The 72,089-nt window shown below is 47.9% G+C and overlaps 1 protein-coding gene across 3 annotated transcripts; it reads right to left on the reverse strand.

The window, feature by feature from the left end:
• Positions 1 to 25,466: 25,466 nt before the first annotated feature.
• LOC146042295 (uncharacterized) lies at positions 25,467 to 55,998 on the reverse strand. 3 transcript variants are annotated; one of them, XM_083162239.1, is made up of 4 exons: positions 55,676 to 55,998; positions 54,196 to 54,348; positions 43,916 to 44,215; positions 42,300 to 42,453 (listed from the first exon to the last, which is right to left on the reverse strand). In XM_083162239.1, exons 2-4 carry the CDS (start codon positions 54,236 to 54,238, stop codon positions 42,344 to 42,346), a joined length of 453 nt encoding a protein of 150 aa, XP_083018365.1. In that variant the 5' UTR covers positions 54,239 to 54,348; positions 55,676 to 55,998; the 3' UTR covers positions 42,300 to 42,343. The 3 variants fall into 3 exon arrangements, 1 of the variants encoding a protein (XP_083018365.1); XR_014463828.1 differs by lacking the exons at positions 42,300 to 42,453; positions 43,916 to 44,215 and adding an exon at positions 25,467 to 25,639 and having other exon boundaries at positions 55,676 to 55,930; XR_014463829.1 differs by lacking the exons at positions 42,300 to 42,453; positions 43,916 to 44,215 and adding an exon at positions 48,999 to 50,795 and having other exon boundaries at positions 55,676 to 55,982.
• Between the last annotated feature and the right edge of the window lie 16,091 nt (positions 55,999 to 72,089).

The raw sequence follows: 72,089 nt of genomic DNA on the forward strand, positions 1-72,089 counted from the left end.
TGAGACTGTCTGCATTGTCTGCCTTTTCGTAAGTGCTAGAACAGTTAATAAAAAAGAAAAAAAAATACAAAATTGTTCACTGATTATTGCCAAATGCTCCAGCTTTGCCACTGAAGTGAATGGGAGCCAGTGAGAGCATGTGCCCAAGTCAATATCACTTCAATGGGACCGGTTAGTGATGTGAAGAGATACCAGGGTGCAGTGTTACCACTAGCACAAAACCTTCTGATTTTATCACTATTAACACTTTATGAACCACCAAAAATCGTGCACATCTCAATATAGCTTTTCTTTTATATTCTCTATGTTAATTATAAAGGACTGAGTAATGTCCTTTTTAGGAGAGCATGGTCAATCAAAGGTGGCGTGTCCTAATGAAAGGGGTGGTGAAGCAGATTGGGGTGGTGATGCTGACACATATGTTGACAGAGACAGCCACTGACACAGACACTAATTTGCAGACAGACTGACACACAGGTACTGACAGATGCTAAGACACACAGCCATTGACACAGAAGCTGACACTCTGACACCACCACATGGACAGATGCTGACCAGGGCCGGCGCCACCACTAGGCAAGGTTAGGCATTTGCCTAGGGCGCCGGCCACTGGAGGGCGGTAGTGAGCTGCAGCCAGCCAGCAGCGGCAGCAGCAGGAAGCTACGCAGAGGAGAGCCCGGAGGAACAACTAGAAGATGCTGCCTGCAGCGTCAGCGATCATCTGCAGACTGCAGCAACAACAAGCAGCTATTAGGTAAGTAAGATCCCCCCCCATATCCCCCTCCGGAGCCCGATGTGTACCTTGCTGCCGGCCTGCCGCTGACAGACAGTCACTCCCCACCCCTGGCTGCCGCCCGGTCATGAGGCTTACAGCAGCCAGCGGGAAACTTCGATGGCGGCCGCCCCAGCTGGTCAATCCACTGCCCCCCTACCCGGTGCGCTGGACTGGACACCAGGACAGTCACACAGGCGGCACGCTCCGACTCAGAAAGCAATGCTTCCTTGTTAATCTCCGGCGGGTGGCGGAGCCGCCGTCCGCCCCCCTCCCCCCCAGCTACTCTGACACAGTCTGTGCTGGCAGCACGGACTGTGTCACTGAGTAGCTGGGCGGGCGGCAGCTCCGCCACCCGCCGGAGATTAACAAGGAAGCATTGCTCATGAGTGTGCCGCCTGTGAGACTGTCCTGCTGCTGCCTGTACTTAATAAATAATCACTGTAGTAGGCAGCTGCTGGTGTGGGGACTAGCTATGTGCCCACTGCCCAGTGTAGTAATCATGCACCCACCCTGCACATAGAAATGAATAGACAGCCAGTGATTGGCTGAGAGCTCTCTGACTGAGAGAGCTCTCAGCCAATCACTGATTGTCCATACATTTCTATGTGCGCCCACTGCTAACCGGCTAATACGCCAGTGGCATAACTCCAATGCGGCAGACCCCGTGGTGGCACAAATGGAAAATAGCAGGGAGTGTGCAGCCTAACTTTAACCCCCATACCACAGCCTAACCATCACAACCCCTGCTGCAGCCTAGCTATCACCTTAACTGTCACAGCCTAGCCATACCATCCCTCCCCTGGCGCAGCCTAATACTAACTTCCCCTGACACATAGCCGCCACCTTCCCCGCCGCAGCTTAGCCATCACCTTCCCTGCAGCAGCTTAGCCGTCACCTTCTCCGCCGCAGCTTAGCTGTCACCTTCCCTGCCGCAGCTTAGCTGTCACCTTCCCCGCCGCAGCTTAGATGTCAGCTTCCCCGCCTCAACCTAGCCGTCACTTTACCTACCGCAGCCTAATGTTAACTTCTCCTGCCACAGATTTTTTGCTTCTACTGTGCGACGTAATGTGATTTTTGGCTCCTACTGTGTGGTGTAATGTGATTTTTGGCCCCTACTGTGCAGCATAATATGATATTTAGCCTCTACTGTGCGGTGTAATGTGATTATTGGCCCCTACTTTGCGGCGTAATGTGATTTTTGGGTCATACTGTGTGACTTAATGTGATTTTTGGCTCCTAATGTGCAGTGTAATGTATTTTTGGCTCCTACTGTGTGACGTAATGTGATTTTTAGCTCCTGCGTAATGTGAAGTTGGGGGGGGGGGGGGGGGCGGTATCCTTTAGGTTTGCCTAGGGCGCCAAGATGCCTTGCACCGGCCCTGATGCTGACACACAGATACAGTACAAGGAGGCCGACACACAGAAATACGATGACACAGAAATATGCTGACACAAAAATAGATGTTGACACTGACACAAACAAACAGATGGACACTGACAAACAGGAAGACGCTGACATGATGCAGTCACACAGAGATACTGGCACGCAGACAGACACTGACACATGGAAGCTGGCAGAGATACTGACAGACAGATGCTGACAAACAGACAATGACGGTGCTGACAAAGATGCCAACACTCTCACAGCACTACATGGACACGCACACATCTATATCCAGGGGCTTAACTAGAACTTTATGGCCACCCCCCAGCCTTCGTCACTACAATGCCTCTTAGCGGGAGAGAGAGAAAAGAGAGATCAAGATAGATAGATTGATAGATAGATAGATAGATAGATAGATAGATAGATAGAGTTTTCATTGAAAAATAAGGAATGAGGGAGAGAAAGAGAAACAGATGAGCAAGAGAGGGAGAAGCATTAATGGGGCTTAAGAACAGACAGATGTGGGGGAGAGGGCACAGAGAGAAGACCTGACAGGATGGGTGACAGAGAGAGGGATGGACGGGATGGGTCGCAGAAAGAGGGACGGACGGGATGGGCCACAGAGAGAGGGACGGACAGGATGGGCCACAGAGAGGGATGGGGAGAGAGAGAGAGGGATGAGAAGAGAGAGAGAGGGATGGGAAGAGAGAGAGAGAGAGATGGATGGGCCACAGAGAGAGATGGATGGGAGGGGCCACAGAGAAAGAGTGAGAGGGATAGGAGGGGCCACAGAGAGAGAGAGAGAGAGAGAGAGAGAGAGAGAGATGGATGGGCCACAGAGAGAGATGGATGGGAGGGGCCACAGAGAAAGAGTGAGAGGGATAGGAGGGGCCACAGAGAGAGAGAGAGAGAGAGAGAGAGAGAGAGAGAGAGAGAGATGGATGGAAGGGAGGGGCTATATGGAGAGAGAGAGAAGGATAGGATTGGGCATAGATGGATGCACAGGCAGGACACTCTAACTAGCGAGGGGGTAGATTGAGGATGCAGCAGTTTACACAGTCCCCCTCTCACCTGATTAATTCTTCAGTTACCTCTTCCTCGGCAGCAGAGAGAAGATGCGCAGCACCAGCAGTAGCCCTTCACCACTGGCTCCCAAACAGCCTCCAAGACCCCATGAGCAAGTTACCTCTGGAAGGGCATATAATCGCAGCGGGGCTACAGAGACGCTGACTGATGAGGAGGTGGGGGCTTAGATTGTTCTGGGCGGGGCTTATTTTGACCAGGGGCGGAGCTTCAGGCGACCCCAGGCGGAGGGGGAAGACAGTGACCGTGCAGAAGTCACTGTACAGTGGTGTAAGGGGCGGAGCCTATGAGTTCCCGGCCATCGCCGATCAGCGGCCGCCGGCGCCCACGCCGCACACACACAGCGGCGCAGCACTGCCCCCTCCTCCTCACAACAACCACGCCAAGAATAATCAATAATGCAATGGTGATTGCATAATGTATAAAATAAAAATATGAATCCCGGAGAACAGCGGGCAGGAGGAGGCGGGCCACATACAGTAGTAACTAACAGGGCACTATGTGCGGCGTTGCCGCCAATCGGGGGACTCACTCATATTTTTATTTTATACATTATGTGAATACAGTGAATGGCATTTTTGATTATTGTTTGGCGTGGTCCATCCATGTTGTGGAGGCTGGAGTAGGAGGGGCAGGCAGTGCAGTCAGTGGTGGGGTGGACAGAGAACAGCGGCCGGGAGGAGGCGGGGCTACTATCTATGACAGCAGCCACCCACCAATGACAGACGGAGGAGGCAGGGCCGCACACAGGGACTGGGCGTCGCCTCCTGCCGCTGAGCAGCCCCGGCCTCAGCCCCAGGCTGTCCCAGTGTGGCTCTGCGCACGTATGCGCAGCTTTCGGCGGTGGCGGCCTCTGTAGTGTCGGCCTCCCGGGAAAATTCCCGGTAGATATAATGGCCAGTCCGCCCCTGGTAAGAGACAAGTACAGTATAAGGGGGGTACTATTGTGTTGCATGATTTGTATAAGGGGTATATGGTGTGGTAAACTTAGGTGACCACATAAAAGGTGCTGAAATGTTGTCCAAGTTTCGGCTTTCAGTATTTTTTTATGGATGACCCCACAAGTATCTTAGGACATCGGCATCCTGCGGGTGCAGCTTTGGAGGGCATCTGCCAAAATATCTCCCTGCATTTTTCCTATGCCTATACACAAATAGAGACACACCCATGAGCAGACCACCCAACCAGAACACTGGTCACGCCTCCCACATTATTAGGTGCTGGCCACAAACCCTATTATTGCGCATAATAGGCCCTTGATAATTTTCAGCTCCAGGCCCATTTAGACCTTAATCTGGCTCTGATCTGATGAACTAGCCGGAGAGACGCTGATGCTCTATCTTCAACGTATCTCCTCCGAATGATTCTATTGGCCGCCTAGCGGCCAATCAGGAGCCGAGTTTGGCGGCCAATAGAATCATTCGGAGGAGAGACGCTTTCGCACATTTTAAAGGTGCAATTTTTAGTTAAACTAAAAACCGCACCTTTAAAATGTGCGAAAAAGCGGGGAAAAAATGTGATTTTTTTTCAAAAAATCGCAACCTATAAAATAGGCGATTTTCGGAAAATGGCTGAAAACGGACATTTTTGCAAAAAAAAATAAAAATCACAAAAAAAACAAAAACGGACCCTATTAAATGTGGCGCAGAGACGACTTGTGAGTCCTTCCGCTGCGCCGCCATGAGTATCAGGCTTTGGATGTTGTTTGGTCTGCCAATGTCACTGGAGAGTGTGTGTGTGTGTGTGTGTGTGGGGGGGGGGGGGCACAGCTAACTGCTGGGGTGTGAGGGAACCCCGAATGAACACTGGTAGGCTGCTGTAGTTAGGAAAAAAATCCTGTCTACAGCAGCAGCACAGCAAATGCTGATGGGCCTATTTTGATGAGGGGCCTGGAGCTGCAGCTCCATCCGCCCCATTGTTAATCTGGCCCTGCCCCTACTGTATAACATGGCGTTACATGTGTGAGAAACCCTCCTGTGTTATTGTAAGTGTTCTCTCACCAAACAAAACTAACATAAAAACACCACCTTGCACTGTACATATTCTGAAAACATTTAGAAATACCTGAATACGCTAATACTGTGTCTCTCATTGGTGCATTTTAACCTCAATTTGTGCAAATTTTTGCTAAAATGAATTATATGCAAATGACCACAGTATCAGTTGGAGCCTATGTATTACTATACTGCAGGCTGGTGAGTAATGATTTGGGATGGAGCAGATGTCAGAGGAAGCTGTGATAGCAATGGGACAGAGATGAGATTTTACCATGAGACATACCAGCCCACTGCCACTATTGCTGCCACACAGTCCATATCTGTGGCCCCGCAGGGGAGGTGCTTATGGGGTAGTGGGAGGGGCTTTATCAGAAAGTTTGTACAAATATTGTTTATATTACTCAATACATTCATGGGAATACATATTCCCAATAGCTAGTTTACTCTATGCCAATAACAAATATGGCCGCCGGAGTGCAGTGCTGAGAGCTGATTGGCCCTTTTAAATCCTTGGGACAGGTATAAAACCCATGCAGACTGGACCATCAGTGGCATTTGATGAGTTGAAGCGGTTGATGCAGTTTATGCGGATGTGCTAAACTCTTGCCTCTGGAAGAGCGAACTAGACTGTTTCGGCATCTAGTGTGATCCTTTCCGGCTTTGGATACTGATACACAGCGCACAATAAAATCTGTGCTTTCCCTGGATTTTTTTATTTTGTATTTTCCTTTCTAGCATCTAACATCTGGAGATGAGCAGAAGAGAGCTGAGACGGCTCCTCCAGGACCAGAGAAGATGGAGGAGCCGTCATGAAGATCCTGGTAAGTGACATGTTAGGGGCAGTGAGTCTATACTAAGGGGGCAATTTTGTCAGAGCCTGGGGAGAGATGAATTACCAAACCACCAGCCCCTAACTGCCATCAAAATGACAGTAAGGAGCTGACTGGCTGGTACTTTATCTCTCCCTACTGTACCTTTCTACAAGCTGTGATAAATCTCCCTCTCTGTCCTCTCACCCTGTGTGGCATGCGGGCGGCAGTTGGAGTTAGCTGCACATTAGTATATGTCCTACCTTATACTCTGGGGGAGACTCATGACAGCTTGGAGAGAGATAAGATGGGGAGAGGTAAAGAGGACCATTTATCAGCTAGTTTTGGAGATTTAAAATCCAATGTGTATGATAAATTACAGTTGGGGCTGATTGGCTGGATCATCATTTATCATACACATTGGGTTTATTATAGCTGAAAGTCATGATAGATGCGCCCCCAAAGTGGTGTATGTACTAAAACTTGGAGAGAGATATAGTGGACAGAGAATAACAGCCAACTAACCAGCTCTCAACTGCCATTTTCTAATACATCATGTGACTTGGCAGCTAGGAGCTGATTGGCTGGTGCTTAATCTCACTCTCCAAGCACTGTGAAATCTCCCTCCATGCCACTTTACCCTGTGTGGTATGCGGGCGGCATTTGGAGATGTGACCCCCATACATCTGTTATAAACTGGGGCGATTGGGCATTTTGCAGGTGATTGTGTAAACAAATCCTACAATGTACGGGGGTCACAGATGGCAGATTCTGAGCACATCGTGATTGGGATTGGTAACGCAGGTTTTCATACAATCTAATATATAAAAGCAAAAATGTGTCTGTCCTTCTGTCTTCCCATACAAATCCACAATTTACAAGGGAAGATCGTGAAATTTTACAAATGAGTGTATTAAAACATGGCCGAGGCAACTAAAAAAAATTCCAAATCAAAATGAATTACTGTTAATGTTTTATTAATTAAAACCCACAATTTTTGCTGTACACTCATATCTATGTTCCAGCATAACTCCGGAATGACTGCAGCAATTTACACCAAACTCAGTACACATATTACTTACAATCTGTGAACAAACTAGGGATGGCCATCGACCATCGATGATTCGAAATCATCGATGGTTCATGTCCGATGTTGAATACTTTTGCCATCGATGGGGAAGTACCAGATCGTTTCCCTCCATCGATGGAATAGCAAATGTTTTGCTTTTTTTCCCAAAGTTCTGCCCCCGACACCCGCGAAGCCCCGCCCCAGGCCAATCAATCAAACCCAATGGATGACCATCGATATGTAAAAATATCGATGGTCATCCATTGAATAGTTAAGCACTATCGATGGCCAGTTGTCAAATTGCCATCGATGGCAACCATCGATGGCAATGGCAACGATGGCCATCCCTAGGACAAACACTGTAGGGGTAAGACAGCCCTAGAGGTGATGCAGCAGCACAGAGTATTCCAGCAGCAGCATAACTACAGAATGTCTGGAGCAATTTACCCAAAACTTCGTACACATATTACTTACAATCTGTTTACAAACAGTGTAGGGATAACACAACCCTAGGACTGAGGCAGCAGCACAGAGTATTTCAGCAGACAGCATAACTCCAAAATGGCTGGAGCAATATAAACAAAACTTTGTACACATATTACTTACAATCTGTGAACAAACACTGTAGGGGTAACACACCGTTAGGGGTAAGACAGCAGCACAGAGTATTTTAGCAGCAGTAAATACTCTGGAAGGGATACGGTCATATTGTCTACAGCATTTAGGTCTACAAGCATTAGGTCTACACCACTAGGTCGACCTGCATTTAGGTCGACATGCATTTAGGTCGACATGGTCATTAGGTTGACAGGGTCATTAGGTCGACTTTTATAAGGTCGACAGGGTCATTAGGTCGACATGGGGAAGGTCGACAGGCAAAAGGTCAACATGGGGTAATTTGACTGTTTTATGAGTCGACATGTGCCGACAGGCGGTATTTCATGCCCTACCATCCGCTAGGGGGTGGTAGGAGAATAAAATAAAAAAAATGCCGAGCGCAGCGAGCCATGCGAGGGGACGCGGTGCTATGTTGATTCTGTCAAAGCTTCAAAAAATGGAAACAAAAAAAAAAGTCGACTTTTTCACTGTCGACCTAATGACCCTGTCGACCTAATAACCCATGTCGACCTTCAGTCAGGTCGACCTAAATGCAAGTCGACCTAATGGTGTAGACCTAAATGCAGTCTGACGAATGATCCCATTCCAACACACCCCAAGCACCCCTAGGGCTGAGGCAGCAGCACAGAGTATTTTAGCAGCAGCATAACTCTGGAATGGCTGGATCAATTTACACCAAACTTGGTACACATATTAATTACAATCTGTGAACAAATACTGTAGGGGTAACACACCCCTAGGGGTGTGGCAGCAGCAGCACAGAGTATATCAGGAAATGCATTATATGTCAGTGATAACAGGGCTGCATGTGACAGGGACAGTGACAGGATGTGAGGAGGGTAATAGAGAACCCACACACTGAGTTATATAGTGGCAGTAGCAGGGTCCCCCAGCAGCACAGAGTATAACAGGAGATGCATAATGTGCTGCGCTCCTATGTAAATGAATGAACAACTAATACTGTGTGTTTAATATTTAAATAGATTTTTATTTATTATTTACAGTTTAATATATAGCGCAGCATATTCCATTGTTTTGTAAATAAACATTCTTAAAATCCCAGGCAACGCCGCCGGGCACACAGATAGTGGATAATAAATAAAATTATGAACTTTTCAAGAGTCTATGGGGGGGGGGGGGTCTTGCACTGCAAGACTTTAAGAGTCAGACGATCTATATTTGTTTAATTTGATCTGCAATTTACGGAAATATATCTGCATACCTCCCAACTCTCAAGCTTCCAGAGGCGGGACAAAGTTGATGCGTGCCGCACGGGCGCCAAAAATGTTCAGGGGTGTGGCCTAATTTCGGACATTTTGCCGTTATGGGGGCATGACCCAGAGGCTCTGTGAGCCTCTAGCCATGCCCCCAGCCCCCTGGCTGCGGGAATAGACGCTGTGCGAATGTGCACAGCGTTTATTCCCCGCTTCTTAGCAGCTGACAGGGGGACTCCCAACACCGCGGGACACTGCCAGCCGCGGGTGGGACAGCGGGACAGGCCCTGATAATCGGGACTGTCCCGCTAAAATCGGGACTGTCTCGCTAAAATCGGGACTGTTGGGAGGTATGTATCTGTAATATATGGGCGCAGATTGGGTAATATTTAAATGGGCGGGGGGGGGGGGGAATAATCACAGAATTTGTGAAATAGATTTTTTGTGGAGTCTGTGAATCATTTATTTGGGGCTACTGGTGTATGGGGGCCACAGCGGTACATGGGGCCTGATTCGGGTTAAGTTGTAGTTTTCCAAAAAAATTACAAAAATGCAACTGCTGACTCCAGTAAGCGGAGGAGTGACCAGCACAGGACAAGGCCGCCCGCTGGCTGGGTCCCTCCATGTGATGAGATGGCAAACTATAAAAAACTTTGTAAAAATGCATTTTAATTTAAATTAATTATTTAACTTTATTTAAATGTACAAATAACATATTGTATACATATATTGATGAACTGGATTGTTGGCTATTTGGACATGTGCTATTCTATAGGAACTGGGTTTTCATGTTTGGAAATTGCCTAGTTAGAAAATGGATAAATACATATAAAAAATAAATCAAAACACAAACCCCTAAATGTTATTGCTGTGATTATTTTGGCTACTATATAATGTATATATTTTCAGATGACGCTCCGGAGACCGTGTTTGAGGAGAGACTGCGGTCCGAGCGCAGAAGAGGAAGAAGTCGCCAGCAACATCATGAGCAGCCGTCACCAGGAGAAGCATCTGCTCGTCTGCAGCGACCACAACGAGAGGACAGAGACAGAAGCCGTTCTCCTCCACCTGCTTCTGCTTCAGCGTGGGACAGACCAGGCCCAGATCATCTCCCCGGGCCAAGCCATTGTCATCAACCCTGTCAGCAACCAGCAGAGAATGGGACGAATCTCCCAGCCATCATTTCAGAGGTCAACTTCATCATCACGTCGGCCATGGTGCTGGAGATCAGCGGGCGGAACCTCCCAGCCTTCATGTTATTTTTCGACGGACAAGGTGAGGATTTCCAGGTCATGGAGGCGGAGATCACCAGCAACAATCTTCCGGCCAGGTTGGTGGAGATCAGCGGGCCGAACAACCCTCCCATGGTGGCAGACATCTGCGGATTCCCAGCTCACCATGCTATGGAGGATGAAGCCGCAGAATCCTGTGTCATCTGTCTGATGGACTTCGTGCCGGGAGAGCTGGTGGCCGTCCTGCCCTGCAGCCACATTTTCCACGCAAGCTGCATCTACGAGTGGACGGACACAAACCCCAGCTGTCCCGTGTGCCGAGGACCGTGCATCCCATTACCGGTCATGTTCCGGATCTCCTGAGTACGGCAGGAGGATAAAGATCTACATCACCGTACAATCAGGTAATTCCTCCTATATCTCTCCTCCCTGCTGTTATCCTGTTTCCTTCTCTCTTCCCTCTTTTTCTCACTCTTTCCATATTTCTCTGTCTCTTTTCCTTCTCTTCTCTCCTTTCCATACTATTCCACCTCTCTGTGCAATTCCATCAGCACTCTGCCATCTTCTATCTCCCCTGCTCTTCCTGCCCTCCTGCGGCGTGGAGCAGATGTATTTGCAGACACAGTCAGAATACTGGGCCTGATTATTGCCCTGCGCTGTAGTGATGCACAGGGCCAGTGAGAGTGGGGGGGAGCGGGTACTAATTACCAGGGCCTGGGCTTGCTGGAGGGGCCCGCCGCTGGCCCTGGTCCGACCACCCTCCGCCCCTCCCCTTCCCCCTCTGTCCCTCCTGGGCAGCAGCAGCACACACCTACAGCATGTGCTGTGCTGACAGCAGGCTCAGCTTGAGCATCTCACTGACAGCATGGGAGCTCGTGCCGAGCCTGCTGTCAGCACAGCACATGCTGTAGGTGTGTGCTGCTGAGAGAGGGGGGGGGGGGGACACAAATCATTTCATCCTCGACTTTTGAGTATTTTTTAACTCCCCTGAATCATTTTGAAGGCGTGACCTAATCGTGGGAGGTGGCCACGCCTCCCACTATTAGGCCACGCCCTAAAATGTTACCAGGGCCCGGCATACCTGTGATGCATGTAGCAAAGTACAGAGGTTTGGTACCTTGCGCATGTGTCGGACCCATATTGCGCATGTGCACTACAGGTCCATTACTTTGGTCAGAATACAGCATCCCATTGTCAGCGATTGACAGGCTGGATGAGGCTTCGTTTTGGGGGTGGGGCTGATGTCACTAAGCCCCGCCCCCACGACCGGCAGCTTCATTAATTTGTGGGTCCATGGTTGGGGGAGCGTCCTTTAGCCCGCTCCCTCCCTGCGGACCAGCGAAATTCGAAAATTTATAACGCAGGGAGGGGGGGGGGGGGGTTAGTTTTGGGAAGGGGACGCTGGGGATGATTGTAGTGAAGGCTGAGCTTAAGTCAACAACACAACCTTTGCATAGGTGCTGGGTATGTCCACATGCTGGTGTATGTAGTGTAGGCCCAGGTTGCCTGCATCCTAAACACACCGATTCGCTTGATAGGTGAACGGAAGGGGTTCTAGCTGGGGGTCATGTGTCTTTGGGTCCGGATGTTCCTGGGTCATGGCTCGTGCATATGGACTGGACTCCGCTCACAAAGTATCAGTTTGGGTGGTATTTAAGCATTGTGTTTTGAGTGTCGGCCTCTGGTCTCGGGATGTCAGAGCGCAGGCATTGCGGAATGGTGCAGCAGCAGCAGCAGCAGCAGCAGGTTTTTCGGTTCCAGAAATTAGAGGTAAATTTAGATGGGAGTTTTATTCAAGATGGGGTGTTGCCCATAGCAACCAATCAGATTCCACTTGTTATTTATTTAGCACCATCTAGAAGATAATATATAGAATTTTATTGGTTGCTGTGGGCAACATCCCATCTTAGTACACCCCCTATGGCCTCGGGCTGATGGAGATCGGCCAGTTACACACGTTATATTAGGCCGGTGCTGTAACTAGTAGTTACAGATTTGTGTTCATCTTTCAGTCTGTTACTGGGGTGTAATAGAAGGTTGGTCTGTATGTAGAGGATCCCTCCCTGCATATAACACAGAACGCGCCACACAGGTGGAAATCAGATTTCTCGTATTAAAAATGTATTTTATTCATGTATAAATAATGCATATCTTTAAAAAATATACAACATAAAAAAAATGTATCATATAAAAAAAAATGACATTTGCAATTCTTCCCTAGGGAAACATATAAATAGTCCGATTGGTAAAAAAGTCAAACATTTAATGAATAATTCCTGATTTTAGCCGTAGAACTACTGAGCCCAGCAGGGTATTAGTAGTAATGTGAAGAGGACGGTGTAACTCACTTCCAATATTATCAGCTGTATCGATGGTGTAATTAATAGCGGCGCTCCTGAAAGGAGTTGGAGATATATGTAGATTCCGTCAGGGGACTGACAAGCCACCTCTCACGGCGTTCCTCGCCAGATGACGAACCGCCGTAGTGGTAGTGAGCAGGGGGCGAGCTGTCCGTCTCCGGTGGATAGCACTAATTGTGACGTCCTCAAACGTCAGGATAAGACGACCGGAGTAGCTGTGATGGTAATCGATGTTAGTAGGTTCACCCTGGCAAGCCGCTTGGTGTTAGGGCCGCACTGGTATAGGGAACAGATGGAATTGGACGCACCACAGGCTCCGGATAGTTTGGATGATAATACCGACCAATTGATGTCCAGCTGGGGCCAAAGTAGCAGGCGTGTTAGCTTGGTTTCTTTAAGCAGGGAATGAAAAGCAAAGACCACAACCCTCAACGCGTTTCTCCGCTCTATGCATCCAGCCGTTTCATCAGGAGGAAATAACCATGGCCTCAAGTCCAGACTATTTAAAAGACTGACGTCCAATGAAAATAGGTCACTCATTAAGACAGGCATTCCCAACCACGGTCCTCAAGGCACAGCAACAGTGCAGGTTTTAGTGATATCCAGGCTTCAGCACAGATGGATTAATCAGAATCCCTCAGGTACTAATTAAGTCACCTCAAGCCTGGATATCACTAAAACCTGTACTGTTGGTGTGCCTTGAGGACCGTGGTTGGGAATAACTGCATTAAGATGTTGAAAGGTGCATACATACACAGGTGATGATCAGTGGTACAAGTATGGCGCTACGGGGTGGTACGGCATACCGGTAAAAGTTATATTGCCGGTACCCCGTACCGCCATAACAAATGCCCCCAAAAGTAGTCAATGCGCATGCGCGCATATGTAAGTGGCGGGGGGCGTGGCCTCCACCGCCCCGCCACTGCTGATAGCGTTTGGAGAGGAGGGGAGCGCATCGCGCGTCTCTCCTTCCCCTCTCTGTGTCACTGTGACACAGACGCCTGCTCACCAATCAGAGCTCGCGGGCTGGCAGCCAGGCAGGAGCCAGCCAGCGAGATAGACAGCGGGGCAGGAGAGACAGAAGATGCGCTCCACTCCCTCCCCAGGGATGAAGCAGGCAGCGGCGGCGGGGGACGAGAGGACTTGACGTAACAGTGAGTTGCTGCTGAATAGTGTTGGGGCATTTATGTGTGGCAGCACTGTGGGGGCATATCTGGCACTGGGGGCATATCTGGCACTGGGGGCAAATGTTTGGCACTGTGGGGGCATATCTGGCACTGGGGGCATATGTGTGTGGCACATCTGGCACTGGGGGCATATGTGTTGCACTGTGGGGCATATGATATCTGGCACTAGGGGCAAATGATATCTGGCACTGGGGGGCATATGTGTTGCATTGTGTGGCATATGATATCTGGCACTGGGGGCATATGTGTTGCACTGTGGGGCATATGATATCTGGCACTGGGGGTATATGATATCTGGCACTGGGGCATATGATATCTGGCACTGAGGGCATATGTGTTGCACTGTGTGGCATATGATATCTGGCACTGGGGGCATATGATATCTGGCACTGGGGGCATATGTGTTGCACTGTGGGGCATATGATATCTGGCACTGGGGGTATATGATATCTGGCACTGGGGCATATGATATCTGGCACTGGGGGCATATGTGTTGCACTGTGTGGCATATGATATCTGGCACTGGGGGCATATGATATCTGGCACTGGGGGCATATGTGTTGCACTGTGTGGCATATGATATCTGGCACTGGGGGCATATGATATCTGGCACTGGGGGCATATGTGTTGCACTGTGTGGCATATGATATCTGGCACTGGAGGCATATGATATCTGGCACTGGAGGCATATGATATCTGGCACTGGGGGCATATGTGTTGCACTGTGTGGCATATGTGTTGCACTGTGTGGCATATTATATCTGGCACTGGAAACATATGACATCTGGCACTGGGGGCATATGATATCTGGCACTGGGGGCATATGTGTTGCACTGTGTGGCATATGATATCTGGCACAGGGGGCATATGTGTGGCACTGTGGGGCATATGATATCTGGCACTGGGGGCATATGTGTGGCACTGTGGGGGCATATGATATCTGGCACTGTGGGGGCATATGTGTGGCACTGTGGGGGCATATCTGGCACTGTGGGGGTATATTAGTAATGGGCATTAGTTGTGTGGTGCAATGAGCATTATGGTGTGGGGCATAATGTGTAACGGGCATTATGGCATGGGTCATATGTATTGGGTGTGTGACGCGTAACAGGCATTACTGTGTAAATTACATAATCTATATATAGAAAATCGAGGAATGGCATCTCCCTTAAGCTGTGTACACACGGGGCGATCTATCACCGAGCGATATATCGCTCAGTATCCCGTGTGCGTCAGCGACCAGAGATGGTCGCTGATGAAAAAGAAACTGCTGGGGGAGCCTGGCAGTGGAAATCAGCTGGTCACAGGAGCATGGTCCTGCAACCAGCGATCACTATGGGGAAAAGACGGGACCGCGCACCCGGCGATATATCGCTGGTGCACACTCCCATTGCGGGCAATATGGTCGCTCAGCGACCATATTGTCAGCGATATTAGCAAAAATCGCCCCCATGTGTACACACCATAACATAGATGAAATCCAGCACCTGTCAGCAGTGAGTTCAAAACTCACAGATCTCCTCTAATTTGTATATTCAGAGAAGGTTTTATATCATACAATCTACTTAGGACTTTGGATTCCCAATCCATTAGTTATTCCTTTTTTTTCATGGATTAATTTATCCTAAAGAATTAAGATGTTACTGGGGTGTTCTGTCCAGCGGGGGCTCCGTGCTGGATGGGGGCTGCCACTGGCTGTGATGCCGGCCCCCCTCCACTGCCCCCGATGATGCCCGCTGTGGTCACGGGACTGGCACTTGTGCAGTATTGTCCTTGGTATTACACATGCACATACCCTGGATTTCATGGGCTGCAGCCAATAGAGGCATCCCGGAGGGAGGGAACACCTCCCAATGGGACTGCCTTGGGTGACTGGCAGGTAGGACTTCCAATAGGAAGTCACTACCAGTCAAAGTGAAGCCAGTACAGTCTCACAGGCTGCATCTGGCTCCACTTGTCAGAGCACAGTGGTGGATTTTACCTGGGGGGCTGCAGTCCTGTAACCCATAGGTAACATCCACCACTGGTCATGTCCAATGTTGTTTGTCCTGTGTTTGTCTTGTCTGTTCCCCTGTCCATCCTACTCGGAGATTAGCTACTCGCCATTGTTGGCAATGGGAGTCTTGAGGGATTTACAATTTTTGCCTGTACTGACGGACTAATTCGGCTATTTACAATTACACAATTTGGTTCTAGGTCTGTCCCTCAGCAGGTTTTTATTTTACCTCTTGCCGAGTTCACTTGTGTTTCCCTACCCCCCCCCCCCCCATATTCCCCTCTGTGTCTTCGTGTTTGTTGAGGCCACTTTAGCTGAGTTGCCAATACAATTAGTAGCAGTTTTTCTTTTGGCAGATCCTCCGATATATCAATAATCATTTGTATATTAATAAACAGCTGACGCTTCTCTGCCAAATCTACGTCTCAGTGTCTTCATTCCATTACAGTATAAGGGTAAGTGACCTGCACCCATGACACCCCTCGTCCGATAGAAGGTTTAGGGACCAGAAAACCTCCATAGGTCTTATGCACAACTTTACATTATGGGTAACCTGTGTGTCCACAGCAATTCTGGAACTACAAGTCCCAGCATGCTACAGAACATACATACATAAATCTGCTTCCTGATGCACACAGTCCCGGTTATCGGTGCTTTGCGCATGTGTAGGACCCGTTCCTGTGGGTCCTGTGGTGTAGGGTGCCAGACAGTCAGTGACTGACAGGGGCCTGATTCAGACCTGCTCGCTAAGCAGCGTTCTTTCGCTGCCTAGCAAGCGGGCAAACGCCGCCCGCTGGGGGAACGACCACCTGCCCACCTTTATCGACCCAAAGTCTGCGCCTGCATGCAAATGAATGTGTACGCTTACACCGACATTCACATGCAACGGCACGGGCTAAACATTATTCCATGGTCGCCGACCGTCAAATGATTTTCGCCCTCTCGCAGATGAAAGTCAGTCTGAACTGAGATGGCCGAAAAGGGGGCGGGCACTGAGGTCACGTGACATCAGCCACCCACCCCGAACAGGCATTGGCCCATCTGTGTTCCCAGCATTTTCCTGGGGCCGCCCATAAAATGATAGGTGTTCCCCTGCTCTCTGCCCCTTTCCTCCCTTCAGTGTGTGACGCCTGGTGTTCGCACATCGGGTCTGCACATGCGTATTTTCGCCCATACGCATGTACAGACCCTCAACATTGAGCCGGCCTGAATCACCCCCACAATGCAATTTTCACGGGGTGCACGTGGGGGGGCGGGGTGGGTGAGGGGTAGGGTAAAGGGGTCTCCGTTTGTAAAGACATGTCATGTTGATGCTTTTTAGGTGGGGGAAGGGGTCAGGATGTGAAGGCATCTCTGACGGGAGGTACCCGGGCGCAGTGGCAAATGCAGGATTTTCAGAAGGGGGTTTCCAGAGGGGCGGAGCAAAGCACGGAGATGGACACTTAGGTGACCCAGTATATGCCGGGACAGTTAAAGTAGTATAGATAGACCAAATGTTTATAAATAATAATAATAATAATACATACAGGGGTGTCAACAGCAGTGTAGACCCCTGGGCATAGCAATGTATTGGGGCCCCTACCGATCCTTCAGCGGTAGGAGTGGGGGAAGCTTTGATGTCCCCCAGGTGATAGGGGGTATTATATCAACCGCTCAGCATGTAGGGCCTGGATCAGTAATTTCCACTAATTACCCCTTTACTGCACAGATGGTGGGAGATGGGGGCATTGGGCTGAATGAAGGGGCCCTGATACATAACTTCCAGGGTGGTAGAGGATGTTTAATATGCAGAGGAGGGGTGTATAATGGAGTGGGCTCATTATTCATAATTTTCTGGTGGGAGGACAGCTTGCTTGACTGCAGATATCTTCAGTTCCCGGAATTAGATTTCTTAGATTTTACTGGAATTAAAACTAGTGAATCCCACCTACCAAATGGTATTAAGGACTAGGGGATCAGAGTTCAGGAGGCAGAGCAATCTGCCAACGAGTATATAAAACTACATATCAGGTGTGTGGAGCTGGAGCAGTAACCAGCTGCTGGAAGGCTGATATCTCTGGTTGTGGTCAAGGTAGAGACAAGCTACTATCCATCAATGGGGGAGAGTCCCGGCTTTTGGAATATTCCATCAGAAAAACTCTATGCCAGAAATAACCTGAAATATCTGACTGGGAATAGCAATTAACAGGCTTGGATGGGGACCACTGCTTTGAAGTCAGATATCTCCGGTTCCCAAGGGCCGATTTTTACAATTCTTGTACCTATGGAAAGAGGGGATCCTCAGCTTTCAGCTTAGGACCATTAGACTCCTGGGGGGTTTCTGAGTACTCATAACCCCCCCTGCGTGCGCTACTGCCGCGGCAGAAATGCGTATAATACCCATTATGCCGTCCTTATGCATACGATGTATCATATGCAATCCCACCCAAGCCTGCTGAGATGCGATAAATCTATCACGCATCAGGTGCGATCTTCAGGCTCCGATGCAATGCACACGGGACAGCGCATCGCTGGGGATTTGCCCTGGTGTATGGGCACCTTTAGTCACTTGGGTGCCGCAAGTCAGCCAATGGTGAGTCAGTGATCCGATGCTGCGTCCTAGGGCACAGCGCAGATTACTACTGCAGCAGGATCCATCTACCTGTAACCATTCAGTGTTTACAGAGCGGATCACTTGTTTCTCAGCACCGCCGGTTTCGTTATATTGGCAGTGCCCCATCGTATAGAGTGTATGGGGCATTAGAAAAGGTGTTCTCAGTTGGGCCTCGCGTCTTTAGCATTCACTCACCTTGTGCACTGGAGGCTGGGGAGAGACAGGGGGTCTCGTAGAATGGGCACTTCCTTCCAATCAGCGGGCAAGATAGCTACTGCCAATACACTGGGCACATCTCAGGCTGAGCGCTGCAGGTGCGGAGACAGTGCAGGATTACAGCGTTATACAGGAGGACAGACAATGATGGTTATATAAGGGCATTACTGGTATTCATGGGAACCTTTATTTATATGGTGCCACAGGGTGTACACAAAGTTATACAGTAATACATAGGGGGGGTGTTCTGGTTGACTGGAAACCCCCCTCCTCTTGGCAAGTGCCTTAAATTGTGACAATAACACTGGTATCTAATATGGTCAGTAGAGCTGCCACCACATCATGCAGTGTAAGGGACAGAGAAGAGCTGCTGCACATGCCCAGTGTACCAGCCTCTTCTACAACATCACAATGGACCAGAGAGCAGCTGCCAGGAGGAAGACACAGGAGCCTTACCATGAAGTGGGATATTGTGAGCTTAGAAAGTGCAGTACTGGTTCTATAATGTTTGTGCATTTATTTATTATGATATGTGTAACCTTTTCCTGACCACTTATTTTATTTAAATGTTTGAAAAAGCCTACAGTATATAGACCATCTGTGCTGTTAGATATTAATACTATATTTCATACAGTATCCAGCGTATAAAGAGACCCAATGTTAGGGCTTTTACCATACCCCCATATTCCTGTACTTACTCCAATGCAGAGTGGGAGATTTTGGATTACATTTGCAAACACCCCTCTAAAAATCCTGCGCTTGCCACTGTCCTTGACTATAAACACCCAAAGGTCCATTCTAGGAACAGGATCCCAAAGTGAAGGACACAAAAAGGGGCGACTATTTCCCACGACTGACACTGGTTCCATATGATACTTTTTAAACTTTTCATTTTTCATCAATTGATTTTTAACTGCTGCATAAATTAAATGTTATTATTAAATTTCTACACGCTGTGTTATAATTGTATTAACTTCCTTAAGAGTGCAGTCTGTTCCCTCACGGGATTTTCGTTGCTGCTACCTTCTGTGTTTGTGAGAAAGAGATGTAGATTCCCTCTCTGCCAGCAGATGGCAGTGTTTCAGAGACTCATGGACACTAGGGGTGACATTCTATGGGATGCGATTATCGTTTTTTTGCGGTAATTAGACCACAAAATGGCGATATTGCATTTTCCCATTAAATCGTTTATTTAATGGGATGCGCTCAGGGACTGAAATATTATGTGCGTTAAGGTATGCTGAATAAAAATGCAAGATTAATTTGCATTTTTATCGCATCCAGATCTTTTCCAATACAAAAGTATACAAGTCGCTTATTTAATGCTATGCGCATTTGCACATCGCATTTTTTAGGTGGCTAATTATCGCACTAATTTCAGACCAGGGTCTGTTAGGCGAATTAGCTAGAACCCTGCACAGATCGCAATGTTCTGTGCAGGGTTCTGCAGTAAAAAATAAAAGAAAGGGTTAAAAAAAAAAAAAACGAGCGCGGGGTCCCCCGCCCGAGCATAACCAGCCCCGGGCTCACTGAGCCGGTGCTGGTGACATAAAATCAGGGTCCCCGACAAATAGGGGTCCCTTTGATTTCATGAAACCAGCACCAGACTCAAGGTCCGGCGCTGGTTCCCAAAATACGGGGGACAAAGTGACTAGGGGTCCCCCGTATTTTAAGAACCAGCACCGGACACAACCAGCCAGCAGGGTAATGCCACAGCCGGGGGAAACTTATTATATAAGCTCCCGCGGCCAATGCATTAACCCCCTGGCTGGTCAGCATGGGCAGGGGTCCTGGGGAAGTGGGGACCCCCCAATGAAGGGGTCCCCCCCTCCAGGACTTACCAGCCCATGCTGATAGTCCGGGGCTGTCCCCGATGCCCCTGGGCGGTGGGCATCGAGCTGATGATTTGTGTAAAAAAAATAGAATTAAAACTATTGTTTTATACTGGCGAACTATGAGTCCCAGCAAGCCTACCCCGCATGCTGGGACTTGGGGAACCACAAGTCCCAGCATGCGGGGCATTAAAGGGCTCGCTGGCACTTGTAGTTCTGCAGTGCAAAAAATAGTGCACAAAATCACACTGACACACTGTGAAATAAAACTTTAATACACACAAAACACACACACACTGATACTTACCTACCTTGAGCCCGTAGGTTGGTCCCTGGATCCTGGGTCCGTCCTCCGGGGCTCCAGGGCAGAAGAGTCCGGTTCCGGGGCCTTGGTCCTGGTTCCGGGGCTGGTCCTGGGGTTCCGGGGCTCCTGGGCTGCAGAATCCGGGGTCCGGGATCCGAGGTAGTCCCCAGGGGTACCTAAGGAAGCAAATCCAACTCACCTGGTCCCCGGCGGCGACCTCGGACTCCTCACCGGTGACTGCGCTGATCCCATCTGGTACCCGGCTTGCAGGACTTTGACCGGCGCTGAGATGTTTCCTCCTCGGCGTCTCTAGTTAGAATGATTTCTGGCCAATCAGGAGCCGACTTTCTCGGCTCCTGATTGGCCAAGAAATCATTCTGTGCAGACGCCGAGGAGGAAACATCTCAGCGCTGGTCAAAGTCCTGCAAGCCGGGTACCAGATGGGATCAGCGCAGTCACCGGTGGGGAGTCCGAGGTCGCCGCCGGGGACCAGGTGAGTTGGATTTGCTTCCTTAGGTACCCCTGGGGACTACCTCGGATCCCGGACCCCGGATTCTGCAGCCCAGGAGCCCCGGAACCCCAGGACAAGCCCCGGAACCAGGACCAAGGCCCCGGAACCGGACTCTTCTGCCCTGGAGCCCCGGAGGACGGACCCAGGATCCAGGGACCAACCTACGGGCTCAAGGTAGGTAAGTATCAGTGTGTGTGTGTTTTGTGTGTATTAAAGTTTTATTTCACAGTGTGTCAGTGTGATTTTGTGCACTATTTTTTGCACTGCAGAACTACAAGTGCCAGCGGGCCCTTTAATGCCCCGCATGCTGGGACTTGTGGTTCCCCAAGTCCCAGCATGCGGGGTAGGCTTGCTGGGACTCATAGTTCGCCAGTATAAAACAATAGTTTTAATTCTTTTTTTTTACACAAATCATCAGCCCGATGCCCACCGCCCAGGGGCATCGGGGACAGCCCCGGACTATCAGCATGGGCTGGTAAGTCCTGGAGGGGGGGGGGCCCTTCATTGGGGGGGTCCCCACTTCCCCCGGACCCCTGCCCATGCTGACCAGCCAGGGGGTTAATGCTTTGGCCGCGGGAGCTTATATAATAAGTTTCCCCCGGCTGTGGCATTACCCTGCTGGCTGGTTGTGTCCGGTGCTGGTTCTTAAAATACGGGGGACCCCTAGTCACTTTGTCCCCCGTATTTTGGGAACCAGCGCCGGACCTTGAGTCTGGTGCTGGTTTTATGAAATCAAGGGGACCCCTATTTGTCGGGGACCCTGATTTTATGTCACCAGCACCGGCTCAGTGAGCCCGGGGCTGGTTATGCTCGGGCGGGGGGCCCCGCGCTCGGTTTTTTTTTTTACACTTTGCGCTGTCCTGCAAATGTGCGATTTTCAGACATGAAAATCGCACATTTTCAGGACAAAATACAGCGCACCACTTCGCCGCAAATCGCCCCTCTTCGCACTTTTCAGCCTCCAATGCGCATCACATTAAATAATCGAATTTTGGCTGAAAAGTGAAAATTTTAAATAGGCGATTTGCGGCGATGTGGTGCGCAAATAAAACATGCGCATTTAGCGCATTGCATAGAATGTCACCCTAGACATATATATGTAATAAGCCCCGCATAGAACCAAAAGAATATTTACACAATTATATCTATGTGAACCGAAAACATATTGAGGATGAATTTAAATATTTGTATATGCACAATAATTTACTGTTCACTGTAAAAGCTCAAAGGGCCAAATGTGTGAGTGTGAGAGTCACAAGTGATAGTTTTTTGGAGAGTTTTCCCTTTTTTTAAAGTGGCAATAATTTACACTGCAAAACCAGGTTGATTTTGCCATGTAAATGATTGCCGCTTTAAAAAAATCAGTAATATGTTCAATACACTATCTATGAAAAGGTTTAATGCACTAATCCGCCCACTTTCCTGCACACAATTGATGGTTTCCTCTGTCCACTGTTTTTACTAAGACAGCAAAATAATTTTTCTCCAGACTCCATTTACTGGAGGAGTTTGCATGTGATATATATATCAGAAGCAAAAATCATTGAGTGTAGAGGTGGGAGATGGAGGAAATGAGCGAGGAATTTTTTAAATGTTTTTGTGTGTAGGATATACCCAAACTGAACTTAGATATCTGAAAGGTCAAAATTATACTGCAGTAAGTCACGCAGCCCGGTGTATTAATAGTTGGACTGAAAAAAAACCCACATAATTCAAAAAGATTTCCTGTATAAGGACATTTACCTAGCTGGAAAGGTATGGTGTCATTCTTCGTTTCATGATAGCACATATTTGTGCTTCTCATTGTGTTCCCTGTTCCGTAGGTGCACCACCAAAAGATTGTAAGGTTTTTTTTAGGAAGTGGTGGCAATCAGAAGCCGCCTATATGGGATGCAGTTAAGATCCCGGCGGTCGGGATCCCGGCGTTCAGAATCCCGACGCCGGAATCCCGACCGCCGAAATGCCGACACTTTCTCCCTCCTGGGGTGTCCACGACACCCCTGGAGGGAGAATAAAATAGCGTGCCGAGCGTAGCGAGGCACCGGGCCCACTGCGTGGCGAGCGCAGCGAGCCCGCAAGGGGGGGCGATCCACGTCCCCCCCTTGTCGGCATTTCGGCTGTTGGGATTCCGGCGTCGGGATTCTGAACGCCGGGATTCCGGCGTCGGGATTCTGAACGCCGGGATCCCGACCGCCGGGATTCAATACTGAATCCGCCTATACATTCATAAAGCACATTTTGAACAATGTAACCCTCTCCGAGATTTACCACCACCACCCGGTGGTAACTGCTGATGTGTCTTTACCCTCATAATTTAAGACAAAAAGGTTAGAGATGTTGCTCAGGTGACTGGCTGGCCACACCCTTCAAACCTGGTCCCATACCACCATATTCTCCTAGTAGGCCCTTCTTGCCCTAGTTTGACACTGGGTGTGGCCACTTGTGGTTGCCCACTCAGCAGTGGATTGTGCGGCAGCACCAGCAATACAGGTAGGGAACAATAACCATCTAGGGTTCAACCAAGCTGTATATTGTTAAATATTTTGAAAATATAGAGAGACAGCAGGCAGTTCCCGAAGCATGTGTGTCTGAACCCCACCTTCAGAACAGCAAACATTGGATGCACACAGTGGTGTAAAAACAGCACCACAGGCCCAGATGCAGCAGAAGGAAGCTGGCTCCACGGCCTTCAAAAAATGTCTGCCGCCTTGTAGGAGACAGATGCTAGGTCCTACTAGACCTTTAGCATCTGTCAGGGCAAGGCCGAGCACACAGTACTACCCGGAAATGACAGAATCCGCCAGTGCTGGTGCTCTCTGTGCAGTAATCCCCTGGCAATGAACAAGTAATCCCTGGCAACGAGCGCGTAACCCCTGGCAACGAGCATGTTAGCCCTGGCAACGAGCATGTAAGCCCTGGCAATAAGCATGTAGGTAAAACAATTATAATTGCTGTATGGAGGAAGCCCCCCTTCTCCATACAGACTTTTCTGGCAGTGGGGTTAGTTTCTAGTTACACCATTGGATGCACAGGTGAGACATAAATATTCTCTGAGGTAATATTGAGCGGTCTGTGCATAGATTTAAGAAGACCTGCAAATCTCTCTAAATAAATGCAAGTTAAAGTCTCAGAAGCTCATCAGCTTTGCCTTGGGTGCCAAACACTCTACCCAAAAAGAAACAAAAGATGGATTCCAAGCCAGAAAAAGCCAAATAGTTGGTATTGCAACATGGGCTGAGCATTAGCATCAAATTGCAGAATAACACTGAACGCCCGATTCACGTTCCTCTAAGTCAGAGGTTATCAGATTCCCCAATTACTCAGAACTACAGGAGTTAATGAAGCAGTCCCTTTTTAATCCTTTGGACATCGGCCATTTCTCACCCCACCACACATTATTGTGCCATTCAGAGTCTTAAGGGAACAATTATTCCACAAAGGATATAAAAAGATTAACATTTAGACTTTGTGTTGTTTTTCTTTCAGATTTAGATTTCCCTCATTTCTTGTCCATGCAACCCCCTATCTCATCCCCCGGAGATTACGCGGGTTATTGTGAGGAGATTTATCTTCCGTTTCAGTATTTTTCCTTGGATAAAATGTAGGGGCGGAGGTTGGCATAATCATTTCAAGGATATACAGTTTCAGGAAATATCTTCAGGAAATTTTCAACAGTCCTATATTACCCCTCATTAACTACATTATTTATTTGATGTGAAATGGTAATTGGGTGAGCTGAACCACTTATGGCTACTTTATCTACAGCGGCTATGTATTCAGATGGAGCAGCTCTCATTTGAGCTGCTCCTGGCGATTCTAACACCAATCTACGCCCCCCCTACCAGCCGCCGTCCTCCGATAGAAGGAGGTTTGCGCGCCCTGTGCTGTCGGTGGCTGTAGCAACCCTCCACCTGGCTCTGCCCCTCCACCCGCTCTGCCCCAGCCTACCCTCGCACCCTGCCCGTCTCCCTGAAGCGGAGACGGGCAGTGATTCCACTCCCCGCGCAGGCGTGTGCGGGGGAGTGGGCGCGCAGGCGTGTGATTCCGCTCCCCCCCCCCCCCCCCCCCCGAGGAAGTGATGAAACGCATTGGGTGATTACTTGTACTTGTCCAGAGTGGAATAATCAAGATTTCTTTGAGCTCCCCCTGAAAGGGGTGACAGACTGTTTCACCTTTACATCTGACCCACAAAGGACAACATTTATGTATAATATAAGAACTGTTTTTTATTTTATTAATATTAAAACTATTTAAAAAAAAATAATAAAAATGTAGTGTATATTCGATTCAATTAATTGTTGTATTACATTGGGTGTCCTCTGGTATGAGGTTCTCATTATAGACAAACTTGAGACATCAGTATGAGTAATGTTGGGCTTCAAAGTCCGGGATCACCAGCATGGAGGCACCGCAATTACTCCCACGAACTTGCTGACCACGAATGACAGTAAAGAGGAACCTGAAGAATTAAAACAGACTGTGAACTTTGCGTTTGGGTGTCCAATTGTCCATTAACGGGACGCCGTTGTATTGAAACTGAGTCACCAAGAGACAATTAATTGGAGATACAAATCCGACCTTGAACTATGAACAATGATCCTTTCCTAAGGGACTTTATTTGAATATACACATTTTTTCTTTTCAGCAATCCTTGTGTTGCTTTGATTTATGTTGTACATTTTTCTTGTGTCAAGAGAGGAAGACTCAGAGTACACATTGTATTCTGGTTGATTTACTCCGATGCGAATTTGCATCCTTGCGAGTGAACCAGATCCCGCCTTGCTAAAGGTGGTACGCCGGGCCACCATTCGCAAGGCGTATACATTTGCACTAGGGTGGCCAATCCCAGGATCGGCGGGATCCTGGGCTTTGGCCCCAAAATTGCCGGGATTTGAATCCCGGGATTGGAGCTTCCAATCCCGGGATTTCTGGATTAAACTAGTCTAATGCTGAGCAGCGTCTGAGCACTCGCTCAGACGCTGCCCAGCTACTCCTGTCCTGGCTGTAAAGCTCAGACGCGCAGCGTGATGTGGTCAGAGGTCACGCTGCGCGTCACACTGTGCAGCCAACTGAACATGCCCCCGCACTGCCGCTCTGTACTACCGGTCCCAGAGCTCTTCACTGAGAACTCATCTCCTGCCACTGTGACCAGGCGTGACTGTGTGTGGCCGGGAGAGGTCAGGCGGCGAGCGAGTTGTGACACCGGAGGTGGAGAGCTGCGGCCTGCGCAGTGTGACCTATGGGTCACGCTGCGCAGGCCGCAGCACTGAACCCGCTCAGTCCAGTGTGTCACTGTGACTTACCATCCTCCGGCGTCACACCGGCAGCCTCCCTCCATTCCACTGCTGCATGCGCCGCTCAAAGTAAGGCAATGTGGGGGAGAGTGGGGTGGTTTTCTTATTAGGGATGCCAATCCGGGGATCCCGGGAGAGCATTTTTCAATCCCGATTCCCGGGATTGAAAAAATGCCTCGGGATTGGCATCCCTAGTTTGCACTGGCTCCGAATGGATGTTTTACATAAACATCCATTCGCAACCTGCGGGGTAACACCCACTTCAATCGATGTTTGCACGCAGACGTGCTCAGAGCAACCTTAGATCTGTGTGCACATTGGGAGGGAAGTGGGCGGGCAGCTGACATCCGGTGATGTCATCTGCCCGCCCCCTGCACCCATGTCATCGGTCCATTAGCATGAGAAAGGCCAGCGTTCCCGTGGGAAGGCCTCTGAAACACTGGGCGTTCCCATATGCTAATGGCCCGCCCCGCTGCCCACCTGCCCTTCATTTGTAAGGATGGGTGCGTGCACCCAGCGAACAGTTTGTTTGCAGTGGCCGCACACACCCAGTGAATGCACATGCACAGAAATGCGCAATGCAAAAACATTGGCCCCGTACGAATGCACACGGCTGTGCGAACAGACCAGAATAAGGTCCATAGTGTTTGTTCAATAATTTATTTTTAATATATTTCTTGTAATTATGCATACAGTACCAATACAGTACAAATTATAAGGATACAAAGTACATGGCGTTATTCTGCGGACAGACACCTGCAAACTGAGTACTACTGATTACTATCAAAGGCAGAGCGCAGCACTATAAACTATTAGTTATTCAGACAAGATGGTAGCAGTTTCCCATAAGTGCAGCAGCTAGCGCATACTTGCCTACTTTTGAAAACTAGTTTCAGGGAGATTATAGTTGGTAGTAGAATTTAACACAGCGCACCATTGAGGGGGCCTGTCATGCTCCACCCAAAAGGGCGTGTCTAGTTCCATATAGGGAAAGCTTGTGAAAAGAGATTGTGAACGTGGCCCCTAGAAGCGTGGGTGTGTGCTGCTACATCTGAGAGGAATCTTTTAAAATGACTTATATCCAAATGTAGATGAGCCACAAAGCAGTTAGTAAGAGCGACTATACTTGGTAAAGTGCTGGGAAATGGTGCTGATGATTCAATGTAAATGTGACTGTCTCTCATTCCTTTTTTCCCAAAAAATGTAACAGTGTAATGTGGGCTAGGTGACATGAGGGAGATTGCTAGACTAATGAGGGAGAGAGGGAGATTGCTGCTATGTCAGGGAGCCTCCTGTAGAGTGCAGGAGGAGAGGTAACTATGATGTAACAGTGTAATGTGGGCTAGGTGACATGAGGGAGATTGCTAGACTAATGAGGGAGAGAGGGAGATTGCTGCTATGTCAGGGAGTCTCCTGCAGGAGGGGAGGTAACTATGGTGTAACAGTGTAATGTGGGCTAGGTGACATGGGGAAGATTGCTAGACTAATGAGGGAGAGAGGGAGATTGCTGCTATGTCAGGGAGTCTCCTGCAGAATGCAGGAGGGGAGGTAACTATGGTGTAACAGTGTAATGTGGGCTAGGTGACATGGGGAAGATTGCTAGACTAATGAGGGAGAGAGGGAGATTGCTGCTATGTCAGGGAGTCTCCTGCAGAATGCAGGAAGGGAGGTAACTATGGTGTAACAGTGTAATGTGGGCTAGGTGACATGAGGGAGATTGCTAGACTAATGAGGGAGAGAGGGAGATTTCTGCTATGTCAGGGAGTCTCCTGTAGAATGCAGGAGGGGAGGTAACTATGGTGTAACAGTGTAATGTGGGCTAGGTGACATGAGGGAGATTGCTAGACTAATGAGGGAGAGAGGGAGATTTCTGCTATGTCAGGGAGTCTCCTGTAGAATGCATGAGGGGAGGTAACTATGATGTAACAGTGTAATGTGGGCTAGATAACATGAGGGAGATTGCTAGACTAATGAGGGAGAGAGGGAGATTGCTGCTATGTCAGGGAGTCTCCTGCAGAATGCAGGAGGGGAGGTAACTATGGTGTAACAGTGTAATGTGGGCTAGGTGACATGAGGGAGATTGCTAGACTAATGAGGGAGAGAGGGAGATTGCTGGGAGATGTCAGGGAGTCTCCTGCAGAATGCAGGAGGGTAGGCAACTATGAGCTAGCCAGAACAATTCAGTGTTCAGATGCAACAAAATCACCTTCCTTATGAATTGTTCAAGTGGGCATGAGGGATTCCCACAGAATGCCTTTCAGTGGGAGCAGAGCTGTAACCTGCCATGTTCCCATTGCAGCTGGAGTAATGGACAATAGGCCATTCTGGGTGTATGTTTACAAACAGCCCACATCTGCTATAACCCTGAGGAAACAATGCAACACTTACAATGCCAAGTGTAAGAGTGATGGAGAGCAGATAAGGGGAAAAGTCTACACAAACAAATGACCTTTATCACACAGCTGCCTAGAGCGGTTTATTTCACAAAGCCCATGTGGAAAATATTGATAAAGAAAGCCATATACAGCTCAGCAAAACATGTCCGAGTTACAGAACTTTCACGGAAGGAAAAGCAATTGTATAACTGTTCCGTGGGTCACCGTGTTCCTCAGCCCGAATCCAGATGGCCTTTTCATTGCAATATTCATGTCACCAAAACAATAACAAGGACATAAAGTATATTTAGGTCCATAATATACAACATACAACAAAACAGCAGTTGTAAGTCATGTATTCCAACCATAAGGCAGAATGGTCACCAATTGGGGAATTGGTCCGATTCAGATGTGATCGCTGCTCTGCAAATTCGCACAGTGGCTATTATCGATAGACTGCAAGTGCGTATAGGCCGCAATGCGTGTGCATGCTAGCAAAGGAATCTTGGTCATTTTTTTTCTTCGCTATCAAATCAGAAGGGGACTGACAGGAAGTAGGCGTCTGGGGGTGGTAGCCAGAAGTTTAAGGTTAGGAGTGTGCAGGTGTGGGACTTAATAAGTATCTGGCTACTCCGAGTGGTGACCAATCATGTTTTGAACATAGTATCATTTATTGAGGGGTGTGACCATGCCTCAAAGATTTGACCATGCCCCCTTCAGTACCCAGGCCCCTCAGCTGGTCAAGGGCACTTCTCCCTGCATCAATATATACATATATATATATATATATATATATATATATATATATATATTGACTGTTGATATATGTGTGCAATTAGAGGTGAGATGCAGCAACAGCAGCTGGTCATGTATGTTGGTGGTACAGTGGGCTGCACAGGAATACCAGGATTACATCATGTCCCACTGCGGCGCTCAAACACAGTAGCAAGATGGAGCATGCACAGATGACCAAACGGCAGCCATCTTGGTTAAGTACAAATGCTTGACTTAAGCAGCATCATGGACATACTGTAGAGCAGTAATGTACTCCAGTGAGATTAGTAGACTAGTGAGACTACAAAGGGCCAGATGTATCAAGCTTCAAAAAGTGATAAAATGGAGTGATAAATAACCAGCCAATCAGCTGTCATGTTACAGGCTGGGTTTAAAAAAGGGCATGTAGCTGATTGGCTGGTTGTTTGTTTATCACTCTCATTTTTATCACTTTGTGAAGCTTGCTAGATCTGGACCAAAGTGAGGTCCTGGACAGGGAGAGGCACTGCCTGTGCAAAGGCTTTGAAATTAGGAATGAGCAGGGCAGGACATCCTGTGACTCTCCAGCTGTTATGGAAAAACAAATGTTAGCCTGCCCTATAACGCTTATTGCAATGCCACAGAAATGCATTAAGCAGTGTTATTGCGATACAGTACTAAACTGCTATTGGTTAATAAGAGTATATCTAAAAATAGGACACGCCCAGAGAGGAGACTCTTCTCACCAGTGTGGTGGTCAGGGGGCCGGGCTCCATAACAGTAGGCACTGCCCCCAAAATACCTTGCTTTGATTGGTGCAATTCACATCTTTTGGCCCAGCCCCCGCCGTACGGCACCGCAAATTGTAGAGTGAGTATTTTTCATATGTAATTCATATACTGTATACAGATGTGTCCTTTAACAGCCTTGCTGCATAGCATATGCAACAAGACTACCGACTCCTGAACACAGCACTACCCCCTTGACTTTTGAGTGTTTTTCACCCACCTTAAACAATTTGGGGGCATCGTCTAATTGCGGGGGTGGCCACGCCTTCCACGATTAGGCCACCCCCCCAAATCAATTACCATAATTTAGCTGGTATTTCCACGCAAGTTATCAAACCTAAAGTTATGGTATTATCACATTTGTAACCTCACTCACAGCCTAGTATTGCCAATTCGAATGCTAGATTTTTAGGTCATCACAATATCTACAACAAAGAATTAATATATACGATTATATAGGCTAAGCAATTTGTTTAATAACTAATTATTTATATATATATATATATAGTAGTTTGGAGATTCGGCACTCCACTTACTGATTTCAATGTGCCCCGGGTGCCTTCAGAGAAATACACACTTGTTTGAAAGAAAAGCTGCGTCACTCCAGGGGTCTTGTATAACGAAATTGTAGTATTTTTCAAGTATATACACATTACAGATACATGTGCATAGTCGACGTTTCGATGCCTACTGACATCTTGCTCACGACCACATGCATCAATGAGAGTACAGGCATGAATAACCGCACGGCGGCGGACACAAGAATATATACTTACATCAGCCAGCGTGTTCACTGCGACAGCCGGTAACGTGCAGCGTTCTCTCCTCCCGACGGGGCAGAGTCCACTGCTGATGACGTCGTCTCTGACTGCTGCTAGGCAACGCAACCAGCTAGGACGCCGTCGCCGGCTCCCGCAGCGAACAGCCTGCAAAGGGGACACCAATGAAATGATAATATTGGCTAGAAGTTATCAATTGTTGCACTATTTTGCTGTGATTTCCTATGGTCCTGACGAAGGGTTAATACCCGAAACGGCGTAGACCGTGGAAGTAATAAACTTCACTTGATTTTTGCATTTCAAGACCTGGAGTGACGCCTGCTTTTTTGGGAGAAAATATATATCTCTTATATATTTAGCCAGATCTGTCACTCAACCCCTGTGGAGAACGTTCCTGTGTAGAGCAGTTTCACTTTCATGTGTCTAACGTTCCACCCCCTTGACATCAGCTCCCCCCGCCCAGCCAGGGCTACAGTACACGCCAACCATCCACCATTACTCCACAGCCACCATCCACCATTACTCCTGCACATCGCTACCCTCTGCCAGGACCCCCGTGACCCCCCTCCCGCGATTCGCGGGACCCCCCGCGACCCCCCCTCCCGCGATTTGCGGGACCCCCCGCGACCCCCCCCTCCCGCGATTTGCGGGGCCCCCCCGCGACCCCCCCTCCCGCGATTCGCGGGACCCCCCCGCGACCCCCCCTCCCGCGAAACGCGGGACCCCAGCGCCCCCCCCCCACCTCCCGCGAATCGCGGGACCCCCGCGACCCCCCTCCCGCGATTTGCGGAACCCCCGTGACCCCCCCTCCCGCCATTCGCGGGACCCCGCACCCCCCCTCCCGCCATTCGCGTGACCCCCGCTTTCCCCCCTCCCACGATTCGCGGGACCCCCGTGACCACCCCGGTATCCGGACTATTGTTAGACAGCACTTACATCGACAGCCATTACATCGACACCATTAGTTCGACAGCTCAATAGGTCGACATGGTTTTAGGTCGACATACCATTAGGTCGACATGTCATTATGTCGACAGCTCATTAGGTCGACAGCTCATTAGGTCGACATGTTTTTAGGTCGACACTGCCATTAGGTCGACAGTGTCTATGTCGACAGTCAAAAGGTCGACATGGGTTTTTTCACTGTTTATCGAGCCGACATGTGCCGACAGGCGGTATTTCATGCCCTACTATCCACTAGGGCGTGGTGGGAGAATAAAATAGTGTGCCCGAAGCATAGCGAGCGGCTGCGGTACACTTCAAACTGTGTCCATGTCGACTGTGTCGACATTTCGGCCAAAAAACCAGTGAAAAAACCCACGTCGACCTTTTGACTGTCGACATAGACTCTGTCGACCTAATGGCAGTGTCGACCTAAAAACATGTCAACCTAATGAGCTGTCGACCTATTGAGCTGTCGACCTAAGGAGCTGTCGACATAATGACATGTCGACCTAATGGTATGTTGACCTAAAACCATGTCGACCTATTGAGCTGTCGAACTAATGGTGTCGATGTAATGGCTGTCGATGTAAGTGCTGTCTAATATCCGTCCCAGACCCGACCACCCCCTCCCGCGATTCGCTGGACCTCCGCGACCACCCCCTCCCGCGAAACGCGGGACCCCCGCGACCCTCCCGCAAATCGCGGGACCCCAGCGACCCCTCCCTCCCGCGAGCCCCCTCCCGCGATTCGCAGGACCCCTGCATCCTCCCCTCCCGCGATTCGCGGGACCCCTGCGACCCCCCCTCCCGGCATTAAAAGGGCCCCCCGCAACCCCCCCCTCCCGCGATTCACGGCACCCCCCCCCTACTGTGATTTGCGACCCCCCTCCCGCAATTCGCGCCGCCCCCTCCCGCGATTCACGGAACACCCCGTAGCGCCCCCCTCCCGCGATTTGCGGGCCCCCTCGGCACTTCTCGCGATTTGCGACCGCCCCCTAATTCACACATTCGGGGACCCCACCTCCCGCGATTCATGCCCCCCTCACGCAATTCACGGCACCCCCCACAACCCCCTTCCTGCGATTCGCAACCCCCCACGACCCCCCCTCCCGCGATTCACGAAACCCCCCGTAGCGCCCCCCTCCCGCGATTTGCGGGCCCCCTCGGCACCTCTCGCGATTTGCGACCGCCCCGTAATTCACACATTCGGGGACCCCCCCTCCCGCGATTCATGCCCCCCTCACGCAATTCACGGCACCCCCCATACCCCCCTTCCTGCGATTCGGAACCCCCCACAACCCCCCCTCCCGCGATTCATGCCCCCTCCCGCGATTCACGGACCCCCGCACCACTCCCCTGCGCCCACCCTCCCTTGATTCACGCCCCCCTCATGCAATTCACGGCAACCCCCCACACCCCCCCTCCTGCGATTCGCAGCCCCCCCACGACCCCCCCCTCCTGCGATTCATGACCCCTCCCGTGATTCACGGACCCCCGCACCACCCCCCCTTGACTCACGGCACCCCACGCGCCCCTCCCGCAATTCACGGACCTCCGCAACCCCCCCTCCCGCAATTCACTAACCCCGACAACCCCCCTCCCGCAATTTGCGTACCCCCCTTCCCACGATTCAAGCCCCCCCGCACCCCCGCCCACGATTTGCAGACCCCCGCCCCCTCCCGCTAACCGCGGATCCCCACACACCACCCCCCCTCCCGCAATTTGCAGACCCCCCAGACCCCCTTCCGGCAATTCCACCCCCCAGCGGACCAACGCGGCCCCCGCTCCCGCATTTCACGTACCCCCGTGACAATGGGGGATCCTGTACCACCACAAGCAGGTACCGCCCCTAGGTGGGAAATCCGGCCCTGGCTGCCGCACTGCAGGTTTCCCCACTGCCCTCTGCACCAGCGCCACAACTTTTATCAATGTCTTGCCCACATACCACTATTATACAGCCTCCTGCTCTCATGCACGCTCACTCCCTCCCAGTGTGAGGAGACGCTCACCCACTGCCGGGAGCTGCATACTGTCCCCCACACTCCTCCAGTTCTAGGGTTGCCCATCGACCATCAATGATTTTCAAATAATCGATGGTTTATGGCCGATGTTGAATACTTTTGCCATCAATGTGGGAGGACACTGCCCTGCCTCCTGTTCTCCTGCCCCGTAACTTCCGCCAGTGGAGACCCGCTCACCCTGTGTTGCCCACATTCCCCTATCATGCTTTACCGCCCAGCCTCCTGCTCTCATGCACCCTAACTCCCACCCAGTCGGAGGAGACACTGACTCCTGTATTTCTGTGCTGCCACGCTGGACCCTCACCCACTGGCAGAAGCTGCACAGTGTCCACCACCCTCTTTAGTCCCCCGTATGCCCACACACCCCTATCACTACCCAGCTTCCTGCTCTCCTGAACCGTAACTTCCACCACTGGGTAATTGCTGACGCTGTGTTGCCCACATAACCCTATCATGCCTCATATCCCAGCCTCCTGCTCTCATGCACCCTAACTCCCACCCAGTAGGAGGAGACACTGACTCAGGGCCACTGTCCGGTACTCCTGTGCTGCCACGCTGGACCCTCACCCACTGCCAGAAGCTGCAATACAGGGCATCTTTCATACAATTCTATCCATATTTCTCACAATACAAATGTTCACAAATTAAGGGGCGTAGCCCCTTACGCCGGTGTGAAGAGCGCCCGTAGGGCGCGATGAATCACCTAGTATATATATATATATATATATATATGGTACTCTTTACCTAGAAGGGCGCCCACGATTTTGATCGATAGTAAAAAAAAATTGCGTCGGTCGCATCGCATGCGACCAACAAATCGCATGCGATGCGACCGACGCGATGCCTCTGTGGCCCATTTAACATTGTTTCCTATGGAAAAAATCGGGTCAATTGAGACATTGAACAGGAAAATCGGGTCAATTGGGACATTTAACATTGTTCCCTATGGGAAATCGCGGGCATCGCGTCGGACGCATCGCACCCGATTTTTTAGTGCATGCAATGCCCGCGATGGCCGCGATGGGCGCCCTTCTAGGTAAAGAGTACCATATATATATATATATATGCATACATACATAAGAGAGAGCGCCACACAGCAGGATAACTAAAAATCTTGAGATTTCTTTAGATTTACCATATAAAATGTAATATTCAAAGAATAAAACTATTCATAAAAAGACATTTAACACATATTTTACATCAATTACTTTTGGCCAACTCCGGAGTGGATCCCCACCTTTTTGGGGGGTAAAAATAGTCCCACAGATAGAACTGGACTTATAAACAATTAGATTATTGTGATGATCCCATTAAACCTCAGCTAAGAAACATGGGTATAGATGATATCCGATCCTCATTGGAAAGAACAGCCGACTTGTTTAGGTGATAAAAAAGCCTCAATGGCTAAAAGACAAGTTTTAGTACCTCTTCTGGTGGTGTAAATAGACTGGGAGATCCTGCCGCAGCAATTGCAGAAAGCAGAAGAGATCAGAATGAACAAGAATACATAATACAAGTACTCACTGGTGGGGCTGACAGGAAGATCCTCGCTGCAGTGTTTTCTTTGATCCCTGTGGCTTGCTGGGTCCTCCTCCTCCCCTCATCCGCACAGGCAGTGCACCCTGCAGCACTCTGTGCCTCCTCAGCAGCATCTCTTACCGAGTACTGCTTCAGGCCTCCATTGGTCTAGTCTGCTCTGGTCCGGCCAGCAGGGGCTGCTGGGACCTGTAGTTTTTTTTTCTAAATGCCTGGCTGCCAGACACTTTAAAAAAATACATGTCCCACCAGCCCCTGCTGTCCGAGACCAGAGTAGAGAGTCTGGCTGCAGCAGAGCCGATGGACACACAACGGCATGGATGGGGACAGAAATCATGGTAGATACACAGCTGGTAAGGAGCTATTTGATGTTAAAATAGTTTTAGGACCAGGTCTGGGCCCCCTTCTCTGTGAGGGCCCGGGACTCCAGACCCCACAGACACCCCCCCCCCCTGTCGGCGGGCCTGACACCACCAGAAAAGGTACTAAATCTTGGGCCTTATTCTGATCGGTGCAGATATTCCCGAATTCTGACGGTGCGGTCCGCACGCCACGCTGTTCGGCGGCGTGCGGGCTTCGTCCGTAGATACGCCCACGTGTCCTCCGCATTCGGACGGACTCACTCTTTAAGAACAGGGCGTGTTTACGGACGACATAAAAACCATGCGTGTGCGGGAGAAACACTCAGATTCTGCACGGTCTGACCGCGTATGCACGGCCTTCCCGCGTCAGAACGGACGCGAACCGGCCACTACGCACAGATGCGGTGTACTTCCGCAAAAAACCAGACTACTGTTATCAGAGTTCCAACATAGATCACATGACACACTTATGCAATTAGCAAACCACTTTGAGAACAGATTGTTGCTCCTGGTCATCTGTTATTTAGCTAATTGATCCTTAAACACTTACAAGCACTATAGATTAACCCTAACATTCCCTATGGCAAAAAAAATGTCATCTACCCTTTTGCTGTGTACATATCTAAACATCCACATGTTTGTGTTTTAAATGCTATTTATACTTTTAATGTTAAATACTAAAATAACACACAGACAACTTCTTAAACAACGGCAAACTTTTATTTAAAAAATTAAATAACATGGACCACCATCAGTCCAGCAGCAGGACACAGAGGTCCTCCACATGAGCGGTCATCCGCCTCAGGTCCTCCCTTAAGCTCATGAGAGCCCCTCTTACTCCCTGGGGTGGCTCCTGGTAATCTGTGTGCATGAGAAAGGGGGTACAACATTAATTATGCTACTCACGTACACCTTGTACAGTCAATCCTAAGTACCTACACCATGAGAAATCATACATACAAAAAAAGCCTGAGCCACTCTTGTATGTAATGTCATCAAATATATGATCATGATGCTGCCACAACACACACACTTGTGTGACATATACATTTCACAATCTATATATCAAAAACACAACCACACTTGAGGATCACTCACAGTTGTCCTGGCCAAAGACTCCTCACTCAACTCAAAACATACACCCACTACATCATGCCACATTGACCCATACATATATACCTGCATGTTACAGTAACACCGATGGCTGATTAGGCAGGAGGTGACATAAATCACCGAAGGGCTATCATGCTGCAGGCTAGGAAACAGTTAATGAAGGGACAGTGTGCTGCGTCTGGCAGCCAATGGGTGCAAGGGGAGGAGTAGAGGGTTAGAAGGGTCTTGTGACCAGGGAGTTTCAGCCTCTCTTGGAGAATTTTCCCACCCTCCCATCCCTACTCTTCTGTCTCTATTTTTCTTCTTAGGCGGCGGTAAAGAACGGTCAATTGTGTAGATGGAATGTGTGTAGGTTAGTGGGTGAGCTCTCCAGGCGTCGATTGTCACGAGCCATACTTCTATGCACGGAAGATGGCTGCCACCACCGACCCGGGTGGTTGGCTGGGAGAGTTGGTCACCAGCGGTGTGTGAATGGTATGGTGATCCTACCCCACCCCCTTTTTCTTTAATCTGACCGTTCTTTAGTGCCGCCACCAATATTTATAGTCATTAGTCAGTTGTCGAAATAAATTTGACATTCGTTATTTGAAACGCCAGCACTTGTGTCCGTGTCGTTATTTGTAGATAAGTTATAGTTAAGTGTTAAGGGTTTAAGCATGAGAGTACCGATGGTGAATTTATGCTTAATAGCTAAACTGCATGATAGATAGATAGAATAGATAGAATAGATAGAATAGATACCACAGGAAAATGCTAGACTACTCCCTCTTCCCATTACTTCATGATTCCTTGTCACATTTGCCAGATAGGTGAAAGTGCAGCACTAATCCGCTTCCATACACCAAACAATTTCTAAGGTCAATCCATCATACATAATACCTTACAAAAATACATGACAACAACACGGGCACACTGGCTAGAGGGGTGCCCATGCAAACTGCCCACTTGGGACTCCTGTATAAATCAGGCCTGCCCATATTCCATTGATGTTTTATTGTTGCTTCTATACAAAGAGCCTCCATAAATAAACACTCATCACCTACATGAGCATCCAGATTGCACGTTTGCAGCATGGCCCTATAAGACCAAAGTGTGTCTGTTGTTTCCCATTTTTTGGGACTACTCTTTACTATATTATAGGAAAATTGAATCAGCTGTGCGACATTACAAACTGTACCTAACTCAGTAATGAAGCATTATGTCTACTTACCCCTGCCAGGCAGCTCCACCAGGTCGTCGTCCTCCACATTGGGAGGTGGTGGCACATCGTCGAGGGGTAGGGGCACCTCCTCCTCCTCCACTTCGACCTCCTGGCCGACCTCCTGTGCCTCCTCCGTGTCCTCCTCTGTGACAAAATTCTGGGCCTGTGTGGCCTCCTCAATGGCCACCTCCTGTCTGGCCTCCTCAATGGCCACCTCCTGGGAGGCCTCCTCACTGGCCACCTCCTGTCTGTCCGCCTCTCTGCCCACCTCCTGGGCCTCCTGACGTGCCTGTCTGGCTCTCTCCCGCGCTGTGGGTTAAACAAACAAAATGGGTGAGTGTCATTTGACTTTGAAATTACTCTAACAAGTACATCTCATAACCACATTATATATGTGTTATATATCACACATATAGTATATGGCTTTTCTATGTCATAAACACCCAATTGACCTCATGTAATATTAATATTAAATAATGTTAAAATGCAAACACTCACTGGCCTAGATGCACTAGCCTTCAAAAGTGATACAATGTAGAGTGATAAACACACAGCCAATCAGATCATTCCTGTCATTCACGGCACCCCCCATACCCCCCTTCCTGCGATTCGGAACCCCCCACAACCCCCCCTCCCGCGATTCATGCCCCCTCCCGCGATTCACGGACCCCCGCACCACTCCCCTGCGCCCACCCTCCCTTGATTCACGCCCCCCTCATGCAATTCACGGCAACCCCCCACACCCCCCCTCCTGCGATTCGCAGCCCCCCCACGACCCCCCCCTCCTGCGATTCATGACCCCTCCCGTGATTCACGGACCCCCGCACCACCCCCCCTTGACTCACGGCACCCCACGCGCCCCTCCCGCAATTCACGGACCTCCGCAACCCCCCCTCCCGCAATTCACTAACCCCGACAACCCCCCTCCCGCAATTTGCGTACCCCCCTTCCCACGATTCAAGCCCCCCCGCACCCCCGCCCACGATTTGCAGACCCCCGCCCCCTCCCGCTAACCGCGGATCCCCACACACCACCCCCCCTCCCGCAATTTGCAGACCCCCCAGACCCCCTTCCGGCAATTCCACCCCCCAGCGGACCAACGCGGCCCCCGCTCCCGCATTTCACGTACCCCCGTGACAATGGGGGATCCTGTACCACCACAAGCAGGTACCGCCCCTAGGTGGGAAATCCGGCCCTGGCTGCCGCACTGCAGGTTTCCCCACTGCCCTCTGCACCAGCGCCACAACTTTTATCAATGTCTTGCCCACATACCACTATTATACAGCCTCCTGCTCTCATGCACGCTCACTCCCTCCCAGTGTGAGGAGACGCTCACCCACTGCCGGGAGCTGCATACTGTCCCCCACACTCCTCCAGTTCTAGGGTTGCCCATCGACCATCAATGATTTTCAAATAATCGATGGTTTATGGCCGATGTTGAATACTTTTGCCATCAATGTGGGAGGACACTGCCCTGCCTCCTGTTCTCCTGCCCCGTAACTTCCGCCAGTGGAGACCCGCTCACCCTGTGTTGCCCACATTCCCCTATCATGCTTTACCGCCCAGCCTCCTGCTCTCATGCACCCTAACTCCCACCCAGTCGGAGGAGACACTGACTCCTGTATTTCTGTGCTGCCACGCTGGACCCTCACCCACTGGCAGAAGCTGCACAGTGTCCACCACCCTCTTTAGTCCCCCGTATGCCCACACACCCCTATCACTACCCAGCTTCCTGCTCTCCTGAACCGTAACTTCCACCACTGGGTAATTGCTGACGCTGTGTTGCCCACATAACCCTATCATGCCTCATATCCCAGCCTCCTGCTCTCATGCACCCTAACTCCCACCCAGTAGGAGGAGACACTGACTCAGGGCCACTGTCCGGTACTCCTGTGCTGCCACGCTGGACCCTCACCCACTGCCAGAAGCTGCAATACAGGGCATCTTTCATACAATTCTATCCATATTTCTCACAATACAAATGTTCACAAATTAAGGGGCGTAGCCCCTTACGCCGGTGTGAAGAGCGCCCGTAGGGCGCGATGAATCACCTAGTATATATATATATATATATATATATGGTACTCTTTACCTAGAAGGGCGCCCACGATTTTGATCGATAGTAAAAAAAAATTGCGTCGGTCGCATCGCATGCGACCAACAAATCGCATGCGATGCGACCGACGCGATGCCTCTGTGGCCCATTTAACATTGTTTCCTATGGAAAAAATCGGGTCAATTGAGACATTGAACAGGAAAATCGGGTCAATTGGGACATTTAACATTGTTCCCTATGGGAAATCGCGGGCATCGCGTCGGACGCATCGCACCCGATTTTTTAGTGCATGCAATGCCCGCGATGGCCGCGATGGGCGCCCTTCTAGGTAAAGAGTACCATATATATATATATATATGCATACATACATAAGAGAGAGCGCCACACAGCAGGATAACTAAAAATCTTGAGATTTCTTTAGATTTACCATATAAAATGTAATATTCAAAGAATAAAACTATTCATAAAAAGACATTTAACACATATTTTACATCAATTACTTTTGGCCAACTCCGGAGTGGATCCCCACCTTTTTGGGGGGTAAAAATAGTCCCACAGATAGAACTGGACTTATAAACAATTAGATTATTGTGATGATCCCATTAAACCTCAGCTAAGAAACATGGGTATAGATGATATCCGATCCTCATTGGAAAGATCAGCCGACTTGTTTAGGTGATAAAAAAGCCTCAATGGCTAAAAGACAAGTTTTAGTACCTCTTCTGGTGGTGTAAATAGACTGGGAGATCCTGCCGCAGCAATTGCAGAAAGCAGAAGAGATCAGAATGAACAAGAATACATAATACAAGTACTCACTGGTGGGGCTGACAGGAAGATCCTCGCTGCAGTGTTTTCTTTGATCCCTGTGGCTTGCTGGGTCCTCCTCCTCCCCTCATCCGCACAGGCAGTGCACCCTGCAGCACTCTGTGCCTCCTCAGCAGCATCTCTTACCGAGTACTGCTTCAGGCCTCCATTGGTCTAGTCTGCTCTGGTCCGGCCAGCAGGGGCTGCTGGGACCTGTAGTTTTTTTTTCTAAATGCCTGGCTGCCAGACACTTTAAAAAAATACATGTCCCACCAGCCCCTGCTGTCCGAGACCAGAGTAGAGAGTCTGGCTGCAGCAGAGCCGATGGACACACAACGGCATGGATGGGGACAGAAATCATGGTAGATACACAGCTGGTAAGGAGCTATTTGATGTTAAAATAGTTTTAGGACCAGGTCTGGGCCCCCTTCTCTGTGAGGGCCCGGGACTCCAGACCCCACAGACACCCCCCCCCCCTGTCGGCGGGCCTGACACCACCAGAAAAGGTACTAAATCTTGGGCCTTATTCTGATCGGTGCAGATATTCCCGAATTCTGACGGTGCGGTCCGCACGCCACGCTGTTCGGCGGCGTGCGGGCTTCGTCCGTAGATACGCCCACGTGTCCTCCGCATTCGGACGGACTCACTCTTTAAGAACAGGGCGTGTTTACGGACGACATAAAAACCATGCGTGTGCGGGAGAAACACTCAGATTCTGCACGGTCTGACCGCGTATGCACGGCCTTCCCGCGTCAGAACGGACGCGAACCGGCCACTACGCACAGATGCGGTGTACTTCCGCAAAAAACCAGACTACTGTTATCAGAGTTCCCACATAGATCACATGACACACTTATGCAATTAGCAAACCACTTTGAGAACAGATTGTTGCTCCTGGTCATCTGTTATTTAGCTAATTGATCCTTAAACACTTACAAGCACTATAGATTAACCCTAACATTCCCTATGGCAAAAAAAATGTCATCTACCCTTTTGCTGTGTACATATCTAAACATCCACATGTTTGTGTTTTAAATGCTATTTATACTTTTAATGTTAAATACTAAAATAACACACAGACAACTTCTTAAACAACGGCAAACTTTTATTTAAAAAATTAAATAACATGGACCACCATCAGTCCAGCAGCAGGACACAGAGGTCCTCCACATGAGCGGTCATCCGCCTCAGGTCCTCCCTTAAGCTCATGAGAGCCCCTCTTACTCCCTGGGGTGGCTCCTGGTAATCTGTGTGCATGAGAAAGGGGGTACAACATTAATTATGCTACTCACGTACACCTTGTACAGTCAATCCTAAGTACCTACACCATGAGAAATCATACATACAAAAAAAGCCTGAGCCACTCTTGTATGTAATGTCATCAAATATATGATCATGATGCTGCCACAACACACACACTTGTGTGACATATACATTTCACAATCTATATATCAAAAACACAACCACACTTGAGGATCACTCACAGTTGTCCTGGCCAAAGACTCCTCACTCAACTCAAAACATACACCCACTACATCATGCCACATTGACCCATACATATATACCTGCATGTTACAGTAACACCGATGGCTGATTAGGCAGGAGGTGACATAAATCACTGAAGGGCTATCATGCTGCAGGCTAGGAAACAGTTAATGAAGGGACAGTGTGCTGCGTCTGGCAGCCAATGGGTGCAAGGGGAGGAGTAGAGGGTTAGAAGGGTCTTGTGACCAGGGAGTTTCAGCCTCTCTTGGAGAATTTTCCCACCCTCCCATCCCTACTCTTCTGTCTCTATTTTTCTTCTTAGGCGGCGGTAAAGAACGGTCAATTGTGTAGATGGAATGTGTGTAGGTTAGTGGGTGAGCTCTCCAGGCGTCGATTGTCACGAGCCATACTTCTATGCACGGAAGATGGCTGCCACCACCGACCCGGGTGGTTGGCTGGGAGAGTTGGTCACCAGCGGTGTGTGAATGGTATGGTGATCCTACCCCACCCCCTTTTTCTTTAATCTGACCGTTCTTTAGTGCCGCCACCAATATTTATAGTCATTAGTCAGTTGTCGAAATAAATTTGACATTCGTTATTTGAAACGCCAGCACTTGTGTCCGTGTCGTTATTTGTAGATAAGTTATAGTTAAGTGTTAAGGGTTTAAGCATGAGAGTACCGATGGTGAATTTATGCTTAATAGCTAAACTGCATGATAGATAGATAGAATAGATAGAATAGATAGAATAGATACCACAGGAAAATGCTAGACTACTCCCTCTTCCCATTACTTCATGATTCCTTGTCACATTTGCCAGATAGGTGAAAGTGCAGCACTAATCCGCTTCCATACACCAAACAATTTCTAAGGTCAATCCATCATACATAATACCTTACAAAAATACATGACAACAACACGGGCACACTGGCTAGAGGGGTGCCCATGCAAACTGCCCACTTGGGACTCCTGTATAAATCAGGCCTGCCCATATTCCATTGATGTTTTATTGTTGCTTCTATACAAAGAGCCTCCATAAATAAACACTCATCACCTACATGAGCATCCAGATTGCACGTTTGCAGCATGGCCCTATAAGACCAAAGTGTGTCTGTTGTTTCCCATTTTTTGGGACTACTCTTTACTATATTATAGGAAAATTGAATCAGCTGTGCGACATTACAAACTGTACCTAACTCAGTAATGAAGCATTATGTCTACTTACCCCTGCCAGGCAGCTCCACCAGGTCGTCGTCCTCCACATTGGGAGGTGGTGGCACATCGTCGAGGGGTAGGGGCACCTCCTCCTCCTCCACTTCGACCTCCTGGCCGACCTCCTGTGCCTCCTCCGTGTCCTCCTCTGTGACAAAATTCTGGGCCTGTGTGGCCTCCTCAATGGCCACCTCCTGTCTGGCCTCCTCAATGGCCACCTCCTGGGAGGCCTCCTCACTGGCCACCTCCTGTCTGTCCGCCTCTCTGCCCACCTCCTGGGCCTCCTGACGTGCCTGTCTGGCTCTCTCCCGCGCTGTGGGTTAAACAAACAAAATGGGTGAGTGTCATTTGACTTTGAAATTACTCTAACAAGTACATCTCATAACCACATTATATATGTGTTATATATCACACATATAGTATATGGCTTTTCTATGTCATAAACACCCAATTGACCTCATGTAATATTAATATTAAATAATGTTAAAATGCAAACACTCACTGGCCTAGATGCACTAGCCTTCAAAAGTGATACAATGTAGAGTGATAAACACACAGCCAATCAGATCATTCCTGTCATGTCACAGACTGTAGTTGTAAAATGCCAGGTAGGAGCTGATTGGCTGCCTGTTTGTTACTCTCCATATTAACAATTTTGAAGCAGACCGAATCCTGGCCACTGTCATTTATATGTATTTGCCAAAAATACTTACAGCGTTGCAGACGCCACCTCAGAGCCTGCAGACGCTCCGGCTCCCGCCTCCGCAGGTCGGACCATCGCCTCTCCAGTTGGGCGATGGTCCTCCGCACATGAGTGCGGGCGAATATGCGGCGCCGGGCCGCAACGTATGCCCGGCGCTTATTCCTATTAGAGATGAAGGGTCCTGCCTGCCCCAGTCTCCGTTCCATAACTGCCACCAGCGAGAGCAGCTCCGCAGTGGAGAATGGTTGTGCTCGCTGGTAGGCAGCCATTTTAGGAATGGCACTAATCAAACAATCATGTGCTGTCATTGGTTGGTCAGAGTGATATTTTGTATTAACTTTATTGTTCATTTTAACACTAACAGCGTGTATGCGCCCGAACATACGGCTAACCCATTGCATCGCACCCCCATCCTAAACCTACAGTCTAAACTAAGATGTAAACACATTATATATAATCTATAACATTCACCAAACATGGGTATAAGCACCAGGTGAAATAGTCCTTATCACTAGACACTTACACCTAACTCAACAAGGAACTAAACAGCTATTTTATAATGAAAGCTATGCAACAGAAACATAGCAAATAGTGGCAGACCTTTTCCCAAAATTAGGCCATGGTGCCATGTGTACACTTACCTTCTACTGGGCCATACTACAGAGGTGGAATGAAAAGTAGCTAGAATCCTGGCTGATTTTGGAGTGCTTTCACATGTGATTTGGATGCTAGCACTGATTACTTGTGGCTAAGTGGTGGACTGGATTGACATATGGAATGGGTAGTGTCAGTTGTACTACATAGCAAACAAGTGCACAGTACAGAAGTACATTCAAATATACATTTCATGTCTGACCTCAGTTTTATTTGGTCATTGGTGTTGGAATCTGCATTTAGCTAATAAATCAGACTTACTGAGTTTGCCAGGTTTTTTGGAAATATTTTTCAACACCAAGGGGCGGGCCGTATGCGCCGCACGGTTGACGCTGGCGTACGGGACGCGGCCGTACGGAACGCAGGTTGCAGCTGATTAACGCCAATTACAGAAATTGTATTTAAAGTTGTCCTAGAGAGGCAAACACTTGTTGCAACCATGCCAGGCTCAGACTCAGAGGAAGACCAGGTGGTGCAGAATCTGTTGTCCCGCATGGAGGCCAACACCACCTATGTGCCCCTCAACCCAGAGCACCCAGATGGCCCATCAACATCAGGCCAATCAGCAGCTGGGCCATCCTCAGCATCAGCAGAATCATTGGGAACACAGCAGGTGGCTTCCCAACAGAGTAGCCAGCCCAGCACTTCAGGTACAGCAACCGGTGGCCGTGGCAGTGGCAGTGCCCGTGCCCGTGGCCACAGTGGGGCAACAGAGGAACCAACCACAAGAAACATGGCATATGAACCGCGGGAGCATGACATCCTGGTGAACAGGGCACGTGATTTAATTTAGTGCCCAGCGGGGAAGTTGACACACACAAGGAGATGGAAGATCTGGGAGGAGATAACGGCGGAGATTAATGCAGTGGCTCCACAAGTTCGTCAGACGGAGCATGTTAAGAAGAGGCAAGTACATGTGTGTTACATTTGAGTAGTACAAGTCCAGTAATGTTAACATTCAATATTAGATGGAGTTGGGCAATGGGTGTTCACGTTGCTTGGAGGCAGAGACATGTTGGCCATGACATTGAATTGATAGTTATTGGAGGGTGACTGTTTTTGTATGTTCTAAGGGTTGGTTTGAAAAATGAATATAATGTAAGTTTGTTGTCAGTAGGCACATGTTGTATTATGTTTCAGATTGCAATGGGTGGTACAGCAAACATGAGGAGTTACATGTATTAATATGTACACTTTGATTGCAGGTGGCACGACTTCAAAGGCAACCTCAAGAAGAAATTGACCCAGCGGTGGGAACACAGCCACACCTCTGGGACTGGCCCCATGCCATCCAAGCTAGAGCTCACCCCCCTGGAAGAGATGGCCCAGTGCTGTATTGCAGTGGAGGAGATCCGGGGGGTGAGCACTATAGACAGCGAGTCCCCAGCGGAAGTGATGGCTTCTACGCTTGAAGGTAATTATTTGCCAGGCCATAAGTAGATGTTTAACATTTGGTATGGAATGTGTGGTAATTGGTAATTTCTCGTTCAACAGCATCCCCACCGCTTGGTCAAGATTCTCTTGAGGAGGCCGTGGAGTCTGTGCCACCTGGCCCCAGTAGCAGGCCCGTGCAGCAGCCGCTGGGATTGTCCGCGGCTGAATTGTCCACGTAGGGCCGTGTGCTGGATAGTATTGTGCAGCAGGGCCCATAACACGCCCATATTGCCCGAGTGATTGCGGTGCACATTTCTGTACGGTATTAATGAGAACAAGTACGGAGACCATGCGTGGCACATGCGCGTCGCGTTCTCCACGCATGCGCAGACGGCTAAAAAACGCCATCCGAAAGAATTCGGAAAAGTCCGCACAGATCAGAATAAGGGCCCTTGTCTTTTAGCCATTGAGGCTTTTTTAACACCTAAACAAGTCGGCTGATCTTTCCAATGAGGATCGGATATCATCTATACCCATGTTTCTTAGCTGGGGTTTAATGGGATCATCACAATAATCTAATTGTTTATAAGTCCAGTTCTATCTGTGGGACTGTTTTTACCCCCAAAAAGGTGGGGATCCACTCCGGAGTTGGCCAAAAGTAATTGATGTATGTGTTAAATGTCTTTTTATGAATAGTTTTAATCTTTGAATATTACATTTTATATGGGAAATCTAAAGAAATCTCAGGATTGCCGCAGGGAGCAGCTCTAATTGTCATTTAACAGTCGAAGTCTGTGTTATTCAATTAACTTTTTTCTATATTTTATATGTATATGTGAGTGGAGCGGAGACTTGAACTTGCGCCCGATTGTTTTGTTGTCATCACAATATCTACACTGAACGGCCATCTCTTACGGTGGTGCACACTAACATGTTATTTTCTGCATGCTGCTCTGGTCTTGCTCCGCCTCCTCTCCTGGGTCCACCCAACAGGGCCGGAAAGTACCAGCAGCATCTAATCTGCTATGGCAACTCTGCTCACTAGCACTGTTGCATTATGGGGCATAGAATTCCTGACAGCCAATGAATCCCCGTGTCATAATTGCCTACACAAAGCACCAGATGATACCTCACCTAGGTCAGTGTACCACACTGTGGGCCCGATTCACTTGCATGCGGCCGCAAGGAGGAAAAATCATTTGATGGTCGCTCACTATTGAATGAATTTTCCTCCCTTTGTAGATAAAAGTCTATACTTACTTTGACTGACTGGCCCGCCCAGCGTTTCTGTGGGCGTGCCCATGAAACACTAGGCGCAGCCCAGCAACTTGCCTGCCCCCTTGCCCTCCCATCAGTGAGCGTATGCATCGGCGAGTGGGAAACTCGCTGAAGGCGTTAGCTCCGGGGCTACCACATGCGCATAGTCACGCATGCACAAACCTCCACCACCAGCCGGGGTAGTGAATTCGGACCTGAGCAATCAGGTCTGAATCGCCCCAACTGTTATTGAAGCACCTAACAAGTGTCCCTCTAACTACCTGCAGCAGGCGGTGAGTGTCATCAGTGCCAGGAACCGTTGGGATGCGTGGGTAAAAGTAATATTTAACATGTGTTCCTCTCCAGGAAACTAAACGTACACATCCTGTCAGCAGCCAAATGCATATTTAACAAACACTCGTTCCCATGCTGAAATAACCTATTATCTTCACAGCATCTTCCTCGACTGTTTACTAAAGTATTTATTTGGCCGTCTTTGGCCAACTTTACCTGCCTTTGCCCATGTTTATCAGGGAGATGCCCGATGAGGAGCCTTCTCCTGGAAATGACTCCCCTTTTAACCCTTTGTGTGCCAAGTGAATTTGTCAAAAATGGTTGTGAAAACTGCCAAGCAAACATTTTTATTCGTCATAATGATCTGTGATATTTACCTGATATAAGAAATATTATCCTTTTTTTAACTTAAAAAAAAAAAAATTATTTGAATTTATATAACAAATGTGAGAGGCTCTGGTAATTTCAGCCGATATTTTGCACGTCGCTCACTGAGATGTTGGCACTCAAAGGGTTAATGCTAGTACCTAATGACACTTCCAACATTCGCCTTTTTTTGGGGGGGGGGGGGGGGGGGGGGCAAGTCATGTACCCTAAAATAGCAAAATGGTCACAGTGCGCAAATATTCTACGCATCGGACGTAAGTGGATAACTAAGATTGGATAGTAAATCTAAAAAACATTTGTTTTATACAGTATAAACATTTATAAAGGCAGTTACATAAAAAAAAGGTCAAAATCACATGTAAAAATCTTTCAGAAATGGAAATGGTCAGCAGATAATATAAATAGTGAAATGATGATACTGCTAATAATAATATGTTAAGGGTTATACATAGTCATACAGTTGATCTGTTGGCATGGCAAAATGGTCTCCGGCATTGTCGGCTGGTCGACAATGTCTAGGTCAACAATTACTAGTTTGACCACTGAAAGTCGAAAGTGAGTAGGAAAGAATTGTCAACATACTCTAGGTCGATATTGACAGAAGGTTGACACAAGGTTTAACCGTACATCATCAATATAGAAAAAGGTCTACACAAGTTTTTCACGATTTTTTCAGAATGGATTTGTTTATACTTTACCATTACAGTGGGCATAGAGAGAGAATCTATTAGTGTGCTCAGCGCCATGCCCTCAAGTATAGCGAACCATGCGAGTGAGCGTGGTACACTTATATGGTGTCCATGTCGACATATGTCGACAGTCAAAAACCTGTGAAAACTCATGTCAACCTTATCCCGTGTTGACCATGCACCTGTCAACATTTTGCTTGTGTCAACCTTTAGTCATTGTCAACCTAGAGTATGTCAACCATTCTTATGTGTCAATTTAATCGGGTTGGGATCATTTAGTATTCAACAAGTTGGTCAACACCATTAGGTCGACATGGGGAAAGGTCGAAATATGCGTAGGTCAACATTATATATATATATTATATTCTCCCACCACACCCTAGTGGATGGTAGGGCATGAAATACCACCTGTCGGCACATGTCGGCTCAATAAACAGTGAAAAACACCATGCCGACCCTTTGACTGTCAACATAGACAATGCCGACATAATGCATGTGTTGACCTAATGACCTGTTGACCTAAAGTCATCTCGACCTTGACCCATGTCGACCTTTCCCCATGTCGACCTAAAGGTGTCAACCCAATGCTTTTCAACTCAATGCTTGTCGACCATCATGTTGTAGACCGAATGACATTTACTCACTGTCGACCATCAGTGGTCGACTAGTGATTGGGGATCTAGACACCGTTGATTATTTATCCCATAACCTGGCAAAATATGTTCTTCAAATACAGGTGTATGGCCCTTTAACTGGAACATATGTCTAGCTGTTAGGTAATGGGGTGATTCAGGACTGGTCACTAAGCAGCAATCTTTTAATGCTTAGCAAGCGGTTTGACACCACCTGGTGCCCGGACGAACAAACCCCCAGGCCAAACGCCTGCCGCTGAATCTGCTCGGTAGTATGTGAAGCAATGTACACAAACACATCACACATCCCATTCCAAATGGAAGGTGGCTCTTGAGTAGAGTCACTGATGACAGACCATAAGAACTAACGCGTTTCGCCGCTGTAGCTTGCAGTTTTATCAAGGGCCCTAGTCCTGTACGCTCATGTTCATTTTGACAAATTAAAATAAAATATGAAAAAATAAACAAAAGGTATAAAGTCGTCTTTCTCCTTTAACCTCAATATAAACAGACAAATGCCTAAGGCTGATTTTATTTTCCTTTGCACTTCATAGTAAATGATGTAGAAGTTATTTTTTCCCCCCAGTTTAATGACTATTCCAAGAAGTATCTTGGAGAGATAAGAACCAGGTGTCCTACAAGCTATCGCAAAGTATTATAGCTGGCAACGTCCTCGCATCCTGTGGCCTCTCATTATTCTAAATATTACAGTTTGGCATGGAGTGAGGTCTTATTGTTACAGGAAAGATCGTCACAGTCACAAGAAGCATTGCATTGTGTTTACTGATACTAAAAATGACTCTAGAACCGCTTTCCCCTGGCAGTAAAACAGTTAAAGACGCAGAGAATCAAGGCCGATCCGGTATAGATCTGGTTTTGGTACCTCCTGTACGGTGTCTTGTTCTAAAATAAGTAATTATTACATTATTTAATAGGAAACAATTGCTACTGTTTTATTTCAAAAGGAAGATGCAGTAACATTTGTACAATACGCAGCATATCCTGCTTGCCATGACCTGTACATAGTAAACTCACGCGTTTCGCAAAATGAACAGCGTTTCAAAGACACAGGGACAGAAGCGCTAGGCTTCATAAAGTGGAGAGGGATAAACAACCAGCCAATCAGCTCCTACTTGTCATCTTTAAAACCCAGCCTGTAGCATGGCAGTTAGGAGGTGATTGGCTGGTAGTTTATCAATCTCCATTTTATCATTTTTTGAAGTTTAGAACATCTGGTCCACACAGCAGAACCTGAATGATGGGATTTATATTGGCAAAAATGGCTTTTGTGTTATCATTTTGCAAAAGCAAACACCTTCTTTAATGGACAAAACCATGTGCACTGCAGGTGGGGCAGATGTAACATGTGCAAAGAGAGTTATATTTGGGTAGGGTGTCTTCAAACTGAACTAAAGCAGCCTGTATGTACTCCTCCAAATGTTACTCTTTCTGCACATGTTACATCTGCCCCACCTGCAGTGCAGCACGGTTGTGTCCATTAAAAGAGGACTTTGGGTACTTGTGTATTATCACGGCGCCCATCGCATCGCATACCATGAGGCATACGATGGTATGCGATGCGATATCGCGCGATGTTGTACAATGGCATACTATTTTAAAATTGTATGACATTGTATATGGCATACAATGCCATACTATGCGATGGGATTCGATAAAAAATTGTATAAGCACCCTAATGGGTGCTTACAATGTTAAATGCACCCCCACGTCACCCCCCACTATAAAAGTGAACCGGAAGCGTGGTGAGCGCAGCGAGCCCGCGAGGGGCGGCGGTACGCGTCCTACGACCTTTTCATACCCCCACTATCCACTTCACAGGTATACACATCCCCTCGCGGGGCGCGCTGCGCTCGCCACGCTTCGGGCTCGGTGGCTCGCTGCGCTCGCCACACTATATAATATCAACTCCACGCCGACGTGGATAGTGGGGGTATGAAAAGGTCGTAGGACGCGTACCGCCGCCCCTCGCGGGCTCGGTGCTCTCGCCACGCTTCGGGTTCACGTTTATAGGGGGGGTGGCGTGGGGGTGCATTTTACATTGTAAGCACCCATTAGGGTGCTTGTACAATTTTTAATTGAATAGTGGTGTAAAATCGCGTCGCATCGCATGTCATCGATGCAATGCGATAAAAACATTGCGCGACCAACATCGGGGGCGCCGTGATAATACACAAGTACCGGAGTTTGCTTTTGCAAACGAACCTGAATCTCCCCCGTTACTCATTTATTTTATGTAAATTTCCTTAAATTACTTTGTTGCACGCAGAGACCCAAGAATGTATGGATACAAGCACCTGATAAACCATTTGATGACCATCCAGGTTAATTGGTGGCTTTGATAAACAGATTGATAGTAAGTATACCCCTGGAATCAATGACCAAAAATACAAATTGGAATTTCAATTGAGACTCTGAAGGGAATACATATGGGTGGCCAGTGATCGGGACACCAATGGTCAGAGGACTGACAGTGGCATCCTGATGGTCCAAAATATTCCCTACCCCTCCCTACATAATGTTACTTAGTGGCTAACCCTAACCAGAACCCTCCCTGATGCCTAACCCTTACGCCCCCCCCCCCACCTACAGCCCAACCCTAACCATCCCTAGTGTCTAACCCCCCCCCCCTACAGCCCAACCCTAACCATCCCTAGTGTCTAACCCTCCCTCCCTGAAGCCTAACCCTAATGCCTCCTCCTGCAGCCTATCCTAACCCAGCCTATCCTAACGCCTCCCCACTTAGTGCCTAACCCTCCCCACTTAGTGCCTAACCCCCCTCCCCATTTTTAGTGCTTAACCCTAACCTACCCTGTTAGTGCTTAACCCTAACCCTCCCTCTCTGCAGCCTTAAGGCCCCCCTCATACACTATGCGATTTGGTCCCGTTTTCACCCAATTCCGGCGGATCGGGCTGAGAAATTGGATGCATCGGATCAGACCTGGAGATCATACGTACTGCATGTAAGATCTCCGAGTCGGACCCCCTCCTCGCAGCACGGAGTGGAGCACAAAGGTCCGCATGCGATGTATGACTCAAGGAAAATTGGATGCGACTTCTCCCGTAGAAGTCACATAGTGTATGGGGGCCTTAACACTAACCCCCACTAATGCCTAAACCTATTCCACCGGGAGCATCAGCCAATGAGAAGGTGCAAGCCTACTTAATGAGCACCTCAGACAACTGACATTAAGCTTGAGAAAGGCCAGTGGAGCCGAAACGCGTTGCTAAGACAGACATTTCGCATCCCACACCACCCTACCAAGTGATTCTTTGCTTCTACAGAGACCCAGATCAGACCAACGCAGCGTACCAGCGCTGTACACCCGGCGCCCGAAGTCTCGCGAGATCAGAGACCCGGAAGTGGCCGGAGGAACACTGTGACACGCATCTACACGGAGGAGGAAGGAGAGCTCCGGGGACAAACTGCACACTGCTGAACACTGCTGCATCCCCGCAGAGAACTTCGACCCAGGAACCGTGAGTCACACTTTGCAACAAACTGCGATGCGGGACGCCGCTAGCAGCATTTTGTAACTGAGACACTTGCATTATCTGGACAGTGTTGAGCAGAGAGGGCATAGGTATTTATACCTATGAGATTGTAAGGGGGTTCACCAGAATCGCCCGAAGCCCTTAAGGCACCTCCCTGCTGAGAACACAGACATCTCCACCCCATCACCCAGACTCTATTCCTGGGACAAATCACCAGGAGAGACCGTAGGTCCTGTCACAGGGCCTACGGTAGCCAAAGAAGTCTAGTACAGACTATCTGAAATACCCGTTTGGGAACACTCTTCTGGTGACACTTGCCACAGGAATCCCCGCTTGGGGGACCCCTCACAGGTGTAATTAAAACACCAATTAAATACCCACAGAGGTATCCCACCCCCCCTTACCCTTAGGGTAAGCACCACTCCACCACCCCTACATCAGAGTCTGGTACTAGCACAAGTACAAGGACACTACACTTTAAGCTGCTTGCATAGAAATATATTTCTTATATATTGACCTTTGAATAAATCTGACATTGTTTTATACATCTATTCTCTAATCTTTATTCTTATTCTTTGCTCATATACACATTCTCATAGCACCAATACAAACAGGATAGCGCTGTCTCACCCCAACCTATCTTCATATCTAAATAAAGAAAGGGACTGCGATACCCTTTATGAGACTAGCAGCACCTGGGCCTAGCATAGAGCACATACAAGCTGAGCGCAGTTGTGTTAATCTACCTTCTATTCCATCGGCGGCCTAGCCCTAACAGTCCTTGGCATACTTGCGTTTGGGATGCCGGCTGGCTGGATTTTCGGCACGCACATTTCCAGTGATGTCGGAATTTCCGGGGCTGATGTTCTGATGTAGTGACCGGCATCCTGACCGTATCCCCTCTGAAGCGTTATTGTACTGTTAGCGATGCGAGAAATGGATTCTGGGAAATGTTCAAAAAAAGCAATCAATCACCAGGACGGCTTTAAATATAACTAAAATTAAAAAAAGTCTCCTGGAAATCTTTGAATTCCATGTTTTGGAATAAGAAAAAAAAGAGACTAAGAAGAAAAAAAAAAAGGAAGTTGATTTTAAAAATACCAGCCAGAGAGATCCCATTTGGCAGCCATGAAGAATTTAGTCCCCCTGGATGCCAATATAAAAAGGATTCACCCACTCAAATGCTGCCAGTAAGCACAGATAATCCTCCGCATCCTGCCCTGGGGACTGTGTGTAAGGAATGCTGTCTGGAATGTATCTGTCAACAATACTACAAATATGTGTACGATTTCTGGGTCTAGGATTCCCCTCACTGGCTGCTTTTAGGGGGATAACTTTTTTAGGGATCAAGTGCTGTTCAACATTTTATCCCTTTGAGTGCCAACATCTCTGCTAGAAATGCCAACGTCGCTCACATTTGTTATATAAACTCAAATCATTTTTTTGTGTAAAACAGATGATATTTCCTATATAAGGTCACAGTACAGGTCATTATGATCGATAACAATGTTTGCTTGCCAATTTTCACACCTATTTTGACAAATTCACTCGGCACTCGAAGGAGGAAATTTACTAAGATGTGTATTCTATCTATGGGATGTTGCCACGGACAACCAATCAGAATTGACTTCTTATTTATTGAGCACCCTCTAGAACAGTGGTTCTCAAACTTGGTCCTCAGGACCCCCCACAGTTCACGGTTTACAGGTCACCCAGCTGGTGCACAGGTGCACTCATTACTGACTGACACATTTTTTAAAGATCCACAGGTGGAGCTATTTATTTCACTTGTGATTCTGTGAGGAGACCTGGAAAACCTGCACTGTGTACCGACTTTAAGAGCCTGTGCTCTAGAACACAGGTTCCCATACTCAGTCCTCAGGACCTCACGCAGTGCATGTTTTGCAGGTCACCTCACAGCATCACGAGTGAAATAATTAGCTCCAACTGTGGATCTTTAAAAATGTGTCGGTCAGTAACGAATGCACCTGTCAGGTGACCTGTAAATCAAACTGGGGGGGGTGTGGTGTTTTCCTTAGGACCGAGTTTGAGAACCCCTGCTCTAGAAGATAATAGACAGGATCTGATTGATAGCAACATCCCATGTGAAGTAGAACTCCCCTCTTTGTACATTTCCCCCAAAGGGTTAACGACTGAGTAAAACATCACACTAAGTATTTGCTGTGAGACACGTTCCAGGACGTCACACTGGGCATCTTCGCAGTGCGCGGCGTCACAGGATATTGCGCAATGGAGGAATATTTTCTCACCTGCATCCACCCCCCATATCTGCCGCTCCTCAGCTTTCGTCTCAGTTATTTCCTTTGGTTCCTTTATACGGCATTATTGTTGCGCTGCATACATAAAAGCAGAAAGTGTTTTTTCCTGTTAGGTCATGTGCAGCTGCTGGACGCGGGGGAGTCTGAGACCCGGCAGAGTGTATAGCCGTGGTCGTCCTCTTCTTCCTCTCCCTAGGGCCAATCATAGAGGTGTGGGTGTCTGCACTTTACCATGTTGTAGCATGAGCTGTGCGCACTGTATGGTTACTAGAGCTGGGATTTCTAAGACATCAATATATTATACAAGGGGGCCGATGCACTGTGGCCCTTATTCTGATCGGTGCGGCTGGAGCCGAATATGCGGCCAGGACCGTGCGTGCGAAACCCCGCCTTCCATATGGATCGCCAACTCCGTCCGTATGCGGTAAGAAGCTGGCCGAACGGACCGCACGTGTATTTTTCACGGAATACGCCTCCTCCATCTAAGGGAACCTCCCCCATCATTCGATGGTCGCAGACCATCGAATGCAGGACCGAGTGCTCCACCAGCTCCCGCAACCTCAGACCACACGGACATGTTTCCGTGCAAAAGCAGGGATCTGGGCGGGCAGCTGACATCCGGCGATGTCATATGTCCGCCCCCTACACGTGCGTCACGACTGCATTACCATACGCCCATGAAACGCGGGGCGTATGCATATGGTAATGAGCCCAAATAGCCCTTCACGCCCCTCTCCACCCCCTGTTCGGAGTGTTCACAGATCATGCGGGATTTGGCCGTACGCCCCGCTCGCACATGCGCAGAGACGCCTCTGCACATGCGCAGACACAAAACATCGGCGGGCCGAACGCACGCGGATATATCCGCACCGATCAGAATAAGGGCCTGTGTCCAGAGGACCGAGTTTGAGAGCCTGTGTTCTAGTACAATAACATTTCAGGGACAAACATCTATGACTCCCCTCCCCATTGCTCCTAACTTCCTCAGTTCCAAAAACACTCGTAAAGATATAAACAGCATTTTGTTCCTTTACATTGTAAGGGCCAGATGTATCAAGCATCAAAAAGTGATTAAGTGGGGAGTGATAAAAAGGCCAGCCAATCAGCCCCCAACTGTCATTTTTGAAACTCGCTGTGTAACATGCCAGTTAGGAGCTGATTGGCAGCTTATCACTCTCCATTTTATCACTGTCTGAATCTTGATACATCTGGCCCATAAATATGAAAAAGTTGGCCCTTTTTGTAACACTCTTCCATCGAAGATCCCCTCTAACACTTCCATCATAGATCTCTTTTGAAATGCCTCCCGCCTCCCTTTGAACCCTCTCACTTCCGTTATGTTTCTGTTTAATGAACCAATATATCAAATAATATATTGGGGATACCACTAAATTTTAAGTATCCCCTGAATGTAACATGGTGGGACCACAAAAGATGTCTACGATATCTGATATACCCCATATTTGCAGTCATTCTGGGTGGGATGTACTAAAGGGAAAATGCGGTAAAACCCCCGTTTTTCCTATTTACCATAACCCGTCCGCCCCGTTTTCGCTTGGCACCCCTCTGGGTGGCGATACCCTATAGAAGTCTATGGGCTTCTATCGCCACCTGACGTCCGTGCGCCCCCCTCCCGTCCTCCTGATCTCCTCCTCCCCCAGCAGGTGTCACAGCCAGGAGGACATCCGGCTGCAGGGGGGAGGAGGAGACGCAGGGGGACACTGGCAGCCGCCGGGATGTGAAGGAGGCCCCCGCAGACCACATCACAGGTATCGCGGGGGTCTCCGTCACAGCAACCCGATGCTAGCCGCATATGTTAGTACATATGCGGCAGCATCGCGGCGGCTGCCAGGCGAAGGGCGGCGATGTATATTAATACATCCCGCCCTCTGCCTCATCCAGGAGACACAGAAATACAGGCCTAGTTTACTTAATGTAGATATGTTCACGTTATTTTCACATGCTTTTCGTAGACTTGCCCAGGGCTGGATTTTACTGTGGCGGTTAGGCTGTGATTACCCAATCGCAGAGCTCCACAAATTATTTATATTAAATGTCAGGCAAAAATCTGTAATATTAGTCGGGCAATGGCTGCCCTATGTGTAGTCATCCCTCCTTTACCTCCGTGGAATCCATGTTGTAGCAGTTTCTACCAGGGCTTTACAGTTTCTGTATATTTTTCCAGGTGGTTAAAAATGGCAACCAGACAAATATGTCTGCCAGATGGTGGTGTGACTCAGTGACCTACAGAAAAGTGCAAACGCTCTGCTTGGGGCTACCCACTGCCTAGCTGGGCATAACCCCACAGTGCGCTCAGAACCTGCTTTTGTGCGGAGACAGTACATAGCCTGCAGCCAGACACAGAGGGACCCAATTCCTGACTGCACACTACTCCTCCGCTACCGGAGACAGTACACAGCCAGCGGCCAGACACAGAGGGACCTGATTCCTGACCGCACACTACTCCTACCGCTACCGGAGACAGTACACAGCCAGCGGCCAGACACAGAGGGACCCGATTCCTGACCGCACACTACTCCTCCACTACCGGAGACAGTACACAGACAGAGGCCAGACACAGAGGGACCTGACTCCTGACCGCACACTACTCCTCCGCTACCGGAGACAGTACACAGCCAGCGGCCAGACACAGAGGGACCCGATTCCTGACCGCACACTTCTCCTCCACTACCAGAGACAGTACACAGCCAGCGGCCAGACACAGAGGGACCTGATTCCTGACTGCACACTACTCCTCCGCTACTCCTTCATATAGGGTTCACTTCCACTTCACTCATAAGTACTGTGGATATTTCAAATTGAGAGGAGGGTTGCTCATGAATGAAAAGCCTAATCAAGGGGAACGGGAGAGAAAAAAGGTTGGCAACTGCTGTTCTAGGGAGTGGCTTCAAGCCACAAGGCCATATGTACTGTAGGCAACAGGTCAACTTTAGGGGGAATTTGTTTCTAAACAGAAACAACAAGCAATAATTAATGAGACTTTTCCCAAATATATAATTGACCTTCTGAAATTCTTTTGGGCCCGTCCTTATCTTCATTATCTAAGAGGTTCCACATTGAGTGACATACAATGTTGATGAAACACGAGGTTCCAGCATCCCCCTAGGAAGTGACTACTATGAATAGCCAGCCTACCCCAAACATTTCCGTCAACATCCTACAGACCTTGAGTGAGGAGAAAGAGCAACCAAAAATAGAACGATGGGACATTGCTGTATTCTCCGTTTAACGCTCCTGTGAGCTAAAATAAACTTTATAGGGCGGAACAAAGAGAACAATCCTAACTTCACATAGTTTTGTAGCCTTTGGGGAACAATTCTGGGGAACTGTCATAATGCCACAATACCAGACGCAGGAGGAAGAGCCGTTCCTGGGGCATTCTTCTTGTTAGCAGAATTGTGAATGAGCACTTTCAGTCTTTCTTTTGCCACAATATAGATTTGTACTGTAAGACACAAGAGAATACAATTCCCATGTCCATTCTAGACAACGGGGCAAATAAATCTGTCGGTTTCTGTATTTTCTCATAAAACTGGCTGCTAAATGCGCGTCCTTACCGGAGAACCTTTGGGCTGGGGATGCAGCATTTTCAAAGTTAAGCAATGTGCAGCGTAATGTATATCTTAAATATAATAAATCTAAATGATAAATAAAAAATAACAATGTGACGTTTACTGTTTGTCTGATAAATACATAAATATTTATTTTATTTTTCATGTGGGGAGATATTTAATTTATGTGGGGAGCGCTGTGCTTTATTTGGGAAGCAATGTCATTTATGTCCGCAGAATGTTTGATTTATGTGGACAGCAATATGATTTATGTTGGGGAGAATGTGGTTTATGTGGCAAGCTATTTTATTGTTTTTATCTGTAAAAGGCCAACATATGTGTGCTGTTGTTTTGTTTTTTTTACTGTGGGGATCAATGTTTATGTGTGTTTTTTATACTGTGGGGGCCAATATGTGTGTTTTTTCCTGTGTAGGACTGATGGTGGGCCTTCTCAATTTAAAAAAATGGTTTGATGCGCCACAAGTTAAAACTCAGCAGCCTAGAATATCCCGCCCTGTTCCTTTGCTCTGGTTATAAGGACCTCCTACATGCTAGAAGTGTGTGCGGCTTACATGCATCATAACTTGCCTAGTGTTCCGACTGAATCAGCCCCAGTATACGAAGGGAAACAGAACTCTGCATTAACCATAAAAAATATGTGAGCTTGTGACTGAATCATTGGGTGAAATTTGATAGGATTAGAGATTCAGAAAGTGACAGATTTGGTAAGAAATCTCCAGTTTTTTTTAAAGCGGCAATCATTTACACTGCAAAATCAAACTGGTTTTGCAGTGTAAATGATTGCCGCTTTCAAAAAACTGGATATGTTTTACCAAATCTCCCACTTTCTGAATCTCTCATCCTATCAAATTTCCCCCATATCTTCCCATTAGTGCAAGATTAAATATTATCTCTGCAAGCCCTAGGTGTTTTCCAGTCTGCATTTCATGAGAAAGTGTCACATTCCAGAAATAATTTGCTATATTGAATTTTTTAGGGATAATTACATTAACGAATAGTAACCCGGCAAATCTCGAAAATCAAATAAGTTTAAATTCAACCTGATCAGACATGTATGGTTTTTTTTTAATCATTTTCCTGGAGATTAAATTACTAAAATGGAAGTTCTATCTCAGATCAGATGTTGCCAGGGATAACCAATCGGAATCTACTTCTTATAATTTTAGCACCTTCTAGAAGATAATGGAATCTTATTGGTTGCCCAATAATAGCAACATCCCATCTACAATAGAATTCCCATCTTAGTAAATAAACCCCTTAGTATCCCATCTATTTACTAAGATACAAGTACAACAAAACCACCAGTTTAGAAGATGCCACTAAACTCGTTGCCAATCTGATTTCTTTGTACAGGGAAAGCAAACAGAACACCATATTTATCAAGGTGTGGTTTGGATAACTGCAGGAAGAACCCTCCTAAAATAAAAGTTGCCCCTGACAGGAGATATTGTTTGATGGAACAGAAAAAGTGCTATTGTACTAGCAGGGCCACAGTAATGGGATCTGCACCTATTCAGAAAAGTATCTGAAAAATAAATAAATGAGCAATTGTTTCATTCTTATTTTTGTCATTCTTATTATAGGTCAGAGCGTGGGAAAAGCCATCATGTGACATCAGCTGCCCGTCCCGAGCAGGATTTGGATGGGGACACCCAGTTTTTTTTCTGGGTGCACCCACCGTTTTTGTGGGCACGCCCAGGAAACATTGGGCATTGCCATATGACAGCCAACTACCCACCACCGTCTGTGTGAACACCTGAATTTTCGTCCATACGCCCGCGCAGACCAGCAACATCGGTCCCTGGCCTGAAATCAGAAAATAACAAGCTGGTAGTAGTAACTTATGGGGTTATTCAGACCTGAAGGATGGGTTGGGAATTTGCAGGCTGTGGTGATTATCGATCGACTACGTATGCATTTTTCCCCCGGTTGCCTCCGCTTACACTGAACCATATAAAACCCAGGTATGGGCAACAAAACCTGTAGAAGTCATTAAAATGCAGCCAGCACCCTAGAAGGACCATTCAGTGGCTTTTGCATTAGAATCCCAGACAAGAGCCATTTTCACAGCTCGTTACCCAGGCTTAGCCACTATAAACCTGCTTGTTATCTCGGAAAGAAATCCAGGTCACTAGGAACGTTTTTTTCTCTTGTAGCCGTTTCCACTAGAGATGTGCAGACTCGGATTCCAGAGATCCGAGCCCCCACGAACGTCATCATTCCGAGCCCGGTTCCGAGCAGCGCTCGGAGATTTCCGCCTGACTCAGGTCCGTCCGCGTGTTCAGAACGTAATCTCCCGGCGTCGGATTTCGCGAGGCTTGAAATAGCGGCTGCTGCGCCCGCCATCTTCACTCCAGTCTAGTAGTGGGTTGGGAGAGGGTGTGTTGGTGCTGCTGCTGGGGCTTAAACTTGAGCTTGACCTTGACCTTGAACGCAATATTTTTTATTCACTGGGGCTGTCTCTCAGTGCTGCTGTGTAGTCTAACTGTGTACCTGTAGTACTACTGTCTCCTCTGTGCGGTCTACCTCTGGTGTGCTGTGCTGTAATTATTTTATTCGCTGGGGCTGCCTCCCTCAGTGCTGCTGTGTACTCTGTTCTCCTCTCTGCTTAGGGTGGGCTCTCCCTAGCAAGGAGGACAGTCTAACTGCGTACCTGTAGTACTACTGTCTCCTCTGTGCTGGGGCCTACCTCTGGTGCTTTGCTGTAATATATTATATGAATAATTAATTATATTATATATAGTGCACTGGTGCTGTCTGCACTGAATCTGCCAGTATTATTTACCGCCGGCCCTCGCGGGCTCGCTGCACTCGCCACGCTTCGGGTTCACGTTTATAGTGGGGGGTGGCGTGGGGGTGCATTTAACATTGTAAGCACCCATTAGGGTGCATTTAACATTGTAAGCACCCATTAGGGTGCTTATACAATTTTTAATCGCATCCCATCACATTGTATGGCATTGTATGCCATATACAATGCCATACAATTTTAAAATTGTATGACATTGTAGAACATCGCGCGATATCGCGTATGCGATGGGCGCCGTGATAATACACAAGTACCTCTAATTTAATTAAAAAATAATACTTGTGCTGTGTGGGACTGTAAAAAATAAATCCATGCTGCTGGTGCACTGACGTGTGCCACTGAGTGCCACTGCCAAGCAGTACCTAATAATAAAATGAATGGTACTTGTTTCCTAGCACGGCCACAATCGCGGGCATCGTGTGCCTTAACTTTAAGGCACACGATGCCCGCGATTTCCTTTGAAAAAAGCAGTCGGTCGTGTGCCTTAAGAAGGCACACGACGCGACCGACGCGATGCCCACGATTTCCCCATAGGCTTCAATGTTAAAATATTTTAACATTGAAGCCTATGCGCACCCGACGCGATGCCCCCGATTTCTCCATAGGCTGCAATGTTAAAATATTTAACATTGAAGCCTATGCGATGGACCCGATTTGTCCATAGGCTTCAATGTTAAATTATTTTAACATTGAAACTGAGTCCATTTAACATAGGAAAAAATGGGAAAAGGCCGAATAAGGGCCATTTCTCATTGGGTATGGCCCCGTCATGTGTGTAAAAAATAATGGTCCCCCATTGTGGCCGCCACCCCCACGATTGACGCGAACCCGAAGCGTGGCGAGCGCAGCGAGCCCGCGAGGGGCGGCGGTGAGCGTCCTCCGACCTTTTCATTCCCCTACTATCCACGTCGGCGTAGAGTTGAGAATAGATTAGTGTGGCGAGCGCAGCGAGCAACCAAGCCCGAAGCGTGGCGAGCGCTGCGAGCCCCGCGAGGGGACGCTGATACCTGTGAAGCCCGCGAGGGGACGCAGGGATCTGCGTCGCCACGCTTCGGGCTCGGTGGCGAGCGCAGCGAGCCACACTAATCTATTCTCAACTCCACGCCGACGTGGATAGTAGGGGAATGAAAAGGTCGGAGGACGCGCACCGCCGCACCTCGCGGGCTCGCTGCGCTCGCCACGCTTCGGGTTCGCTTCAATCGTGGGGGTGGCGCCCACAATGGGGGGCCATTATTTTTTACACACATGACGGGGCCATACCCAATGAGAAATGGCCCATATTGGCTCTTTTACCATTTTTTACTATGTTAAATGGACTCAGTTTCAATGTTAAAATAATTTAACATTGAAGCCTATGGACACGATGGACCCGATTTCTCCATAGGCTTCAATGTTAAAATAATTTAACATTGAAGCATATGGACACGATGGACCCGATTTCTCCATAGGCTTCAATGTTAAATTATTTTAACATTGAAGCCTATGGAGAAATCGGGTACATCGCGTCGGTCGCGTCGTGTGCATTTTGGTATGCACCCGACGCGACCGACACGATTTTTTCCGACACGACCACCACGATAGAAATCGTGGTGGCCGTGCTAGGAAACAAGTACCAAATTAATTACGGTATTATAAATTCTGCTGGTGCACTGCATAAAGCTACTGGTGGTGTGTAACTACCTTTTGTGGTGACCACTGGCAGTGCTACCTACCTAGTAGTTTAGTTTCTCTACCTACTAGGCTGCTATATTATTAACAATTAATTGAATTATATATAGTCCACTGGTGCTGCCTGCACTGAATACTGTGAATAGAGGTTGCCATTATTATTTACTCAGTCCATTGTTGCCACTGTACAACTACATACTAGGCTGCTATATAATTTAATAAAAAAATTATACTTGTGCTGTGTGGGACTGTAAAAAATAATTCCATGCTGCTTGTGCACTGACGTGTGCCACTGAGTGCCACTGCCAAGCAGTACCTACTGTAATAATAAAATTAATTATTATAAATTCTGCTGGTGCACATACTAGTATTGCTGATGTATCTACCTGTCTTGTGCCTAGTACTGCCTTATCTACCTGCCTGGTGCCTAGTACTGCTGTATCTACCTGCCTGATGCCTAGTACTGCCTTATCTACCTGTCTGGTGCCTAGTACTGCCTTATCTACCTGCCTGGTGCCTAGTACTGCCGTATCTACCTGTTTGGTGCCTAGCACTGCCGTATCTACCGCTGCAGTGCCACTCTTACATGAGCCACGTGTTTGTGCCGCACTCTTGTGTGGCTAAGCATAGTTATCCAGCTACCTCGGTGCAACCTTTTGCCCTAAAAACAATATTGTGAGGTGTTCAGAATAGACTGGAATTGTGTGGAAATGAATGTTATTGAGGTTAATACAGCGTAGGATCAAAAAAAAAAAATAATTCTGCGATTTTAGCAGTTTTTATGCTTTTTTAACACAAAAATCAGAACCCAAAACCCCAAAAATCCAAACATAATACACTTAGAAGGTGTTTTGCCAAAACCCATTAGAACCCAAAACCTAAAGGTAATCAGAACCCAAAACCCGAAAAGCGGCCCCGGTGCACATCCCTAGTTTCCACTGAGCCGATTCCTGGGTACATCTGTCAATCAGGGCGCCATCAGGTTGGCCCGGCCCGGGTAATATGGAGGAGGTGTGGCCACTGGATGGGACTTCCGGGAGGGGGCGTGGTCACGCCCTCATGAAAAAAAAAAAAAAAGAAACAAGAGGGATAGAGAGAGAGTACAGGCAGCCGCTGCAGTTGTCTCTCCCCAGCACAGCACACAGCACTGCCCGGCACCCTGCAACAGGGATGGGGAGGTGGGACCCGGACCTCTCCAGTAGACCCGGGCCTGGGTAAAAAGTACCCCCTACTCCCTCTCGACGCCACTGCTGGCAATTATCTGGGGTTTTTTGGTAGTGGAAAAGGGTTACAGAAAACAAGGCAACTGCCTCAAAGAGCATCATTCAAGCCAATCAATGTTTTGCAGTCAATAAACCACGTGGAACGCACCTGTATTTGTAAATGGAAATGTTTTCCATCATTAAAACAGCACTGATGTATAAACAGGAATCGATAACAGGAGCGAGGATCAGATGTTACGTTTGTATTGTCAGTGAGTACCGTCCATAAAAAGAACCATTTCCTCACATTTCCCACTAATAGGCCTTCTGTTGAGAAAGCACATGCTAATTAAATGATAAAAAAAGGTTGTAAAGTCCAATTTCCTAATCTTCTATCACAAACATTTTCCTAATGGTATTGTGTCCTTCCTTCCTCTCTTTTAACAGGTTGTCTCTGGGAACAAAGGTCTCCTCTATTTTAGAGTCGGACTCTGAATAATTTCTGCTTGTTCAGATTGTGTGACCCGGTATTTGTGGGAGTTTGTTTTTCCATGATCAGACTTTCAAGGGTCCTCGTAAGAACGCAATTGTTTTCTCTTGATCGCTTTCAATGGTATAATATGATTTTCAAGGTAAACGCTGCAGATTAGTGTCGGTGCAGGAGAGGTTCCGCTCAGCTAACGGAAATCCAGATGACAGCGGAACACAGTACAAAAGGTATCGGGGGATTACACAGAGATGAGTGCAGAAAGCTTTAGAACCACAGATTACAAAGGATATATACAATACAATACAATATACGATATATGCAATCTGCTTCGGCGGGGGGTCTGTGTATGAGTACTTAGCGCTGAACCGTGCTGACCGCACTGCCCCACTGGCAATGCGGTCTGTAGCCCGTAGGCTACAATGGGCTACCGCATCTCAGAATGGCAGTAACCAGGGTCTGATGCGATGCTGCCCGATATTGATACATCGGACAGTATTGCATCCCCCATAGAAACCTATGGGGGATGCAGCTGCCGGCGGCGGTGATGCAAGAGGAATCGCAGCAGAGATTTCTGCTGTGGTCCCTCCGTGTATTAAGAAAATACTTAGGGGGAGATTCTCTAAGAATCTCCGCCCCCCTTCGCCGCCCATCGCATATTTAATTATCGCATATGCTGTAACATATGCGATAATTAAGGCAAAGGACAGCTCTTGCGTTAAGAGCTGTCCTTTGCGGTGAGAGTCGCCGGGTCCCAGCAGGTCCCGGCGGCTCTCCCCTCCCTCCCACACCCGGCGTTGCTGCTGCTGCGCCGGGCTCTCCTCCTCCCTGCACCCGGAAGAGGATCAGTGCAGGGAGGAGGTCACAGGTCCAGGCAGCACTGCGCTGTGCTGCCCGGACACAGGTGAGGGGGAGGGGGCGATGCGGGGCGGCGGGGGTTCGGCGCGGGGCGGCGGAGGGTTGCGATAGAAGCCCATTGGCTTCTATGGGGCATCGCCAGATTTTTCTGGCGATGCCGGGGGATGCTTACAGCATCCCAAAATGCGGTAAAAACCCCGATAACTGGGTTTTTACCACATTTTTAGCTTAGAGAATCTCCCCCTTAATGTTTGCAACTAACCCCAGAAAACAGGTATTTTCGGTGAATTAGCCGCAAATATTATATGATAAATGATAAATAATATAAGTATTGGGGTTGTCAACCTCAGTTGCCAGAAACCTTTGTGCCAGAGAGCAGGCAGAATTACTACAGAAACAGTTTATATTTATGTAGCACCTTTTACACAGGTGTTTTTGGAAGGCACCTACTGTACCTCTCATACACAAAGCTGGTCTCATACTAGTGTGTGTCAGTGACAGGTGGAGGTATCAGGGATGTATAAAAAAACAGATATTAAAAATGTGCTCATTTACACATACCTCCCAACTTTTGAAGTTGCAGGTGCGGGACACATGCGCCGCGCCCGAAAAGGAGGCGTGGCTGTGCGGGACGACATGTCCTAAGGCCATGCATGGAAAAGGTCAAGCAAGTTCAAAATTCGTTTTTCGGTTTTTTTTGGGGTGTTTATGTCACATACAGTAGTTTCATTAAGATAAATTTAGACATGACATCAAGTCACCGTGATCACAATCAAACTGCAGGGGTGTACTGACACTTAATTTGTTCTTCATCAATTTCTTCCTCTTACTTCCCTTCTTCTCCGACCCTCCCCCTCCTCCTCCCTCCCTCTTTTCCCTTTTTTTCCTCTCTTCTCCCTTCTTTCTTTCTTTCTTTCTCTTTTTCCTTTCCCCCCCTTTTTTCCTTATATCAAAAATCTTCCTGTCAATAGAAAATAATAACGACCTTAAAACTAAAAATTTTGGTGCAAAATTAGGTATTTTACCATGATAATAAATATTCGCGGTCCACTTCATATATTGTGGTACCTCAATAATCAATAGAGAACTCAGTCATTTTTTGAGTCTCAAGAATCGTACATGTTTTTTGTATGTCTGTCTTGTCATGTCTAAATTTATCTTAATGAAACTATAATTAAACGTTAAGTTTTAAATTCAAAAGCGTGCCCCCAAAAATAGAGAGTACTTTTTCTTTTCTCTTTTGCATCATTTCTTACTCTCAGGGGAGCACCTCCACAATATTTACCAATGTATAACGCATGTTAGATAATATAAAATAGTGGATTGTCTTATATAATTATATCTGATATATATCCCATATACCGCAAAGTGGTACTGGTGCACAGGTTTTCTTTCCCAATCTACCTTTCCCCATGTTGTAGTCACATACAGTAGGTCAGCATGGACACTGCTCGCCATGCTACGGGCTCAGTGCCTCACTGCCCCCGGTACACTACTAAAATCTAACTCTATGCCCACGCGGATGGTAAAGAATGAACAAGTCTTTTTTTTACAAAAAATAAACATGAAAAACTCATGTTGATCTTTGCCGGCCTTACAAAACTCATGTCGACCTTTTGACAATGTCGACATTTGAATGTCAACCTTTTGACTGTCATCCTTTTGACCATGCTGACTTTTTCACTGTCGGACAATAGTTGTCGAGCTTTTGTAGTGTAATGGACACTGGGTATAAGCGACTCTGTGGCATACATGTGTAAGGAGTACTGCTGTGTAGTGTATCTTGAACAATGAGCACTACTGTGTGTCATAACTTGAATATGGGGCACTTCTATATGGTGTGATATGAATCAGGGGCACTACATGCAGAGTAATGTGAAATGACTGTGCTATTGGGTGGCGTAATTGGATTTAGGGGTACTATTGCGAGACCACTGCCACTTTATAAAGTATGGGAGGTAGGGCACAAATTTATAGTTTGCAGGGGGTCCCGAAAACCCTGACACTGGAGCGGTAATAAGCCTTACCGCTGATAAAAAAAAGGGGGCCGCTGATAAAAATGGTAAGTGTGAATAATTATTGTCAGCCTCCCTTTCTGACCTTCAACAGACTGGGCCGGCTTGTCTCCTGAATGCAGCTCAGCTAAAATGGATTAAATGTATATGTTTTATTATTAGGTATATTTAATGCTTGTCAGTGAGTGGTGGTGTGTACGATGAGGATGGCTTTTTTTGGTGAGGAAAACCCATCCTTGACGTCCAGCCCCCACGCCGGCCACTTGCTGTATTCTATGTTCCAGGGAAATCCTTGTTGTCAGAAGATGGCGAGGAATCCCCAGAATGGCAAGGTTCCCGCAAATGCAGCGGACACGCTGCTTATAGCGGTGAGCCTCGCCGTATTGACGGCTGCACTTGCCGTTTCCACCTGGCTGAAAAAAAAACAGCAAGGTGGAAACGGCGAGTGAAGGGGGGGGGGGGGTCAGTTGAATACTGACCCTCGAGCTATGACGGCGAGCTATCGGCACTACTCGATGTCATACAGCAGCTCGCCATTTGACTTTTGGTGTACCCCATAGATGTGACAACCACATTGTAAAAGCAGCATCTTTACTAAATAAGATACTGGGTGAAATGTAATCGGATGAGAGATTCAGAAAGTGAGAGATTTGGTAAGAAATTTCCAGGTATTTTTAAAGCGGCAATCATTTACACTGCAAAACCTGGCTTTGCAGTATAAATGATTGCCGCTTTTAAAAAAACTGGAGATTTCTTACCAAATCTCTCACTTTCTGACTCTCTCATCCTATTCCATTCTCCCCCTACAGTGTCCAGTTGTGCTATGTGTTATTCCCGTACAGCAAAGTCCTGTGCAAAGCTCTGCAAGGCGGAGTTGGTAAATAAGGGCCACAATGCCCCTCTGTAGTGTCCCTCACATGCCATAGTGAGCTGTCACACAACCTGCGGGGCTCAATTTTGATCCGGACATGTGAGGGCTGCAATTTCAGGAGCCGCAGGTATCTATTTTCTCGCCTTTAGAAGAACCCAAATTTCAGCTCATGGAAATCTTACTTAAATAGTAGCAACTACAGTAAAATGATACAAAAATACACATGCACAAATACCTCCTGGGTGGCCGTCGGCTCAAGTTATGAGTCACTTAAAAGCAAAAAGGATTTTATTTTTACTTCACTTGCAGTTCATTTCTGCTTCGGCTGGGTACACACCTGACAGATATATTAGATGGACTCGCCAACTGTGCTGACCCAGGACATTGGATTTGTCACCCAGCAGGCAAAAGAATAATTAAAAAATGTTTCATTACAGGTTGAGTTTCCCTTATTCAAATATCCGTTATCCAAATTATTCCGAAAACCATATATTGCAGAAAGTAAAAAAAAAAATCTTCTTGCTAAAAGCACTACTGGGGACATCTGTTACAGCACTACTGGGGACATGAGAAGTAGCTGGCACTACTGGGACATGATATGTAACTGGCACTACTGAGGACATGATATGTAACTGCCACTACTGGAGACATGATATGCAACTGGCACTACTGAGGACATAATATGTAACTGGCACTACTGAGGACAGTATATGTAACTGGCACTACTGAGGACATAATATGTAACTGGCACTACTGAGGACATAAAATGTAACTGGCACTACTGAGGACATAATATGTAACTGGCACTACTGAGGACATAATATGTAACTGGCACTACTGAGGACATGATATGTAACTGGCACTACTGGGACATTATATGTAACTGCCACTACTGAGGACATGATATGTAACTGGAAAACTGAGGACATGATATATAACTGGCACTACTGGGGACATGATATGTAACTGGCACTACTGGGGATATGATATGTAACTGGCACTACTGGGGACATCTGTAAGAGCACTACTGAGGACATGATATATAACTGGCACTACTGGGAACATCTGTTACAGCACTGCTGGGGACATGATATGTAACTGGCACTACTAGGGACATATGTAACTGGTACTACTGGGGACATGATATGTAACTGGCACTACTGGGGACATGATATGTAACTGGCACTACTGGGGACATATGTAACTGGTACTACTGGGGACATGATATGTAACTGGCACTACTGGGGACATATGTAACTGGTACTACTGGGGATATGATATGTAACTGGCACTACTGGGGACATGATATGTAACTGGCACTACTGGGGACATATGTAACTGGTACTACTGGGGACATGATACATAACTGGTACTACTGGGGACATGATATGTAACTGGCACTAAATATGTGCAAGAAATGGATTGCTTGGCATTCACATTCAGTACCTGAGATTGTACACAAACTTTGTTTCATGTTTTGAAACCTTGTTTTATGCACAAATAAAATGTATTTGTGTGTATTTCATGTGTTTGATGTGCTTATACAACATAAATACAAGATACCTCAAGATACTTCATTGAAATATAAAAATATTCTGAAATACGGAATAATCAGTTACCCAAAATTCTTCTGGTCCCGAGCATTTTGGATAAGGGATATAAATATGACCAGGGATCTTTACAAATGCAAAAGCAATAAAACTCAGGTTCAAATATCAATTTCTCATCACTGCATATCGGGTCCATTTCAGACTGGGTTGTAGTTTAGCGAGGACTCGCTAAACTACAACCCATGACACATCACATTTGTTGGCAAGCTGCTCAATCAGAGGTGTGTCACTCAGGTGCCAAAAGGGAGGGGTAATTCTGGCTAGGAAAAAAATATTTTGTATCCCAATTGCACACTGAGGCCCTTATTCTAGTTGACTCGGACGGATGCGTATTTTTGGACGGCCACCGAGTGTTCTTAGCCCCGCCTACCGTATGGACCGCTCAGACCGTCTGAATGCGGTAAGACGCTGAGCGAACGGACCGCGAGTTGATGTTTCATGTGATCAACTCCCCCATCTGTGGAAACCTCCCCCATCTTCCGATGGTCACCGACCATCGAATGATGGATCGAGCGGTCAGACAGCTCAGAGTGCTCCAGACCACTCGGACAGTTTTCCATATGAAAGCAGAGATATGGGCGGGCAGCTGACATCCGGCTATGTCAGCTGTCATCCCCCTACACGTGCTTCACGGCCGCATTGCCTTATGTACGCCCAGCGTTTTCATGGGAACGCATATGGAAATGAGCCCAAAACATCCCTTCACGCCCCTCTCCACCCCCTGCTCGGATTGTTCGGACCAATCATTTTCTGTACGGAATTGACACTGTAAAAACGCCTCTGCACATGCGCAAACACAATACATCGGCCGTCCGACCAAACACACAGCCGTCCGACTCAATCAGAATAAGGGCCTGAGTGAGAAATACATAATAATCAGATAATACAGAGATCTTGGTTGCATATATCTGCAAATATAGGGCTAAACCCCCAGATGTATGTCAAGGCATCGCTGTGTCACTGGGGGTCCCCGAGGCAGCAAGCTGCGAGAGGGTGTATGGCAAAGGGCAAGAATGCCCTGCAGGCTGGGTTCCGCCCAGCAATGTGCCATGAAGTGGCACAGTTAACCCCTTCCCGACATTTGACGTACATTTACGTCATGGCCGGGAGGTACTTCCCGACACATGGCATAAATGTACGTCATGAGTTTAAACTGTCACTGCGTCTCGAGACGCAGTGACAGAGGGACGATGTCTGCTGTCCCTGACAGCAGACATGTCCCTGCATGCCCAGGGGGGGCTGCGATGTCGCCCCCCCGTCGGCGATCGCTGTGATTGGCTGTTCAGTGTGAA

The sequence above is a fragment of the Crinia signifera genome, chromosome 19, assembly GCF_055691185.1.
Source record: "Crinia signifera chromosome 19, ASM5569118v1, whole genome shotgun sequence".
In the NCBI taxonomy this organism is placed as follows: Eukaryota; Metazoa; Chordata; class Amphibia; order Anura; family Myobatrachidae; genus Crinia; species Crinia signifera.

Bases quoted from the DNA above. Each gene is read 5' to 3' on its own strand.
- LOC146042295 (XM_083162239.1), bottom strand. From the start codon at position 54,238: ATGTGCGTGCCGAAAATCCAGCCAGCCGGCATCCCAAACGCAA. The intron at 44,216-54,195 runs GTATGCCAAGGA...TTTAACCCACAG, and splicing joins AGCCGGCATCCCAAACGCAA to CGCGGGAGAGAGCCAGACAG. The intron at 42,454-43,915 runs GTAAGTAGACAT...TCATGCACACAG, and splicing joins GGTGGAGCTGCCTGGCAGGG to ATTACCAGGAGCCACCCCAG.